Here is a 72,089-nt window from a genome sequence, read left to right as displayed (position 1 = left end):
AAGATTAGTTAAAAAATATACAGAGGAATTTTACCGACTCTTGATTAGAGCGGGGCATGCAGAAGAAAATAAGGAGAAGGTTTCTCGTTATATCAGTGGGTTGCGACCTAGCATCCAGGAGGAATTAAGTCTGGTAAGAATGACCAGCGTTGAAGAGGCATACCAGTTTTCCCTACGAGTTGAAGAGAAGCTAAATAAAAGGTTTGAAGGAAGACAAAGAGGGCGCGATCAAGGAGGAAGGGGAAGCGGTAGGTCATCTGGAGGCCGCAATGAAGCCCAAAAGAAAAATGAAGATGAGGGTACTAGCAGGAACCAGAGGAATGAGGGTTTCAACCGCTTCCATGACCAAGACTTTGGAAATCAGAGAGGAAGAGGTAGAGGATGTGGACAAGGAAGAGGAGGCTTTTGTGGTACCTATTTCCATTGCAATGAAGAAGGTTATCATGCCTTTGAATGCCCTCAACGACAAGGAAGGACAGATAGGAGAGCTGAGGGCCAAGCTAGGGTTGCTCATGTGGATGAGGATGCACAATCATCACATTCAGAGGATGCAGAAAGAGGAGAGACTTTGGTAAATGAAAGAGTCCTACTAAGTGGTGAGATTGAACTAGGACAACAGAGGAGTTTGTTCTGTACCAGATGCAAGTGTGAGGATAAATGTTGTGATGTGATCATTGATGGTGGTAGCACTAATAACTTGGTATCAGAAGAGATGGTCTCTAAGCTAAAGCTCAAGAGGGAGAAACATCCCCAGCCCTATCGGATTGCTTGGGTAAAAGATGATCATAAGGTCCTAGTAAGTGAACAATGTTTAGTAAAATTCAAAATTGAAAGTTACCATGATGAAGTTCTCTGTGATGTTATTTCGATGGATGTTTGTCATCTATTGTTGGGTAGAACATGGTAGTTTGATAGACATGCAAACACATACTATCTGACAAAGGATGGAGTTTGCCACAAATTGAAGCCCATGAAAAAGGAAGGTGAAAAGGTATGTAGCAGTGCTAGGATTTGTCTTGCTGATGGAAGGAAGTTTTTAGATGGCATGAAACATCAGCATATGTGACATGCTTTGATTCCTAAGAAAGATAAAGAAGGTAGTAGTGAAATACCACTTGAAGTTTCAGATTTACTAGGGGAGTTTGGAGATATTATCTCTGATAATGTTCCAGATGGATTGCCACCAGTAAGGCAAATCAGTCATCAGATAGATCTGATTCCAGGAGCTAGTTTTCCTAACAAGGCTGCTCACAGGATGACTCCTACTGAAACAGAGGAGCTAAATAGACAAGTTCAGGAGCTATTGAGGAAGGGCTTGATTCGAGAGAGCCTGAGTCCATGTGCAGTACCTGCAATACTTGCACCAAAGAAGGATGGAGAGTGGAGGATGTGTACAGATTCTTGAGCTATAAATAGGATAACCATCAAGTACCGGTTTCCTTTGCCAAGGATGGATGATCTTATGGACTGCTTGAGTGGAGCTCAGTACTTCACAAAGATAGATCTGTAGAGTGGTTATCACTAGATATGGATTTGAGAAGGAGATGAGTGGAAAATAGCCTTCAAGACCAAGGAGGGTCTTTATGAGTGGTTGGTCATGCCCTTTGGGTTGATGAATGCCCCAAGCACCTTCATGCGGCTCATGAATGAGGTACTTAAGAAGTTCTTGGGAAAATTTGTTATTGTCTATTTGGATGATATTTTAATTTTCAGCAAGACTTTGGAAGAACATTTATTACATATTCGTAGTGTCCTTGAAAGGCTAAGGGAAGAGAAACTGTTAATTAATCTAAAGAAGTGTAACTTTGCAAAAAGGGAGTTAGTCTATTTGGGGTTTGTTATATCACCTGAAGGTCTCAAAATGGATCCAGAGAAGGTAAAAGCCAGCTTGAAATGGCCTAATCCAAGGTCTACTATTGAGGTAAGATGATTTCATGGTTTGGTTAGTTTTTACAAGAAGTTTATTAAGAATTTCAGTGGCATATGTGCACCCCTAACTGATACAATAAGAGGGGATAGAAAAGAGTTCAAATGGACTGTAGAAGCTGCGAGAAGTTTTGAATTGTTGAATAAGAAGGTGATAGAACAGCCTGTGTTGGCACTTCCAAATTTTAGAAAGGTTTTTCAAGTGGATTGTGATGCTAGTGGTAGCGCTATTGGGGCTGTATTAAGCCAAGAAAGCCTTAAAGAAATGGAGGCATTATTTATTGCCAAAGGAATTTGTTTTTTATACCAATCATCAAGCATTACAGTACCTAAATAGCCAAGGTAAATTGAATCAGAGGCATATGAAGTGGGTAGAATTATTACAGAGTTATACATTTGTGTTGAAGCATAGAAGTGGAAAATCTAACAGGGTTGCAGATGCACTAAGTAGGAGATAGTCATTGCTTACAGTAATGTAGGTTGAAGTAGTTGGGTTTGATGAACTCAAGAATTTGTACCCTGAGGATCCTGATTTTGCTGAAGCATGGAAAGCTTATAAAGAACCTGTTGCTGTAGATAGAACCAAGTGGTTAGACTATTTCATTCAGGATGGCATGTTGTTCAAGGGTAGTCAATTGTGCATTCCAAGGAGTTCCATGAGGGAAAATCTGATTAAGGAGAAACACAGTGGAGGGATGGTAGGACATTTTGGTCGAGATAAGACCATTGCCATTCTTAGAGAATATTATTTTTGGCCTCAAATTTGACAGGATGTGAAGAAGTTTGTACAAAGTTTCCAAGTTTTTCAAGTTGCCAAGGGGTTTAGTCACAATACTGGCCTATATCAGCCATTGCCTGTTCCATCAAGGCCATGGGAGGACATAAGTATGGATTTTTTTCTTGGATTGCCAAGGACACAAAGGGGTAATGACTCAGTATTCGTGGTGGTTGATAGGTTCTCCAAAATGGCACATTGCATTCCATGCCACAAAACTCATGATGCTATCCATATTGCAGACTTATTTTTCAAAGAGGTGGTAAGACTACATGGTCTTCCAAGGAGTATAGTTTCTGACAGAGATACTAAATTTGTGGGGTATTTATGGAGGACATTGTAGTAGAAGTTGAGAACAGACCTAAAATTCAATTCCACGCATCACCCACAAACTGATGGCCAAACAGAAGTCTAGGCAATTTGCTGAGATGTTTAGTTGGGGATAAGCCCAAGGGGTGGGATTTGATTCTACCACAAATAGAGTTTTCTTACAATAATTCTATAAATAGGAGTACTAGAAAATCACCATTCCAAATTGTATATGGGAATAGCCCAAGGACTGCACCAGAATTGAGGAAGATAGAGCAAGGGGAGAGGACAAGTGCTAAAGCAGAAGAATTTGCTGAACATATCAAGCGTCTACATGAGGAGGTTCAGGCACACATTACCAAGATGAATCAAGAGTATAAAGCTAGGGCTGATCATAGGAGAAGACATAAGGAATTTCAAGTAGGGGATCTAGTCATGGTGCACTTACGAAAAGAAAAATTTTCAGTCGGTACTTACAACAAGCTGAAAATGAAGAAATTTGGCCCCTGCAAAATTTTGAAGAAACATGACTCAAGAAATGCATATGAAGTGGAGCTACCAGATGGTATTCACATTTCTCCCATTTTCAACATTGCAGATTTAACAAAGTATCATGATGATGGTGCAGATGAGGAGCTGGTGTTAGAGCCATGTCCAATTCCTGCTTCTAAGAAGGAGATAGAAGACATTCTAGATCATCGTGTGGGTAGGAGTACCAGAAACAGGCAGTATGAGGAGTATTTGGTCAAATGGAAAGGATGACCGATCAAGGACTCAACTTAGATTTCAATAGCTGAGGTTTCCCATTTGGGATTTCCTCTACCATTCATAAAGTGACAGGGTCACTTTTCAATCTACCCTGGGTGTCTGATGCAAGAGCATCCAGAGGTATAAGGGCAATCCTGTGTCACCCAAAAAAATGTACTTAGACTTAGTTTCTGTTTCACGTCTTTTCATTTTTGGATACCCATTTGGGTCAAATAAAGGTTCCAACTCTCACAGTTCCACTATCAGTGCGTTTGAAAATCTCAAAAAATAGGAGGATGTAATTGGGCCATCATTTTGGTAAATTAGAAAGTATGAATTGGCCAGATGGATGCAATCATGATTTAGAGCATTCCAGAAAAAGAATCAGGTCAATAGGCCCCATGGTTTGAAAGTTATTACAATTTTTTAGGTTTTGGAGACCTCCTAAGAATGCTTTAAAGTCAGGTTAGGGGCATTAAATGACCTCAAAAAGGGTCAAAAATGGGGAACGAGTGAAGATGGTCCATAGGGCTACAGAGCACTTTGAGAGATTTTCGAAAATGTAAATGGTTCATCAATCGGAGCTACGGTTCAAAAGTTATGCCTCCCGGAAGTTCGGTTACCGTTTTTGGATTCTTCTAGATTTGTGTCGACTTCTAACGCAGCTTCTAGAACCTTCTATTAGGTCAGTGGATGCCTACTAGCACTTTCTAGAATATACTCCTAGTCCTTAACCCTCTGGGGTCTATTTAAGAAGATTTTTGACATTGTAAAAGGTAGTTCGGAGTGGAGTTTGAGAGGAGGTACTGAAAGGAGAAATTATCTCCAGATTTATGCTATTGTAAGCCCTTAGGGCATGTTTTGAAGTTTATTTTCTCTGTACTGTTTGTACTAGTTTATTTTCTCAGTTAATACAATTTCTCCTTTTCTGTTGTGTCCCATTTTGTTCTTGGGTTGTGTCCCCATCATTTATTATCTCATGTTTTTTATTATGGTTACTTACCCCATACTTGCATGTGTATGGTGTGCGTGTTTTCTTATTGTATGGCATTTTTGATGTGGTTAAGAAAGGGAGTCGTAGTCACCTGCTTAGTCGAGATCTACATGATGCACCACTTCCTGCCATTGTCTGTTTAGCTTAGCATTATATTTATTTTATGTACATGCATGGTTTTTTTTCAAGTTGTAGGTACTGGGTATCGACTTCCCTGAATTGCTAGGATGAGCATACCCTATTATACTATCTCAATGATAAGAGAAGGGAGATAAATTCTCAAGTCCAAATCCCAAACCTAAAAAACATTTGTCCTAGTGAGTTAAGACAAGTATCAGAGTTGAATACCCACCGAATGTGTCAGATGACATATTTCGTGGTTTTTAACCCTTTAAATTGATTTTGTATGATTTGTTCTATGATGGGTTTTCATATTTTATCTTGGAGGTCTATGGTGAATTTTCTATTAATTAAGTCTTAATAAATAGATTTAATTAATAAATTATTTATTTGAGAAAATTAATAAAATATCACGATCTTTGATATTTTGATTGTGATTAATTAAATGTGAATTATTGAGGAAAGGAATTAAATAAAAGAAAACTAGAAATTAAAATTAATAATAATTATAAAATAATAATAAAGTAATAAATAAAATAATAATAATAAAAGTTATAAAAATTAAAATGAAAGTTATAAAATTTAAATAGAAATTATTTAAAAAGTAAATTGGAGTTATAAGCTTGCATGGGAATTAACATGTGTCAACAACACGGGAGTTAGTGCATCAATTAAGCACAAGGTGTCTACAACTCTATGACTCACCAAAAAGGTGGGAAAAGACCCATGCTTAGTTGGTGACACCTTCCAGCAGTTTGAAGACGCATTCCAAAGGTTTCTTGAGAGCTCTTTATATTCAGGCATTCATAGAAGCTTAGAGAGAGAGGGTGGAGGGCAATTGGAGGACTCAAGAACTTTGAAGAAGGGAGCTTGCTCTGCGGGTTTTCTGAGGAAAAGCGAATTAGCATCAGAATCTGGGTCGATTCTTGTGATTTTTCTTATGCTATTTTCGCATCATGCATTCCTGTCTTCTTCGTGTCTTCCATATGTCTTCTAAGGAATTTCATATTTTTATTGTATGCATTTTCAATTTGGGCAATTAAATTTATTTGAGAATTTTATATGCATGGATTTTTTTAAAAAAAAGAGAAAATAGGGCTAGGGTAAATTCATAGCAAAACCCATTAGATTATTTATTGAATAAATTTGAGATTTAAAAGTTTATAAGAAAAGTCCAAAAATTAGAATTCATATATATTGTGAATATATATGTTTATATCTTTAAATATGCATATATATATATATATATATATATATATATATATATATATATATATATATATATATATATATATATATATATATATATATATATATATATATATATATATATGCATTATTTGTACATATACTGTGACAGAAAATTCGTATATACATATATATATACATATGTATATATATATTGAGGATTTCGAATATCAAATCGCAGTAGAAAATTCATATTAATGAATTTGTTATCGCATGGGAACGTTTTTATAAAAAAATGTTATTGAAAATTGCATTAAAAATATATATATATATATATATATAAATTGCCCTTGGCACTGATTCGTACCCCATCCTTGCGGAAGGCAGAGGCCTGCCGTCGCAAGTCTGCGACGACAGGGGTGCTATGTACCCGCTGTCGGCGTAGTGCTTGCGACCGCAGGTGCTGCATACCGCAGTAAGGAGGGGGGAAATTTTAATATGCATTCTTTTTTAAAAAACACGTTTATGTTAAAATGTTACATTATATGAAAAAAGAAAAAACGTTTATACGAATTCTTTGAAATCAAAATTTCATTGTTATAAATTTTCATATGGTATGAATCAAATTTTATTAATTCGACTTTATGAAATAATAAATATTTATATTATATATATATATGTATATATATATATATTTAAATATAAATATATATATGTATATATGTAATATGTAAATATGTTATTAAAAGATTTAAAATTATTTGATAAAAGATTTAAGAATTCATCTTTTATAATGATGAATAATTTTATAATTTTATAATTTAACTATTAAGATTTAATTAATAGTTTTAAATTATAAAATATATAAAGTATATGAAATTTAATTAAAATATTGGTGGGGAACGATTTCAATAAAATATTGTAATTGGAAATTGGATTTATAAAGGAAAACTTTTTATCCATCCAAAAACAATACATGGAAAAATGTAAAAAATGTTCCTCTAATTCTTTCTCTAAACTTGGAAACGTAAACCGAGACTTTTGCATTTGAATTCAAAATTGAAAACTTAGCAAAACCAAAACATGTGTTTACATTGTGTATTCCTTATGCTATTGTTTTGGGTTTTGGGTTGACTAGTGTTAACCAGTTATAGGATGTCTATCAGAGGCTTGGGAGTTTTGTGATTGTGATGTCATGATGATGTTTTAATCTCGATCTTTATAAACCCAACCATGGTTATGTGATGGAATCCTCTATGTATTGGATGTGAATACTGATTGTTATAGTTGAGATTTTTATTTATGAGAAACTTGACTTAACCATTATTTTTGGTCATCAATCAGTTATCCTTGGTTATTTTCTAGTCGCCATGATGGGACTAAAATGTGGATTTATCCTTGATGATGTCATGCTGTGACATGTTTGACTCAACCATTTTTGGAGTCTTTGATCAGTGTGTTTGAGATATATTTTGGTTATTGAGAACCATTGGATACTTTTGATTATCAATGATGCTTCAGTTGCCAATAGAGAGTTGTTGTGGTCATGATTTTCTATGGATGTTTGGTCATGGAGATTTGATGCTTTTATGCATATTTGATGATTTTATTATGGACTATTTTTTGTGATTTTGAGATTTATGATTCCATGAGAATTAGGGTAGGATATCTACATGTAGTGACGGGAAGTGGCTTGCAATGGGGGCCGGGGCCCTAAGAGGCTGCCAGGGTAACTCATTGTAAGTTGGATTAATAAGTGATAAAATTCACACCTAATACTAATTGAATGAACCTAAAAAGATAAGAGTTTTGGTTCTCGCCCATGCCTTGAGTGCTTATATAGGCTAGGATGGGAGTAGTGAGAATGCATGGTGGCAACCTTGCAATCCATCGTATGCTTTGTCAGTATGAGAGGATACTAGTGGCCGCATGAGATCAGTATGGACCCGTGGAGTTTAGCTAACTACTAGGGTAACTTGTACGTGATAAATACGATGACACTTTCCTGCTTGTATAGTAGGTTCCGACATGTCATTGTGTGCCTCTGAGAAGTAGATGTCAGTTTCATGATTGGAACCTTTGAGTTAGTATACTTTTAGGATTTTTGGACTATAGAAGTTTGTGCTATGTGTTATGGATAGCTTGTTTGGGACTTGAGATTATCTCCTCAGCACGATGGGAGTGGACCACTTAGGTACCACGGGGTTGGGTGGTAGTGTATTTTCCACTCTTATCATTTGAGATTCATTGAGACATCGTGGCTGATGCATCCTTCGTAATGGTGGATATGTAGAAGTTTGTGTGGACAGAGAAATGTGAGGAAGCATTTCAGAGGCTCAAGGGGCTTTTGACTAGTGCACCAATTTTAGCTGTACCTAAACTAGAAGGTGATTTCATGGTGTGTACAGATGCTTCTCTTGAAGGAATTGGAGTAGTGTTGATGCAGAATGGATGGGTGATTGCGTATGAATCATGCAAGCTCAAGGATCATGAGTTAAATTACCCTACACATGATCTTGAGTTAGCAGCAGTAGTTCATGCTTTGACAATGTGGAGACATTTCTTGTTGGAGCACAGATTTGAGCTACATAGTGATCATCATAGTCTTCAGTACATTTTTACTCAGCCTAATTTGAATGCTTGCAAAAGATGATGGATGGAATTTTTATGCGAGTATGATTTTGAGGTTAAGTACATTCAGGGTAAGGAGAATGTGGTGGCATATGATTTGAGTCGTAGGAGACATGTGGTAACATCGATGACTCTTAGTGTGGATTTGAGGAGTCAGATTCTTCAGGCACTTCCTACGGATTCTTGGTATCAGGAAGTGTCCAGAGAGATAGATTTAGGGAGACCCTTGGAAGGTAAGTTTTCAGGTTACGTTCGAGAATCAGATGGTCTTTTGAGACATTTGGGGAGGATTTATGTGCCATTACTAGATGAGCTTCGCATCTTGATTCTGGCAGAAGTCGATCATACACCTTACTCAGCACATCCAAGTGTCAAGAAGATGCATGCTGATTTGAGACGTTTGTTCTTTTGGTTCGAGATGAAGTGAGATATTGTTGATTTTGTGGCTAGGTGTCTTGAGTGTCAAAGAGTCAAGGCAGAACACCAGCACTTGGCAGAAACTATTGCAACCTAATCTCATTCCTTCTTTGAAATGGGATATCATCTCCATGGATTTTATAGTAGGATTACCTATGACAGTTCAACGTCATGATGCTATCATGGTTACCGTTGATCAGTTGACTAAGGTGGCTCATTTTTCATCGATCAGGTCTTCCTACGCAATAGCTTCTGTAGCGAATGTCTTCATGCGTGACATTGTGAGATTACATGGTATTCCTAGAAAGATTATTTTTGACAGGGATCCTGTATTCATAGCTGCATTTTGGACATCGTTGCAGCATGAGCTTGGAGCGTAGCTAAACTTCAGTTTGGCATATCATCAAGAGACTAATGGTTAGACAGAGAGGGTGAATCAGGTTTTGGAGGATATGTTACGGATGTATGTGATGGATAGGTAGACACATTGGGAGGATTATCTCTACCTAGTGGAGTTTGCTTACAACAATGGGTATCATAGTTCTATTGGCATTGCACCTTTTCAGGCATTATGGATGTCCTTTTCATACATCATTGAGTTGGGACAGCCTCGAGGATCACATTCTATTGGGACTTGAGATGCTTTGTGATATGGAGCAACAGGTAGTGTGTATCTGTGAGCATTTGACTATGGCAAGGGTTCGATCTGGTACAGAAAGGGTTCTAAGCTAGCACCTCGCTTTGTGAGACCATTTGAGATTTTGGAGAGGATTGGCCTGGTTGCTTATCGCCTTGCTCTACCACCCAGCCTAGCTCGCATTCATGATGTTTTCCATGTTTCAGTGCTTAGGCAGTATATTCTTGATATTGTGCATGTTCTTGATTGGAATGCGTTGTAGGTAGAGGATGGGTAGCTGGCTTTGGAGCCGGTTCATATTCTGGAGCAGCGGGGGTTGACCCTCAAGGGTCGAACCACCGAGCAGGTAAGGGTCCAATGGGACCCTACTAATAATTTTTCAGCTACTTGGGAGGATGCAGCTAGATTGATAGAGTTATATCCATATTGTTTGTAGGCTTCCAGGAGTAAGCCTAATTCAAGGGGGGGTGGATTTAGTGCCTACCATAGTTCACATCTTTTCTAGACTTATTGTTGCTATTATTATCAGACTATGTAGACTAGTTTTATGTTGATGGTTTAGTGGTGTTGTTTTGACACTATCAGATATTATGATATGGATTCAGTGTTATGTGATGAGATCATTTAGACTTTACATTTCATGTATATATGATGATCAGTACATTGTTTTAAGTTATTAATGATGATTAGTTATATGGTTTTTTATCTCATGTGTTTTATTATGGTTACTTACCTCATATTTGCATGTGTATGGTGTGCGTGTTTTCTTATTGTATGGCATTTCTGATGTGGTTAAGGAAGAGAGTCATAGTCACCTGCTTAGTCAGGATCCACACGATGCACCACTTCCTTCCATTGTCTGTTTAGCTTAGCATTATATATATTGTATGTACATGCATGGTTTTTTTGTAGGTTGCAGGTACCGGGTATCGACTTCTCTGAATTGCCAGGATGAGCGTACCCTATTATACTATCTCAATGATAAGAGAAGGGAGATAAATTCTCAAGTCCAAATCCCAAACCTAAAAAACATTTGTCCCAGTGAGTTAGGACAAGTATCAGAGTTGAATACCCACCGAATGTGTCGGATGACATATTTCATGATTTTTAACCCTTTAAATTGATTTTGTATGATTATTTCTATGACAGGTTTTCATATTTTATCTTGGAGGTCTATGGTGAATTTTTCATTAATTAAGTCTTAATAAATAGATTCAATTAATAAATTATTTATTTGAAAAAATTAATAAAATATCATGATCTTTGATATTTTGATTGTGATTAATTAAATGTGAATTATTGAGGAAAGGAATTAAATAAAAGAAAACTAGAAATTAAAATTAATAATAATTATAAAATAATAATAAAATAATAAATAAAATAATAATAATAAAAGTTATAAAAATTAAAATGAAAGTTATAAAATTTAAATAGAAATTATTTAAAAAGTAAATTGGAGTTATAAGCTTGCATGGGAATTAATATGTGTTAACAACATGGGGGTTGGTGCATCAATTAAGCACAAGGTGTCTACAACTCTATGACTCACCAAAAAGGTGGAAAAAGACCCATGCTTAGTTGGTGACAACTTTCAACGGTTTGAAGAAGCATTTCAAAGGTTTCTTGAGAGCTCTTCATATTCAGACATTTATAGAAGCTTAGAGAGAGAGGGTGGAGGGCATTTGGAGCATTAGAGGACTCAAGAACTTTGAAGAAGGGAGCTTGCTCTGCGGGTTTTTTGAGGAAAATAGAATTAGCATCAGAATCCCGGTTGATTCTTGTGATTTTTCTTATGCTATTTCTGCATCATGCATTCTTGTCTTCTTCGTGTCTTCCATATGTATTCTAAGGAATTTCATATTTTTATTGTATGCATTTTCAATTTGGGCAATTAAATTTATTTGAGAATTTTATATGCATGGATTTAAAAAAAAAAAAGAGAAAAAGGGGCTAGGGTAAATTCATAGCCAAACTCATTAGATTATTTATTGAATAAATTTGAGATTTAAAAGTTTATAGGAAAAGTCCAAAAATTAAAATTCATATATATTGTGAATATATATGTTTATATCTTTAAATCTGCATATATATATATATATATATATATATATATATATATATATGCATTATTTGTACATATACTATGCCACAAAATTCATATATACCTATATATATACATACATACATATATACATATATATATATATATATATATATATGTATGTATGTATGTATATATGTATGTATGTATGTATACATACATACATACATATATATATATACATACTTACATACACATATATATATATATATACATACATATATATATACATATACATATGTATATATATTGAGGATTTCGAATATCAAATCGCAGTAGAAAATTCATATTAATGAATTTATTATCACATGGGAATGTTTTTATAAAAAAATGTTATTGAAAATCGCATTAAAAAATATATATATAAAAATTACCTTTGGCATGGATTCGTACCCCATCCCTGCAGAAGGCAGAGGCCTGCCGTCGTAGGTCTACGACGACAGGGGTACTACGTACCCGCTGTCAGCACAGTGCCTGCGACCGCAGGTACTGCGTACCGCAGTAAGGAGGGGGGAAATTTTAATATGCATTCTTTTTAAAAAAAAAAATTTATGTTAAAACATTATGTTATATGAAAAAAAAAATGTTTATACGAATTCTTTGAAATCGAAATTTCATTGTTATAAATTTTCATATGGTATGAATCAAATTTTATTAATTTGATTTTATGAAATAATAAATATTTATATATATTATATATATATATATATATATATATGTATATATATATATATATGTATATATATATATATATGTATATATATATATATATATGTATATATATATATATGTATATATATATATTTAAATATAAATATATATGTATATATGTAATATGTAAATATGTTATTAAAAGATTTAAAATTATTTGATAAAAGATTTAAGAATTCATCTTTTATAATCATGAATAGTTTTATAATTTTATAATTTAACTATTAAGATTTAATTAATAGTTTTAAATTATAAAATATATAAAGTATATGAAATTTAATTAAAAGATTGGCGCAGAATGATTTCAATAAAATATTGTAATTAGAAATTGGATTTATAAAGGAAAACTTTTTATCCATCCAAAAACAATACATGGAAAAATGTAAAAAAATTTCCTCTAATTCTTTCTCTAAACTTGGAAATGTAAACTGAGACTTTTGCATTTGTATTCAAAATTGAAAACTTAGCAAAACCAAAACATGTGTTTACATTGTGTATTCCTTATGCTATTGTTTTAGGTTTTGGGTTGACTAGTGTTGACCAGTTATAGGACGTCTACCAGAGGCTTGGGAGTTTTGTGATTGTGATGTCATGATGATGTTTTAATCTCGATCTTTATAAACCCAACCATGGTTATGTGATGGAATGATCTGTGTATTGGATGTGAATACTGATTGTTATAGTTGAAATTCTTATTTATGAGACACTTGACTTAACCATTATTTTTTGTCATCGATCAGTTATCTTTGGTTATTTTTTAGTCGCCATGATGGGACTGAAATGTGGATTTATCTTATATGATGTCATGTTGTGACATGTTTGACTCAACAATTTTTGGAGTCTTCGATGAGTGTGTTTGAGATATATTTTGGTTATTGAGAACCATTGGATACTTTTAATTATCAGTGATGCTTCAGTTGCCAATAGAGAGCTGTTGTGGTCATGATTTTCTATGGATGTTTGGTCATGGAGATTTGATGCTTTTATGCATATTTGATGATTTTATTATGGACTATTTTTGTGATTTTGAGATTTATGATTCCATGAGCATTAGGGTAGGATATCTACATGTAGTGACGGGAAGTAGCTTGTAATGGGGGCCGGGGTCCTAAGAGGCTGCCAAGGTAACTCATTGTAATTTGGATTAATAAGTGATAACATTCACACTTAATACTAACTGAATGAACCTAAAAAGATAAGATTTTTGGTTCTCGCCCATGCCTTGAGTGCTTGTATAGGCTAGGATGGGAGTAGTGAGAATGCATGGTTGTGACCTTGCATTCCATAGTTTTCCTTGTCAGTATGAGAGGATACTAGTGGTCGCATGAGATTAGTATAGACCTGTGGAGTTTAGCTAACTAGCAGGGTAACTTGTACGTGATAAATACGATGACACTTTTCCGCTTGCATAGTAGTTTCTTACATGTCATTGTGTGCCTTTGAGAAGTAGATGTCAGTTTCGTGATTGGAACCTTTGAGTTAGTATACTTTTAGGATTCCTGGACTATAGAGGATTGTGCTATGTGTTATGGATAGCCTGTTTGGGACTTGAGATTATCTCCTCAGCATGGTGGGAGTGGACCACTTAGGTACCACGCGGTCGGGTGGTAGTGTATTTTCCACTCTTATCATTTTAGATTCATTGAGACATCGTGGCTAATGCGTCCTTCGTAATGGTGGATATGTATCCTTTCATTGATGATTAGCATATGTTAGATGATGTTATCTTATGCTTATATTTGCATGTTAGATTACTTTCTACATATGATATTGTATATGTTAGGAGTGACATTCCTACTATGTTAATACCGATGATCTCTTCGATAATTTGGGATGTTACGCACAGAGGGATAGCTAGGGCCCACGATGGTCTAATGATGCTATTAACGATTGGGAGGAACCGTGCACTTAGTTAGTTATGTTTGTTCTTACGATAGATGTATATGTATTCTATGATGATGTATCATGTGTATCATGTGATTGTCTTTGATGTATCATGGATTAGAATAAGATGATGTACCTTATTTCACATATGTATATTCCTTTAAGCCTTCATACCCTGTGACATGTACAGAGGATGAATGAGCATTTGAAATGTAAAGTATGAACATTGGACTTATCATTGTTATTTCATGTAGATGTTGTACTAGATGAACTCATGTATGTTAGTTAATTTAGATGTAACTCAACGTTGAGGGATTCTTAAAGAATGACATCGGTTATGTAAGTTATGTTTACTTTTACATGGACATTGCTATTGCTTCCGTTATTATGTACAAGTTATATGTGGTATTTAATTTCATGTTATTTTTTAAAAAAAAAAGAATGTTACCAAACTTAGTGAAATTCTAGGTTAATTCTTTGGATCCCTTGGCGGGGCATTACAATGGTCAGGATTAAAGGTGAAGTTTAGTCATAAATGGAGATTTTCAAATTAAAGGGAGTTGACGGATTTAATTTGAGTAAAATAAAGAGTTAACTGATTCAATTTGAGTAGCAAAAAGAGTTAACTGATTTAACTCATTTTTGATCAATAGTGAATTGGAAATTTTCCTTTTTGAACTGAAGAGAGATTTTATTGAGATATTTAATTTAATAAAATGAGATTTGCTCTCATAATTACTTTTTTTATTTAATTAAATAACTTCATTTAATTAATTAGGAATGGCTTTTCATTTAATTAAATAAATTTTTTAAATTAATTAGAAGTAAGTAATCGATTTAATTAAATAATTTCGTTTAATTATTTCAAAATTCTTTTCGAAACTAGTCAACTCAAGTCAACTGTGGTTAAATTTGGTCAACTTTTGGTCAAACTTTATCTTTGCGCATGTGAATATGAGCAAATGTGAATATGAATTCCAAAAACAATTCGATGCAAATTCTCATTGAACCTTTCAAAATGAAGAGATGAGGGTCTCCTAAATAGACTTTCCTAGAATTCATCAACGATTGAGATCGATTTCAATCAACGGTCGGGATTAAAGGTGAAGTTCAGTCATAAAGAGAGATTTCCAAATTAAAGGGAGTTAACGGATTTAATTTGAGTAAAATAAGGAGTTAATTGATTCAATTTAAGTAAAAAATGGAGTTAACTGATTTAACTCATTTTTTATCAACAGTGAACTGAAAATTTTACTTTTTGACCTGAAGAGAGATTTTGTTGAGATATTTAATTTAATAAAATGAGATATGCTCTCATAATTATTTTTTCTATTTGATTAAATAATCTTTAATTAATTAGAGACACTTTTCTTATTTAATTAAATAACTTTATTTAATTAATTAGGAATGGCTTCTCAATTAATTAAATAACTTTTTTTAATTAATTAGAAGTACTCCATTTAATTAAATAATTTCGTTTAATTATTTATAATTTTTTTTCAAAATTAGTCAACTCAAGTCAACCGTGGTTAAATCTGGTCAACTTTTGGTCAAACTTGATCTTTGCGTATGTGAATATGAGCAAATGTGAGTATGAATTCCACCTACGATTCGATGCAAATTCTCATTCAACTTTTCGAAATGAAGAGATGAGGGTCTCTTAAGTAGACTTTCTTAGAATTCATCAACAGTTGAGATCGATTTCAATCAGCGGTCAGGATTAAAGGTGAAGTTCAGTCATAAAGGGAGATTTTCAAATTAAAGGGAGTTAACATATTTTATTTGAGTAAAATAAGGAGTTAACTGATTCAATTTGAGTAGAAAAAGGAGTTAATTGATTTAACTCATTTTTTATCAATAGTGAACTGAAAATTTCCCCTTTTGAACTACAGAGAGATTTTGTTGAGATATTAAATTTAATAAAATGAGATATGCTCTCCTAATTACTTTTTCTATTTAATTAAATAATCTTTAATTAATTAGAAACACTTTTCTTATTTAATTAAATAACTTTATTTAATTAATTAGGAATGGCTTCTCATTTAATTGAATAACTTTATTTAATTAATTAGAAGTAAGTACTCCATTTAATTAAATAATTTTATTTAATTATTTCAAAAAAAATTCAAAACTAGTCAACTCAAGTCAACCGTGGTTAAATCTGGTCAACTTTTGGTCAAACTTGATCTTTGCGAATATGAATATGAGCAAATGTGAGTATGAATTCCAGCAACAATTCGATACAAATTCTCATTCAACCTTTTAAAATGAAGAGATGAGGGTCTCTTAAATAGACTTTCCTAAAATTCATCAACAATTGAGATCGATTTCAATCAACGGTCAATATTAAAGGTCAAGTTCAGTCATAAAGGGAGATTTTTAAATTAAAGGGAGTCAAAGATTTAATTTGAGTAAAATAAGGAGTTAACTAATTCAATTTGAGTAGATAAAGGACTTAACCGATTTAACTCATTTTCTATCAATAGTGAACTGAAAATTTTCCTTTTTGAACTAAAGACAGATTTTGTTGAGATATTTAATTTAATAAAATGAGATATGCTCTAATAATTACTTTTTCTATTTAATTAAATAATTTTTAATTAATTAGAGACACTTTTTTTATTTAATTAAATAACTTCATTTAATTAATTAGGAATGGCTTCTCATTTAATTAAATAACTTTTTTTAATTAATTATAAGTAAGTACTTTATTTAATTAAATAATTTCGTTTAATTATTTCAAAATTCTTTTTGAAACTAGTCAACTCAAGTCAACTTTGGTTAAATCTGGTCAACATTTGGTCTAACTTGATATTTGTGTATGTGAATATGAGCAAATGTGAGTATGAATTGCAGCAACAATTCGATGCAAATTCTCAATCAACCTTTCAAAATGAAGAGATGAGGATCTCTTAAATAGACTTTCCTAAAATTAATCAACAGTTGAGATCAATTTCAATCAACAGTCAGGATTAAAGGTGAAGTTCAGTCATAAAGGGAGATTTCCAAATTAAAGGGAGTTAACAGATTTAATTTGAGTAAAATAAGGAGTTGACTCTGATTCAATTATAGTAGAAAAAGGAGTTAACCGATATAACTCATTTTTGATCAATAGTGAACTGGAAATTTCCCTTTTTGAACTGAAGAAAGATTTTATTGAGATATTTAATTTAATAAAATGAGATATGCTCTCATAATTACTTTTTCTATTTAATTAAATAATCTTTAATTAATTAGAGACATTTTTCTTATGTAATTAAAAAACATCATTTAATTAATTAGGAATGGCTTCTCATTTAACTAAATAATTTTCTTTAATTAATTAGAAGTAAGTACTCTATTTAATTAAATAATTTCATTTAATTATTTCGATATTCTTTTCGAAAATAGTCAACTCAAGTCAATCGTGGTTAAATCTGGTCAATTTTTGGTCAAACTTGATCTTTACGTATGTGAATATGAGCAAATGTAAGTATGAATTCCAGCAACAATTCGATGCAAATTCTTATTCAACCTTTCAAAATGAAGAGATAAGGGTCTCTTAAAAAGACTTTCCTGGAATTCATCAATGGTTGAGATCGATTTCAATAAACGGTCATGATTAAAGGTGAAGTTCAGTCATAAAGGGAGATTTCCACATTAAAAGGAGTTAATGGATTTAATTTGAGTAAAATAAAAAGTTAACTGATTCAATTTGAGTAGAAAAAGGAGTTAACCAATTTAACTCATTTTTTATCAATAGTGAACTCGAAATTTCTCATTTTGAACTAAAGAAAGATTTTGTTGAGATATTTAATTTAATAAAATGAGATATGCTATCATAGTTACTTTTTCTATTTAATTTAATAATCTTTAATTAATTAGAGACACTTTTCTTATTTAATTAAATAACTTCATTTAAATAATTAGGTATGGCTTTTCATTTAATTAAATAACTTTGTTTAATTAATTAGAAGTAAGTACTCCATTTAATTCAATAATTTCATTTAATTATTTCAAAAAAAATTTGAAACTAGTGAACTCAAGTCAATCATGGTTAAATATGGTCAACTTTTGGTCAAACTTGATCTCTGCATATGTGAATATATGCAAATGTGAGTATGAATTTCAGCAACAATTCGATGTAAATTCTCATTCAACCTTTCAAAATGAAGAGATGAGGGTCTCTTAAATAGACTTTCATGGAATTCATCAACCATTGAGATCAATTTCAATAAACGGTCAAGATTAAAGTTGAAGTTTAGTGATAAAGGGAGATTTCCAAATTAAAGGGAGTTAACGGATTTAATTTGAGTAAAATAAGGAGTTAACTGATTCAATTTGAGTAGAAAAAGCAGTTGACCGATTTAACTCATTTTTTATCAATAGTGAACTAGAAATTGCCCTTTTTGAATTGAAAAGAGATTTTGTTGAGATATTTAATTTAATAAAATGAGATATGCTCTCATAATTACTTTTTCTGTTTAATTAAATAATCATTAATTAATTAGAGACACTTTTCTTATTTAATTAAATAACTTCATTTAATTAATTAGGAATGGCTTCTCATTTAATTAAATAACTTTATTTAATTAATTAGAAGTAAGTACTCCATTTAATTAAATAATTTTTATTAATTATTTTAAAATTCTTTTTGAAACTAGTCAACTCAAGTCAACCGTAGTTAAATCTGGTCAACTTTTGGTCAAACATGATCTTTGCGTATGTGAATATGAGCAAATGTGAGCATGAATTCCAGCAACACTTCGATGCAAATTTTCATTCAACCTTTCAAAATGAAGAGATGAGGGTCTCTTAAATAGACTTTCTTGGAAATCATCAACGGTTGAAATTGATTTCAATCAGCAGTCAGGATTAAAGTTGAAGTTCAGTCATAAAGGGAGATTTCCGAATTAAAGGAAGTTAACAGATTTAATTTGAGTAAAATAAGGAGTTAACTGATTCAATTTTAGTAGAGAAAGGAGTTAATTGATTTAACTCATTTTTTATCAATAGTGAACTGGAAATTTCCCTTATTTAACTGAAGAGTGATTTTGTTGAGATATTTAATTTAATAAAATGAGATATGCTCTCATAATTAATTTTTCTATTTAATTAAATAATATTTAATTAATTAGAGACACTTTTCCTATTTAAATAAACAACTTCATTTAATTAATTAGGAATGGCTTCTCATTTAATTAAATAACTTTGTTCAATTAATTAGAAGTATGTACTCCATTTAATTAAATAATTTTTTTTAATTATTTCAAAATTCTTTTCGTAACTAATCAACTGAAGTCAACCGTGGTTAAATCTTGTCAAGTTTTGGTCAAACTTGATTTTTGCGTATGTGAATATGAGCAAATGTGAGTATGAATTCTAGGAACAATTCGATGCAAATTCTCATTGAACCTTTCAAAATGAAGAGATGAGGGTCTCTTAAATAGACTTTCCTAGAATTCATCAACGGTTGAGATCGATTTCAATCAACGGTCAGGATTAAAGGTGAAGTTCAGTCATAAATGGAGATTTCCAAATTAAAGTGAGTTAACAGATTTAATTTGAGTAAAATAAGGAGTTAACTGATTCAATTTGAGTAAAAAAAGGAGTTAACTCAGTTAACTCATTTTTGATCAATAGTGAACTGAAAATTTCCCTTTTTGAACTAAAGAGAGATTTTGTTAAGATATCTAACTTAATAAAATGAGATATGCTCTCATAATTACTTTTTCTATTTAATTAAATAATTTTTAATTAATTAGAGACACTTTTCTTATTTAATTAAATAACTTCATTTAATTAATTAGGAATGGCTTCTCATTTAATTAAATAACTTTCTTTAATTAATTAGAAGTAAGTACTCCATTTAAATAAATAATTTCGTTTAATTATTTCAAAATTCTTTTTGAAACTAGTCAACACAAGTCAACCGTGGTCAAATCTGGTCAACTTTTGGTCAAACTTGATCATTGCGTATGTGAATATGAGTAAATGCGAGTATGAATTCCAGCAAAAATTCGATGCAAATTCTCATTCAACTTTTCAAAATGAAGAGATGAGGGTCTCTTAAATAGACTTTCCTGGAATTCATCAACGGTTGAGATCGATTTCAATCAACGGTCAGGATTAAAAGTGAAGTTCAGTCATAAAGGGAGATTTCTAAATTAAAAGGAGTTAACGTATTTAATTTGAGTAAAATAAGGAGTTAACTAATTCAATTTGAGTAGAAAAAAGAGTTAACTCATTTAATTCATTTTTGATCAATAGTGAACGGGAAGTTTCCCTTTTTTAACTAAAGAGAGATTTTTTTGAGATATTTAATTTAATAAGATGAGATATGCTCTCATAATTACTTTTTCTATTTAATGAAATAATCTTTAATTAATTAGGGACACTTTTCTTATTTAATTAAATAACTTCATTTAATTAATTAGGAATGGCTTCTCTTCAATTAAATAACTTTGTTTAATTAATTAGAAGTAAGTACTCCATTTAATTAAATAATTTCATTTAATTATTTCAATTTTTTTTTCGAAACTAGTCAACTCAAGTCAACCGTGGTTAAATCTGGTCAACTTTTGGTCAAACTTGCTCTTTGCGTATATGAATATGAGCAAATGCGAGTATGAATTCCAGCAAGAATTCGATGCAAATTCTCATTCAACCTTTCAAAATGAAGAGATGAGGATCTCTTAAATAGACTTTACTAAAATTCATCAATGGTTGAGATCAATTTCAGTCAACGATTAGGATCAAAGGTGAAGTTTAGTCATAAAGGGAGATTTTCAAATTAAAGGGAGTTAACAGATTTAATTTGAGTAAAATAAGGAGTTCACTAATTTAATTTGAGTAGAAAAATGAGTTACCTGATTTAACTCATTTTTGATCAATAGTGAACTGGAAATTTCCCTTTTTGAAATGAACAGTGATTTTGTTGAGATATTTAATTTAATAAAATGAGATATATTCTCATAATTACTTTTTGTATTTAATTAAATAATCTTTAATTAATTAGAGACACTTTTCTTATTTAATTAAATAACTTCATTTGATTAATTAAGAATGGCTTTTCATTTAATCTTTTCATTAGGAATGGCTTTTCATTAGGAATGGCTTCTTAGTTTGGTCAACTTTTGGTCAAACTTGATCTTTGTGTATGTGAATATGAGCAAATGTGAGTATGAATTCTAACAACAATTTGATGCAAATTCTCATTCAACCTTTCAACGTGAAGAGATGAGGGTCTCTTAAATAGACTATCCTGGAATTCATCAATGGTGGAGATCGATTAAAGGTGAAGTTAATTTATAAAGGGAGATTTCCAAATTAAACGGAGATAAGAGATTTAATTTGAGTAAAATAAGGAGTTAACTGATTCAATTTGAGTAGAAAAAGAAGTTAACTAATTTGACTCATTTTTGATCAATACTGAACTGGAAATTTCCCTTTTTGAAATGAAGAGTGATTTTGTTGAGATATGTTCTCATAATTACTTTTTCTATTTAATTAAATAATCTTTAATTAATTAGAGACACTTTTCTTATTTAATTAAATAACTTCATTTATATTAATTAGGAATGGCTTCTCATTTAATTAAATAACTTTATTTAATTAATTAGAGGTAATTACTCCATTTAATTAAATAATTTCATTTAATTATTTCAAAATTCTTTTCGAAACTAGTCAACCGTGGTTAAATCTGGTCAACTTTTGGTCAAACTTGATCTTTGCATATGTGAATATGAGCAAATGTGAGTATGAATTACAACAATTTGATGCAAATTCTCATTCAACCTTTCAAAATGAAGAGATGAGAGTCTCTTAAATAGACTTTCTTAGAATTCATCAATGGTTGAGATCGATTTCAATCAACGGTCAGGATTAAAGGTGAAGTTCAGTCATAAAGGGAGATTTCTAAACTAAAGCGAATTAAGAGATTTAATTTCAGTAAAATAAGGAATTAACTGATTCAATTTGAGTAGGAAAAGGAGTTAACTGATTTAACTCATTTTTTATCAATAGTGAACTAGAAATTTCCCTTTTTGAACTGAAGAGAGATTTTGTTGAGATATTTAATTTAATAAAATGAGATATGCTCTCATAATTACTTTTTCTATTTAATTAAATAATCTTTAATTAATTAGAGACGCTTTTCTTATTTAATTAAATAACTTCAATTAATTAATTAGGAATGGCTTCTCATTTAATTAAATAACTTTGTTTAATTAATTAGAAGTAAGTACTCCATTTAATTAAATAATTTTGTTTAATTTTTTCAAAATTCTTTTCGAAACTAGTCAACTCAAGTCAACCGTGGTTAAATCTGGTCAACTTTTGGTCAAACTTGATCTTTACGTATGTGGATATGAGCAAATGTGAGTATGAATTCCAAGAACAATTCGATGCAAATTCTCATTCAACCTTTCAAAATGAAGAGATGAGGATCTCTTAAATAGACTTTTCTAGAATTCATCAACGGTTGAGATCGATTTCAATCAACGGTCAGGATTAAAGGTGAAGTTCAATCATAAAGAAAGATTTCCAAATTAAAGGGAGTTAACAGATTTAATTTGAGTAAAATAAGGAGTTAACTGATTCAATTTGAGTAGAAAAAAGGAGTTAATTGATTTAACTCATTATTTATCAATATTGAACTGGAAATTTTTCTCTTTGAACTGAAGAGAGATTTTCTTAAGATATTTAATTTAATAGAATGAGATATGCTCTCATAATTAATTTTTCTATTTAATTAAATAATATTTAACTAATTAGAGACACTTTTTTTATTTAATTAAATAACTTCATTTAATTAATTAGGAATGGCTTCTCATTTGATTAAATAACGTTGTTTAATTAATTAGAAGTAAGTACTCCATTTAATTAGATAATCTTGTTTAATTATTTTAAAATTCTTTTCGAAACTAATCAACTGAAGTTAACCGTGGTTAAATCTGGTCAACTTTTGTTCAAACTTGATCTTTGCGTATGTCAATATGAGCAAATGTGAGAATGAATTCTAGCAACAATTCGATGCAAATTCTCATTCAACCTTTAAAAAAAGAGAGATGAGGGTCTCTTAAATAGACTTTTCTGAAATTCATCAACGGTTGAGATCGATTTCAATCAACTATCAGGATTAAAGGTGAAGTTTAGTCATAAAGGGAGATTTCCAAATTAAAGGGAGTTAACAGATTTAACTCATTTTTGATCAATATTGAACTGAAAATTTCTCTTTTTGACCTGAAGAGAGATTTTGTTGAGATATTTAATTTAATAAAATGAGATATGCTCTCATAATAACTTGTTCTATTTAAATAAATAATCTTAAATTAATTAGAGACACTTTTCTTATTTAATTAAATAACTTCATTTAATTAATTAGGAATGACTTCTCATTTAATTAAATAACACTGTTTAATTAATTAGAAGTAAGTACTCCATTTAATTAAATAATTTCGTTTAATTATTTCAAAATTGTTTTCAAAACTAGTCAACTTAAGTCAACCGTGGTTAAATCTAGTCAACTTTTGTTCAAACTCGATCTTTGCGTATGTGAATATGAGCAAATGTGAGTATGAATTCTAGCAACAATTTGATGCAAATTCTCATTCAACCTCTCAAAATGAAGAGATGAGGGTCTCTTAAATAGACTTTCTTGGAATTCATCAACGGTTGAGATTGATTTCAATCAACGGTCAGGATTAAAGGTGAAGTTCAGTCATAAAGGGAGATTTCCAAATTAAAGGGAGTTAACAGATTTAATTTGAGTAAAATAAGGAGTTAATTGATTCAATTTGAGTAGAAAAAGGAGTTAACTCATTTAACTCATTTTTGATCAATAGTGAACTGGAAATTTCCCTTTTTGAATTGAAGAGAGATTTTGTTGAGATATTTAATTTAATAAAATGAGATATGCTCTCATAATTACTTTTTCTATTTAATTAAATAATCTTTAATTAATTAGAGACATTTTTCTTATTTAATTAATTAGGAATGGCTTCTCATTTAATTAAATAACTTTGTTTAATTAATTAGAAGTAAGTACTCCATTTAATTAAATAATCTCGTTTAATTATTTCAAAATTCTTTTCGAAACTAATCAACTCAAGTTAACCGTGGTTAAATTTGGTCAACTTTTGGTCAAACTTGATATTTGCGTATGTGAATATGAGCAAATGTGAGAATGAATTCTAGCAACAATTTGATGCAAATTCTCATTCAACCTTTAAAAATAAAGAGATGAGGGTCTCTTAAATAGACTTTCCTGAAATTCATCAACGGTTGAGATCGATTTCAATCAACTATAAGGATTAAAGGCGAAGTTTAGTCACAAAGGGAGATTTCCAAATTAAAGGGAGTTAATAGGTTTAATTTGAGTAAAATATGGAGTTAACTGATTCAATTTGAGTAGAAAAAGGAGTTAACTGATTTAAATCATTTTTTATCAATAGTGAACTGGAAATTTCCCTTTTTTAACTGAAGAGAGATTTTTTAGATATTTAATTTAATAAAATGAGATATGCTCTCAAAATTACTTTTTCTATTTAATTAAATAATCTTTAATTAATTAGAGACACTTTTCTAATTTAATTAAATAACTTCATTTAACTAATTAGGAATGGCTTCTCATTGAATTAAATAACTTTGTTTAATTAAATAGAAGTAAGTACTCCATTTAATTAAATAATTTCATTTAAATATTTCAAAATTCTTTTCAAAACTAGTCAACCCAAGTCAACCATGGTTAAATTTGGTCAACTTTTGGTCAAACTTGATCTTTGCGGATGTGAATATGAGCAAATGTGAGTATGAATTCCAGCAACAATTCGATGCAAATTCTCATTCAACCTTTCAAAATGAAGAGATGAGGGTCTCTTAAATAGACTTTCGTGAAATTCATCAACGGTTGAGATCAATTTCAATCAACGGTCAAGATTAAAGGTGAAGTTCAGTCATAAAGGGAGATTTTCAAATTAAAGGGTGTTAACAGATTTAATGTGAGTAAAATTAAGAGTTAACTGATTCAATTTGAGTAGAAAAAGGAGTTAACTGATTTAACTCATTTTTGATCAATAGTGAACTGAAAATTTCCCTTTTTGAATTGAGGAGTGATTTTGTTGAGATATTTAATTTAATAAAATGAGATATGGTCTCATAATTACTTTTTCTATTTAATTAAATAATCTTTAATTAATTAGAGACAGTTTTCTTATTTAAATAAATAACTTCATTTAATTAATTAGGAATGGCTTCTCATTTAATTAAATAGCTTTGTTTAATTAATTAGACGTAAGTAATGCATTTAATTAAATAATTTTATTTAATTTTTTCAAAATTCTTTTCGAAACTAGTCAACTCAAGTCAACCGTGGTTAAATCTGGTCAACTTTTTGTTAAACTTGATCTTTGCGTATGTGAATATGAGCAAATGTGAGTATGAATTCTAGCAACAATTCGATGCAAATTCTCATTCAACCTTTAAAAAAGAAGAGATGAGGGTCTCTTAAATAGACTTTCTTGAAACTCATCAACGGTTGAGATTGATTTCAATCAACGGTCAAGATTAAAGGTGAAGTTCAGTTATAAAGGGAGATTTCCAAATTAAAGGTAGTTAATAGATTTAGTTTGAGTAAAATAAGGAGTTAACTGATTCAATTTGAGTAGAAAAAGGAATTAACTGATTTAACTCATTTTTGATCAATAGTGAATTGGAAATTTACCTTTTTGAACTGAAGAGAGATTTTGTTGAGATATTTAATTTAGTAAAATGAGATATGCTCTCATAATTACTTTTTCTATTTAATTAAATAATCTTTAATTAATTAGAGACACTTTTCTTATTTAATTAAATAACTTCATTTAATTAATTAGGAATGACTTCTCATTTAATTAGATAACTTGGTTTAATTAATTAGAAGTAAGTACTCCATTTAATTAAATATTTTTGTTGAATTATTTCAAAATTCTTTTCGAAATTAGTCAACTCAAGTTAACCGTGGTTAAATCTGGTCAACTTTTGGTCAAACTTGATCTTTGCGTATGTGAATATAAGAAAATGTGAGTATGAATTCTAGCAATAATTCGATGCAAATTCTCATTCAACCTTTCAAAATGAAGATATGAGGGTCTCTTAAAAAGACTTTTCCTGAAATTCATCAAAGGTTGAGATTGATTTCAATCAACGGTTAGTATTAAAGGTGAAGTTCAGTCATAAAGGGAGATGTCCAAATTAAAGCGAGTTAACAGATTTAATTTGAGTAAAATAAGGAGTTAACTAATCCAATTTGAGAAGAAAAAGGAGTTAACTGATTTAACTCATTTTTTTATCAATAGTGAACTAGAAATTTCCCTTTTTAAACTGAAGAGAGATTTTGTTGAGATATTTAATTTAATAAAATGGGATATGCTCCCATAATTACTTTTTCTATTTAATTAAATAATCTTTAATTAATTAGAGACACTTTTCATATTTAATTATGTCATGCCCGAAATTTACCCTAAATGTACATTAAGCACAATTTTTTTTTAAAATTATTATTATTATTCTTAATTAATTAATTTCATCAACCTAGATAACCTCCAAAAGACATATGTGTGTTACAACTATATCATCATTGAGTTGGACATCCCTCTGACATTTACTGACCCGGGGTTTGGAAAGAGAATACTCATACCTACTACTTCAATATGTACTCCACATTTCAATGTCATCTTTACTAATTTTTCATATGAGTTAACATTTCTTCAATGCATGTAACCCTCGATTAACCATCCATTAGAACTATCATCAACTTTGATGCCAACTATGCTACTCTAGGCAATCAATTCAAATAACAATATATACATAATTAACACTTTTCTAGAGTATTTAAAATGTTCCCAAAATCAATGGGTGTATATTTTTATTTTTTTCATATCCCAACTTACATCTTTCATTGACATAGTTATTAAGATTGAATTATCTATTTATTATTCATATTATATCTCTAATGCAAGCGACATCACATTTTAATATTAGGGTCAATAGCTACTACAATTGAAATTGTAGTGAAAAGAATGATCAATTCATTTATATAAACATATATCATAAAAGAATGATTTTAAAAGATAATCTATCCTTACTAATACTAAGGTAACAAAATGAATGCATATGAACATATTAACTATCCATCTATCTAAAATATCCTATTAGTCATAGTCCATTAACTTGACCCCACTCACATTTCTTTTAAGAAGATGAAATACTTTTTCTCTAGCAAAGTTCCAAATCACCCTACTACCCACGTGCTACTACCCCATAATCTTCTTCACTTACCCATAGACCAAGCGAATTCCTTGGGTTTCTCTCCATGGTGGACTCACTTACCAAAGTTTTTGGCCAAGACAAGCATAGGTTCCTTTTCCATGAGTCAAATCCTATTAATTTTGAGCTAGAAGATTTGCATTTCGAATTCCCATGTTAAATCGACTTGCTACTTGGTCCCATATTGTTGGCAGTGTGGAGTTTACCCTAGTCTTAATTAGGTGGGTGAAGAAAGACATATAAAATGCCATAACTTCTTCCAAGGAAAATCAAGGCATCAAGGACAAAATGGAAGCCATTCCCTCTTGTCAAAATTATGTCATAAACTTGCACAGTATTCCAATATAATATTTGAAGGCACAAAGCGCCTAGGGAATAGGTAGATGAAATAAGTCTTGGTCATGTCAGAGAAATTAAATACCTTGGTCTCCATAGCATATTAAATTGTTTTCTCATTCACCAACCCATGCTAGCCTAGGGTAGATAAAATAGTAGGTTGTTTGTCACGCTATGTCTTTTATAAAATATTACTTGGTGCTAGTTTAGGGTTTTTTAACATGAGCATTGTATATATATATATTTTTTAAAGTTTCTTTTGATTTGATAGGGTGTTGACTCGAGTTATGTGTCTCATATGAGGTCCCTTCTAATGCAATTAATATGATGGTTAGTTTATTATGTTAAAATATGCTTTATAGGTTATAGGGTCCTAGGAGTCTAAGGAATACTCTTGAATATTTTAATGCCTATATTAAGAGAAGAGATTTATTTTACTTTCTCATACATTTTCCAGAGGATAAAATGTGCACCTATAGCAAGCTTATGTCTTAAGTCTTGTATATTTTATATCATCACTTGATTTTCTTCTTCTGTAATCTAGGATATTAAAGGTAAGTTATTGCAAGGATAATTAGGACATAATTATAAACTAAGCATAGTTTTGAAATTGTGATTCATTTAGCATTCAAAACATTAACTTAATTCAATAAATCAAAATTTCATGACAAGACTTTATATGAAGTTATCTGGATTATCCCTATCTATGAATTATGAAATTTAGAAACCATTTTCTCAACATTATCTTCTTATGCAGATCTAGATTTGAATGTACATTCAGAATTGGGAAAAAATGGAACTAAAATGATAATAGCAATCCACTAGGATAATCCTTCCTATGAATATTATCTCTTCTATGATATCAAATTTCTTTTGCATTCCACTCAAGAGCATCAAGTAATTTGGATCTCTGATTGGTGTTACCATCCAATAAAACAACAATATTATTACAATGAATTATCTTCAGTGATACCCTCATGATACACAAAAAGGTGGTGAAGTCAACATATCATAATATACACAATGGAAAATACTTTTACTACACATGAGCACTCACAACCTTTCCATTGACAATCAAACCAAGACATTAGCTTTCTCTTACAATACATTTAGGCTCACATAACAAAATGGAGTTTTTATCTCTATCTCATCTCAATGCAATATTTTCTTCTCCTCCTATGCACATGGAAGATAACAAGGACTCCAAGTTTCCAATATTTTTCTCTAAGAACTTGCAAATGCATCACAACAAAACAACAAGGACCATGGGTGCTTTCCACCCAACCATAGGCCTCAAAGAGACCACCCCCACGCTAGGGGAACAAGGCTCAAACAAAATCCACATACACAGTTGTAAGAAACATATACACCACATAAAAAAATTGCAACAAATCCCATCCCAAGGATATTTCACAAAGGCTCACCATTGGAACCTTGAACATAGGGTGAAGGTGGAAACACAAGGAGGTTTACCATTTCATATCATATTTTCCATAAAACTCATGCCCTTTTGGGGCTTCATAATATCATACCCTTTCAGAGCCTCATAAACATCTTCCACCATACACACTACCAACACAACATCCTCCACCACACACAACCAACAACTTTAGCTTCCTACAAACCCATACTTCAGTTACTTCCTTCCTCACCATTTCTTTTCTTTTTTTTTTCTTATCCTCCCCCGAGATAAAATATGAATATGACAATGGCATACAATGGAGCCCATACTCCAAGGTCCTCAACTATGCAATCCAACTGCTGCCCGTTCACCTTGGACTTCTCTTCCCTTCCCACAAGGGTGAGTGTAAGTCCCACACCCATAAGAACACTCAAGCACAACAAGAAAACAAAACCAAGTAGCAATAAAACAATAGATTTTTAAGAGCACATCACATTATCACAACACAATATCAACACCCATAATGCAACAAGGAAATAGAGGAAATCCAAACCTCATACTCACAATACTCCACACAATACAACAAGATGCACAATGGTGTCACACTAATCTACATGGAATGAACACCATTGAAACACTCACATGAATGCTACTCCACAATGCAATGCAATGCATACTCCATTGATAAACTCCACACTTGCAGATTGGCTTAACCATACTAAAAGAAAGAAAAAGGAAAGGAAGCAAGCTTGAGATACCAACCTTGGTCCAAGTTAGGGTAAGGATAGTTGTAGTAGAGCTCCCCTCCTCTCCCTCCAAAACCTAACTGTCTCTAAAATTAGAGAGTGGCCAAGTGGTTTCTCCTTTAGCCATACCTATATATATATATATATATATATATATATATATCCTTCTCATTTTCGGATTCCATAAAGAATGTAATTTTCATGGGGTTTCCTAGGTCCACTAGACACCCTAGAGGTCATTAATAGCTCCCTAGCCTATAGTACTAACATGGGTGGGGTTAATTTTAATCCCAACTTACCTTAAAGTTAGTTTATGACCCTCCCAAAGCTAGGTGATTCAAATTTCAAATTCCCCAAGGTGATGACCTTGTCCTTTTACTGACTAAGGCAATAATCAAATTCCTCAATTGAGGCATTTATCACGGAATAAGGTGGTCACATGATCCATTGACGAATAACATGTCATATCACATAACAAGAACAAGTGTCAAGTGACACACACAAAATATCACATTATATTAAAAAAAATGACTTGTTTTACAATAATACATGAACTAGGCTACTACGCACACATACAATCCACATATACAAAATAAAACACATTACAATTAGGTTTGAATTTTTTCCATTGATTCAACCTTGGTTATGTCATGTTTGTAATAGTTTGAGCCTTAATTCCCCTTTAACCCATGGGCAAATTCTTGCACACTAAACTCGAGCGTCAGTAGTCCAAGAAAATCATATAAGCATATGTAAAATAAATCATTCTCTTTCAACATTAGACTTGCATATATTTCATCATCTCAAATTAAATTTCCCTTTCTTAATCATTTCAAATATAACTTCAAAATATTAAAATATAAAAACTTACATATCACATTCGACATTTGAGTTCCATACTTCATTCCTTATAATTACATTACTTCTTCTAACAATTTCCATGTAAAATGTTCAAAATACTATAAAACTAAACTTTACTTATCAACATAACATGTTCAATTTAATATTCTGAATAACTTCATATTCTATGACAAAATGCTGAATCCATAACTATTGAATCCCTAGGTATGTGGGTTAGGTCTCAATGCATAACAAAATAAATCTTTTTAACTCTAATTTCCACTTCAACATTACCTTCTTATATTACAAGCATTTCTACCATTCAATTTCTATTAAAGCAATGTCAATAGTTTACAACATGAAATAGAATCATTAAATGCATCAATTAGGTCATAATATGTAGAGGTAATTGCAGATCATCAAAATGTAGATATTAAAATGACATAACCCTACAGTCTTAAAAGTGTATCAAACATAGGATTAAAATCACCGTAATGCAATTATCTCATTGGTACTATGACGAATTGGGTGAGGCCTCACATCCTCCGCCCCTAGGCATGAACCTCCTCCTGGAGTTCATCAACTAGGTATCAGTGTTGTGTTATTGCCTATGTTGTAATTATCAGAGCTGACCCTACTTGAGTATTCTACTGTTGGTGCCAAGTAATCCAATCCTTTCTTTACTAAGGTCTAACTGCTAAATTGCTTACGTCCTTGCTTAGGGTCCCCAACCTAACATGCATCTATAGTCTTAACTAGATTAATATACATAACATACCTATGGTAAAAGAGGTTGGTCCTTATTCCATAATTATGACATACAAAGGGGTTAGTGTCTTAGAAATCTTGTGTAGCAACTTTTCAATGGATAACTAGAAAGTTTATAGGTACATTAATTCCCTAAATGGTTTGTCAAGGATTCTCCTTGGTATGGCCATTTCAATACAATCCAAGAAAATGCCTCAAAAGAAACTCACAAATAAAAGGAATATTTTACAAGAAAATAATACGTATGTGGCCACATCAGTAAATTTTCAAATAACACAAGACATGTCCCTAAGGCACAATGGGACCAACTTCAAGAAATCTAATGAAATGTGAAGTGTCAAATTATTGGTAGAAATAAAGATGATATAAATGTAAAGTTTGAACAAATGACCAACAAGAATTCACATCAAATATGAAGCTCATAGAAATAACATAGCCATACCAAATTTCCCTGGTGGAGAAGAGGATATATTGTTGATTTATGGAACTAATGGCTTAGTAAGAAGTCTCATATCCCCCTATGTCTCAAAGTTCTTCATCCATAGCCTGTGGTTTAATTGGGTGTACTAATACATCTTACACCAAGTTTTCATTTATTGCATATGTTGAAACATAATGGGTTAGGCACCTAGTGTTGTAACTAAACTCTACTAGTAGTTGATCTCAGAAGGAAACATATGCTTACGCAACCTTACTATAGATGTAATGCTCCGTCAAGGAATCCAAAGAATTAACCTAGAATTTTACTAAATTTGGTAACATTTTTTTTTTATAAAATTAAAGTAAATACCACATATAAATAATGGAAGCAATAGAAATGTCCATCTAAAAGTAAACATAACATACATAATAGATTTCATTCTTTAAGAATCCATTAACGTTGAGTTACATCTAAACTAACTAACATACATGAATCCATCTAATACAACATCCACATGAATAATAATGATAAGTCCAATGTTCATACATTACATTTCCAAATGCTCAATCATCCACTGTACATGTCACAGGGTATGAAGGCTTAAAAGAATATACATATGTGAAATAAGGTACATCATCCTATTCCAATCTATGATACATCAAAGTAGAGATAATCACATGATACATCTACTTCTCAGAGGCACACAATGATATGTAGGAACCTACTATGCAAGCGAAAAAGTGTCATCGCATTTATCTCGTACAAGTTACCCTAGTAGTTAGCTAAACTCCACAAGTCCATACAGATCTCATGCGGCCACTAGTATCCTCTCATATTGACAAGGCATACTATGGAATGCAAGGTCGCAACCATGCGTTCTCACTACTCCCATCTTAGCCTATACAAGCACTCAAGGCATGGGCGAGAACCAAAACTCTTATCTTTTTAGGTTCATTCAGTTAGTATTAGGTGTGAATGTTATCACTTATTAATCCAACTTACAATGAGTTACCCTGGCAGCCTCTTAGGGCCTCGGCCCCCATTGCAAGCCACTTCCTGTCACTACATGCAGATATCCTACCCTAATGCTCATGGAATCATAAATCTCAAAATCACAAAAGATAATTCATAATAAAATCATCAAATATGCATAAAAGCGTCAAATCACCATGAGAAAATATACATAGAAAACCATGATCACAACAACTCTCTATTGGAAACTGAAGCAACACTGATAATCAAAAGTATCCAATGGTTCTTAATAATGAAAATATAACTCAAAATAAATCACCATAATCGTTGGTTCTCAACAAGAAACCAAGAATATCTCAAAATCATACTGATCGATGACTCAAAAATGATTAGCTCAAGTGTCTCATACGCATACATCTCAGCTTCACACATGGAGATTGATGAACAATAACAATCAGTAAATACAAATATTTTATAGAGCATATGATTACATTACCATGGTTGAGATTATAAAGATCGAGACCAAATAAGATCAACATGCCAACACATCTCAGAACTCCCGAGCCTCTGGTAACAACCTAAGACTGGTCAACACTAGTTAACCCAAAAACTCAAAATAAGAAGTATAAAGAATACACGATGCAATCACATGTTTTGGTTTTGCTATCTTACATAGTTGAATCAAGTGTAGAGGTTTCTAGTTTTCTATTTACAAGTATATTTTCAAGTGTCTTAAGTTTCATCATTTGACCTACAAGTCAACCTATTTGTTCCCCGATAACATTATCATTCCATTAATAAGAATTACATTTAAAGAATAACTTAAGGATAAATATTCACTAAACTGATCATCATTGAACTTGAATTAAATTGTTCTATTATTTAACTATGATTCATATTCTAATTGATTAACCTTTCAAATTTTCTAAGATCATTATTCGTTATATTATAAGAGGAATAATTCTCATTCTTTGAATAAGAGATTATAACTTTATTTATCTCAATCCATTAACATAGGTACACCATCCATGACCTATTAACATCTTTTTAGTTTTCAATTAGAAACTTAATTAAGTATTAGTAAAGTTTGATTATTTTAATTTAATCGTTATCATCATTGACAACCATATAATATCTAAAGTCATACTTCAAGTCATAAGACTTATCAACTTCGATATAGATAATCTACAATCTTGTTTAAAGAATTATATCAATTAAATCTTTATTACATAACTTAATTATTAATTAAATGTAATTAACTCATATTAATTGATTTAATTAATAATTGCATAATCATAGCAACGTTCTAATTAATATCAGTTGACTAATAAGCAACTAGAATTCTATAAGTTGAAAGTCAACTATAATTCAATACTCAATGATCATATTAAAAATTCAATAATAATAATCTTGTTAATAATTAATAACAAGCTATATTGAAAATCTTATTAATAATTCTATACTAACCAAATTCATCACTCTTCAACAAAGTTTCTATTTATATTTTAATAATAAAAAGTTATAATAAATCTCCAATACCAAGTATTATTATCTCAAATAAGTTTTCCCTATGTATGTTGATTCAGTTAGCTGATAGTCCTCCAAATTATTAACCAATTCAATTTCATTAATATCTTTTACAGTGCTTCAATCATTAACTAATCTCCTTTAGAGTAACTCTGTTCGTATTAGCTGATAACTATTTAAACTATTTATACTATTATTTATTAATAGTTTGTTAGACCCAACAAACATTAATAAATAATAAACTTATCACAACTATAAATAATCAATCTAGAGAACTTTTACATAGAACTTCATTAGCTAACTCTTAGTACCATTAAGGTATTCAAACGTATTAACCAATAACATAATAATTCAATCTTAATCCAATATCATTTAGAATTTCTAAATTTAAATCAACATAATATAACTTATCATCTTACAATTATTTAATCAATATTAAAATCAACCATTAGATTCCATTTTCTAATTGTTCTAATAATATTTTGTCTATACAAAAGTTGTTTGAAAAAGATCCTTATCACAAACCAATAAGACTCATTGTAGATTTTAATATGAATAATTTTCAAATTTTTAGCATTATTATCTTCATTAAAAAATTCTAAAATTGTTTAATAGTATTCAATATACATTATAAAAAGTCCACTATATAAACTATATTAAAATCTCTTTTCTTTTAATCCATTTACTTAAATTGACTAATAATTAACTAAACTTCTTCTACTATTAACTAATCTTAATTAAATTTGATTTAATTAGATTAGATAATAGACAATATAAAACTAATGCATATTAATAAGATTTTAATAAGGGAAGATTGCAATAATATCTTTAATTCATTAAATAATCTCCAAAAGATTATCTCTAATCAAATTTGTTGATAACTATTTAAATCATTATTTATTAATAGTTTGTTAGACCTAACAAACATTAATAAATAATAAACTCATCAAACTATATTTTCATAAGCTGCATTAGTTATTATTTAACTAACCTTTAAGGCATATCAATAATTCAAATCGTAGCTATGTTATAACAATGTTATAATGTAACTATGACTCCTTGTCAATATAATAATTCTTATTTAAATCTAAATCCAATATCATTAAAATTTGAGTCTCTTAATAATCATCATTAAACACTTTTACCACCTCTCAACTATATACTAAATAGTATTTAATATACATTAAATAATTAGTATTAAAAGTCATCCATTCTCTATCCATCAGCTCCATCCACAAACTTTCTATTAAAAATCTTCATTAATTCATTTAGAAAATTCTTATTAGTTTTTAGACTAATTAAATAATTATTAAATTCTAATTATATTACTTTGATATATTATTTTTGTTAAGTTTAAGCATAAAGAACTCTTGGTTATGGAAAATAAAGAGACATCCGTTCTTGAATAAAACAGTCCCAGTACGACAGCCATAACTCCCTAACGAACCGTTAGATCGGGCTGAAATTTAAATATGTTGGAGAGGGCCAAGTTGTGCCGATTCTGACTGGAGCGATCGAATAAGTTCAATCCCGATAAAAAGTTATGAATGACTGAATTCGGGTCTATCCAAGAGGCAGCGATAGGACAATTTGTAATGAATTAAGAATTTTCTCTTAAAATAACTGTTATCTAAATTTGAACCATAAAAAGGTTTGTTCATATGCATCTAAAAATATAATTGATAGAAAGATTACATCTACTCATTCGAATTTTCACCATAAAATTTCTATTTTAATTCCAAATATTGTCTATCTAATTTCACAATATAAATTTGAACCCAAACTCGATTAAGATCTAATTATTTCTCTTTAATTGGATCTAAATTTTTTATTTTTTTTTCTTCTCAACCAAATAAAATATCTTGCTTCCAATTTGAAATAGTAAATTCAATTATAAAGAGTATTCAAACACATAAAACAGATATGTTGAAGACAGGAAGAGAAAGAGTGCAAATGAAATATGAGAATATCACGAGTGCACCTAGACACTGATACTAATTTGCCATGCCTCAGAAGTTCATAGAAAATCCCTTCTCCATCATTCGCAATTCTTCCAAAAATCCAAGCCGATCAAATCCTATAAGTGATTAGAAGTGTTAGAAGGAGCATAGAAGCAAGTAGAAAATATATGAGCATATGAATCTTCTCCCATGCATGTAAGCTTTGAAGCTTCTATTTTTGCTTGTAACTCATGGCTTCCATTAAGCTTGTAGCTTCTATTAAGCTTCTATGAATTCTTGAATATCAAGAGCTCTCAAGAAATCTTTGGAATGCTTCTTGAAACTGTTGAAAGATGTCACCAACTAAGCATGGGTCTTTTCCAATTCTTTTTTGATGAGTCATAGAATTGTAGACTCCTTGTGCTTAATTGATGCACTAACCCCCGTGTTGTTGACACATGTTAATTCCCATGCAAGCTTATAACTCCAATTTACTTTACTCTTTCCAATTTAATTTATTTATTAAGTCTCATGTACTAACTTTAGTATCTCCACTTTTCAATCTTAATATATTTATATTTTAATCATATGAGATTTAGAATCTTTTAATAATTTAAAATATATTTTTCACTTTTAAATTTTATTTTCCAAAACTTTTTTGCTAAAATATTTATTAGCTTTAATAATAATATTATTTAGTCATCTATTTGAAAATGAGCTCCAAATATATTATTATTAAAATAAATATTGTCACATTCTAAATTTAATATTATAACTTTTATCTTTCAATTTAATTATTTTATTTAATTAATTTATCAATTAATTAAATAAAATAAATATCAAAATACCATATTAATTTTCTATTAAATTAAACCATTGACTAAATCTTTTAATTAGCCTTAATTAATAGAAAATACTCCAAAGACTCACAAAGGTAAAAATACGAAAAACTCATCATAGCCAATATACATACAAATCAAACCAAGGGGTTTATATCACGAATTACATCATCTGACATACAAGAATCAAAAGTTAAGATACTCACTATGCGGGTCCCATTGAACCCTTTTCCTCCTTACAAGGGAATATGATTCCACTGAGAATTTTACAACACACTTAGAGCAATATGATTCTGGTTTAATAGTAAACCAAAAATCATATCGATCCAACATCATTCCTTTAACAACTATTGAAATATATCCCTTAATACATTCTAAACAAGAGCAACTTAATGCTTGCAAAGATAAACAAAGGTATACTACCTTGAAACTTAGATAAAAGATACATGTTTTGCAACTATAATAAATTTTAATTTTCAGTTTTGCCCTCATTTAAGTTTTCAGTAGAATTTTTAATTTTGAAAGCTAAGTGTTGAAGTATGAAAAATATGCAAGTAACAATTTTAAGCTTTGTTTCAGTTCACCTAGTTTCAAGTTTTCAGGTTGAAAGAGATACACATAATAATTCAAAATTTTTGTTTTGATCAACTAGTTAACAAGTAATGACATTCCAATATACCCAGAGCTCCCAATGTTGAAACTCGGGCTCTAATACCAAATGTAATACCCCGCCAATGAATTAAAAGAATTAACCTAGAATTTTACTAAATTTGGTAACATTTTTTTTTTTTTTAATATATTAAAGTAAATACCACATATAACTTGTACATAATAATGGAAACAATAGCAATGTCCATCTAAAAGTAAACATAACATACATAACTGATTTCATTATTTAAGAATCTCTTAACGTTGAGTTACATCTAAACTAACTAACATACATGAATCCATCTAATACAACATCCACATGAATAATAATGATAAGTCTAATGTTCATACATTACATTTCCAAATGTTCAATCATCCACTGTACATATCACAAGGTATGAAGGCTTAAAAGAATATACATATGTGAAATAAGGTACATCATCCTATTCTAATCTATGATACATCAAAGTAAAGATAATCACATGATACATCATCATGGAAGAAATATACATCCATCATAAAGAACAAAAAAAATAAACTAAGTGCACGGTTCCTCCAAACTGTAAATAGCATCATTAGACCATCGTGGATCCTAGCCATCCCTCCGTGCGTAACATTCCAAAGCACCGAAGAGATCATCGACTATTAACATAGTAGGAATGTCACTCCTAAAAACATCCTACTAATATGCAAAGTAAAGCATAAGGTAACATCATCTAACATAGGCTAATCATCAATGAAACGATACATATCCACCATCACGAAAGACACATCAGCCACGATGTCTCAATGAATCTCAAATTATAAGAGTGGAAAATACACTACCACCCGACCATGTGTTACCTAAGTGGTCCACTCTCACCGTGCTGAGGAGATAATCTCAAGTCTCAAACAGGCTATCCATAACACATAGCACAAATCTCTATAGCCCAGGAATCCTAAAGGTATATTAACTCAAAGGTTCCAAACATGATATTGACATTTACTTCCTAGAGGCTAAACTCCACGAGTCCATACAGATCTCATGCGGCCACTAGTATCCTCTCATATTGACAGGGCATACTATGGAATGCAAGGTCGCAACCATGCATTCTCACTACTCCCATCCTAGCCTATACAAGCACTCAAGGCATGGGTGAAAATCAAAACTCTTATCTTTTTAGGTTCATTCAGTTAGTATTAGGTGTGAATGTTATCACTTATTAATCCAACTTACAATGAGTTACCCTTGCAGCCTCTTAGGGCCCCGGCCCCCATTGCAAGCCACTTCCCGTCACTACATGCAAATATTCTACCCTAATGCTTATGGAATCATAAATCTCAAAATCACAAAAGATAATCCATAATAAATTCATCAAATATGCATAAAAGCATCAAATCACCATGAGCAAATATACATAGAAAATCATGATCACAATAGCTCTCTATTGGCAACTGAAGCATCATTGATAATCAAAAGTATCCAATGGTTCTTAATAACCAAAATATATCTCAAAATAAATCACCATAATCATTGGTATTCAACAAGTAACCAAGAATATCTAAAAATCATACTGATCGAAGACTCCAAAATGGTTGAGTCAAACATGTCACAACATAACATCATCAAGAATAAATCCACATTTTAGTCCCATCATGGTGACAAGAAAGTAATCCAAGGACAATTGATTGATGACTTAAAAATGATTAGCTCAAGTGTCTCATACGCATACATCTCAGCTTCACACATGAAGACTAATGAACAATAACAATCAGTAAATACAAATATTTCATAGAGCATACGATCACATTACCATGGTTGGGCTTATAAAGATCGAGACCAAATAAGATCAACATGCCAACACATCTTATAACTCTCGAGCCTCTGGTAACAACCTAAGACTAGTCAACACTAGTCAACCCAAAAACCCAAAACAAGAAGCATAAAGAATACACGATGCAAACACATGTTTTGGTTTTCCTATCTTACATAGTTGAATCAAGTGTAGAAGTTTCTAGTTTTCTGTTTACAAGGATATTTTCAAGTGTCTTAAGTTTCATCATTTGACCTACAAGTCAACCCGTTTGTTTCCCGATAATATTATCCTTCCATTAATAAGAATTACATTTAAAGAATAACTTAAGGATAAATATTCACTAAATTGATCATCATTGACCTTTAATTAAATTGTTCTCTTATTTAACCATGATCCATATTCTAATTGATTAACCTTTCAACTTTTCTAAGAACATTATTCATTATATTATAAGAGGACCAATTATCATTCTTCGAATAAGAGATTATAACTTTATTTATCTCAATCCATTAACATAGGTACACCATCCATGACCTATTAACATCTTTTTAGTTTTCAATTAGAAACTTAATTAAGTATTACTAAAGTTTGATTCTTTTAATTTAATCGTTATCATCATTGACAACCATATAATATCTAAATTCATACTTCAAGTCATAAGACTTATCAACTTCGATATAGATAATCTACAATATCGTTTAAAGAATTATATCAATTAAATCTCTATTACATAACTTGATTATTAATTAAATCTAATTAACTCTTATTAATTGCTTTAATTAATAATTGCATAACCATAGCAACGTTCGAATTAATATTAGTTAACTAATAACCAACTAGAATTTTATAAGTTGAAAGCCAACTATAATTCAATACTCAATGATCATATTAAGAATTCAATAATAATAATCTTGTTAATAATTAATAACAAGCTATATTGAAAATCTTATTAATAATTCTATACTAACCAAATTCATCACTCTTCAACAAAGTTTTCATTTATATTTTAATAATAACAAGTTATAATAAATCCTCAATACTAAGTATTATTATCTCAAATAATTTTTTCCTATGTACGTTGATTCAGTTAACTGATACTCCTCCAAATTATTAACTAATTCAATTTGATTAATATCTTTTACAGTACTTCAATCATTAACTAATCTCCTTTAGAGTAACTCTGTTCGTATTAGCTGATAACTATTTAAAATATTTAAACTATTATTTATTAATAGTTTGTTAGATCTAACAAACATTAATAAATAATAAACTTATCACAACTATAAATAATCAATCTAGAGAACTTTTACATAGAACTTCATTAGCTAACTCTTAGTACCATTAATGTATTCAAACGTATTAACCAATAGCATAATAATTCAATCTTAATCCAATATCATTTAGAGTTTCTAAATTTAAATCAACATAATATAACTTATCATCTTACAATTATTTAATCAATATTAAAATCAACCATTAGATTCCATTTTTTAATTGTTCTAATAATATTTTGTTTATACAAAAGTTGTTTGAAAAATATCCCTATCACAAACCAATAAGACTCATTGTAGATTTTAACATGAATAATTTTCAAATTCTTAGCATTATCAGCTTCCTCCCTCTCCTTTTAGGACTGCTTGTGGTTTCCTGGTCTGCACATTTCATATTCTGGTGCTCTCTCATCCTGATGATGGATCATGTAGTATGATCTGAAACATTGATGCTAAAAAAACTCACACAATCTAATCTAGAAACATTTCTCACATTACTAATGGATTGTGGAAATCTGATTATGTTAACTCTAAAATTGTTTAATAGTATTCAATATACATTATAAAAAGTCCACTATCTAAACTATATTAAAATATCTTTTCTTTTAATCCATTTACATAGATTGACTAATAATTAACTACACTTCTTCTACTACTAACTAATCTTAATTAAATTTGATTTATTTAGATTAGATAATAGACCATATAAAACTAATGCATATTAATAAGATTTTAATAAGAGAAGATTGCAATAATATCTTTAATTCATTAAATAATCTCCAATAGATTATCTCTAATCAAATTTGTTGATAATTATTTAAACCATTATTTATTAATAGTTTATTAGACCTAACAAACATTAATAAATAAAAAACTCATCAAACTATATTTTCATAAGCTCTATTAGTTATTATTTAACTAACCTTTAAGGCATATCAATAATTCAAATCGTAGCTATGTTATAACAATGTTATAATGTAACTATGACTCCTTGTCAATATAATAATTCTTATTTAAATCTAAATCCAATATCGTTAAAATTTGAGTCTCTTAATAATCATTATTAAACACTTTTACCACCTCTTAACTATATATTAAATAGTATTTAATATAGATTAAATAATTAATATTAAATGTCATCCATTCTCTATCCATCAGCTCCATCCACAAACTTTTCATTAAAAATTTCCATTAATTCATTTAGAACATTCTTATTAGTCTTTAGACTAATTAAATAATTATAAAATTCTAATTATATTACTTTGATATATTATTTTTGTGAAGTTTAAGCATAAAGAACTTTTGGTTATTGAAAATAAATAGACATCCATTCTTGAATAAAACAGTTCTAGTACGACGGCCATAACTCCCTAATGAATCGTTGGATCGGGCTGAAATTTAAATATGTTGGAGAGGGCCAAGTTGCACCGATTCTGACTGGAGCGATCGAATAAATTCGATCCTGATAAAAAGTTATGAATGACTAAATTCGGGTCTATCCAAGAGGTAGCGACAGGACAATTTGTGATAAATTAAAAATTTTCTCTTAAAATAATTGTTATCTAAATTTAACCATAAAAGGGTTTGTTCATATGCATCTAAAAATATAATTGATAGAAAGATTACATCTAATCATTCAATTTTTTAACATAAAATTTCTATTTTAATTCCAAATCTTGTCTATCTAATTTCACAATATAAATTCGAACCCAAACCCGATTAAGATCTAATTATTTCTCTTTAATTGGATCTAAAAATTTTCTATTATTTTCTTCTCAACCAAATAAAATATCTAAATTCCAATTTCAAATAGTAGATTCAATAATAGAGAGTATCCAAACACATAAAACAGATATGATGAAGACAGGAAAAGAAAGAGTGCAAAAGAAATATGAGAATATCACGAGTGCACCTCGAAACTGATGCTAATTTGTCATGTCTCAGAAGTCCATAGAAAATCCCTTCCTTCTTCATCATTTCCAATTCTTCCAAAAATCCAAGCCGATCGAATCCTCCAAGTGATTAGAAGTGCTAGAAGGAGCATAGAAGCAAGTAGAAAATATATGAGCATATGAATCTTCTCCCATGCATGTAAGCTTTGAAGCTTATATTTTTTCTTGTAACTCGTGGCTTCTATTAAGCTTTTCTTTTAAGCTTCTATGAATGCCTGAATATCAAGAGCTCTCAAGAAACTTTTGGAATGCTTCTTTAAACTGCTGAAAGGTGTCACCAACTAAGCATGGGTCTTTTCTAATTCTTTTTTGATGAGTCATAGAATTGTAAACACCTTGTACTTAATTGATGCACTAACCCCCATGTTGTTGACACATGTTAATTCTCATGCAAGCTTATAACTCCAATTTACTTTATTCTTTCCAATTTAATTTATTTATTCAGTCTCATGCACTAACTTTAATATCTCCACTTTTCAATCTTAATATATTTATATTTTAATCATATGAGATTTAGAATCTTTTAATAATTTAAAATATATTTTCCACTTTTAAATTTTATTTTCCAAAACTTTATTGCTAAAATATTTATTAGCTTTAATAATAATATTATTTAATCATCTATTTAAAAATGAGCTCCAAATATATTATTATTAAAATAAATATTGTCACATTCTAAATTTAATATTATATTTTTTATCTTCCAATTTAATTATTTTATATAATTAATTTCTCAATTAATTAAATAAAATAAATATCAGAATACCATATTAATTTTTTATTAAATTAAACCATTAACTAAATCTTTTAATTAGGCTTAATTAATAGAAAATACTCCAAAGACTCACAAAGGTAAAAATATGAAAAACCCATCATAGCCAATATACATAGAAATCAAACCAAAGGGTTTATATCACGAATTACATCATCTGACACATTCAGAGGGTACTCAACTCAGATACTTGTCCTAATTTTTCAATTAGAACAAATGGCTTAAAGGGTTGAGATTTGGACTTGAGAATTTATCTCCCCTCTCTTATTATTGAGATAATGTGATAGGGTACGCTCATCTTGGCAATTCAGGAAAGTCGATACCCAGTACCTGCAACTTGCATAAAAACTATGCATGTACAAGCACAATATATACTAAACTAAACAGGCAAGGGCAAGAAGTGGTGCATCGTGTAGATCCCGACTAGTAGGTGACTACGACTTCCTTAACCACATCAGACACACCATACAAAAGCAAACAAACAAATCAAACACACACACCATACACATGCAAGTATGGGGTAAGTATCCATAAGAAAACACATATGATAATAAATCATCTTACTAATTATCATTAATAACTGCAAACACTACAAATAATCATCATACATACATGAAATGTAGAGTCTAAGTAATCTCATCACATATCAATTGAATCCATAGCACAATATATGATAATCTAATAATAATGTTACTAACCATCAACATGAAACTAGCTCTAAAAGAGTTCAACAATGATAACAAAATGCAAACTAGGGGCAGGCACTACAATAGAAATATCCTTTATCAATGATTCAATTTAACATCCTATCCTTGAGGGTAAGCATGATATCTATAAAGTAACATGTAAATTCTTTTTGAAACCTAGATTCCCAATTTGAACTGTATCCAAATGGATGTGCCTAAATAAGTAATTATTCAGCTTATCCAACATGTACACTGCCCTAATTTATATGCTATATTTTTATGACACCTAGACCCTTCAACACTATTATTAATGATAATCAATTATAATTGTCATATATGTACAATTAATCATAAATAGTTAATGTTGTTAGTTATAGGAATAGTATTAAATTGGATCATAATATAATGGATAGTATACCTTGTATTTTTATATTTGTAATACCTCAAATTTGTCTCAAAAACTAACTTACTCCTAATCTTTCTAATGATCAACAAAATCCTAATTTATTAGGCATTTCTAGTCCTAAAGGACTCTATTTGATTTAAATATCAATTGTAGAAAATCATTAATCTACAAAACTCACTATAAGAATTAAGAAAGAAAGAAATATAAATAAAATAATAAGCTCATGAATATTGACATCTTGGCTATTAAACCCACTAAATCAATTAATTTAATTAAATTTTCCTAATACTTTGATTATATTAATTTTAATATTTTCTAAAATTACATGCAAAATTAATTTATTACTTATTTGAATTAAATATCTACATATATATATTATTTGAATTTAAATATTCAAAATATGAGACATAATTTTAACAAAATCTCCAAAATATTCTTTTGATTTGTTTTTATACAAAAAAATGGAAACATTGAGTGATTTTAAAAAGAACAAGGAAACAAATCAATTAACTCTCTCTTAAATGGAAACTTCCATTTCAAAGTGAACATTCATTCAATCTCCACCATTCATCTAATTGATAGACACCATTGATTTATTTTGGATTTCTCTATAAATTGGGAACTTATGTCTCTCATTTGAGAGAATGAAATTTGTGAATGAATAAACTCTATCAGTTTGAGTACTCCATTTTTGTGCTTTTTAAAATAGTTTATTACATTCTCATTCAATACTTTCATTTTACATGTTCTAGCTTCAATGTTTTCTTACTAACTCTTAGATTAAATTTGAATTTCATCTAGTTTATATTCATTTACTTGCATAGAAAATCTTAGATAAATCTTGCATTTATTTTCTTTACAATTCCTTCATTCTAGTTCAATCTATGGTCACTAAGCTCTCTTACATGCAGTGACAAATGTGAAAGGCATATAAGAACATTTTTGACACATAATATTAACTTAGTTTTCCTTTATCAATGGAATGAGTAAAGAAATACAAGTTTAGCTAATGTTAGTTAAAAGCAAAATTGTATAGATTATATTTATTTATTTTTTAAAAAAGAGTAAAATCTTATAAAATAAATTTAATCTTTTAATTGAAATTCAATTCTTGTTTATTGTTGATTTCTTTCTTTTCTTATTTTCACAATAATGATATTAGTAGTGCCTCAGAAAGATCTTTCATCTAGGAATGTTAGAGGTAAATGTTTTTATATATGTCTTATCTTGAAGTTGAGAACGACACTAATGATAGATCATTGTTCACCTATGAGATAAGGAAAATGCTAGCTCCTTGATGCTATCTATATAACTCTTTAGATCTATATGTAAGTCCTTATTTATAGTAATTTTATGACAATGGCTTGTACTAAATCTATAAGTAGTGAGAGAAGGGTTTGGTGAATGTATTATTAGGGTTAATTATTTTATTTTAGTATTAATGAAATTATTATTACGATGATGAACAAAGTTACCTAGTACTAGGAGAATTATATTGGTTAGTATCATTTAGAATAATCTATTTAATATGATTAAAAGTCATTTATAAAAAAAATTGGTCAAAGGTTATCTTATCAACAGGTCAAGAACAATAAGGGTGTTATGCTTTAGTTGACTCTCTCATAGCAGATACTAGCTTAAAAGATGAGTCAATTTAAGTTTTTCTCTTTTAAAGGTAACATTTAAATTTTACATTTGTTTATGGACCCATCAATGCCCAGTGCTTCAACTAGGCTCTGATACCAAAATGTCATGCCCTAAATTTATCCTAAATGTACATTAAGCACATTTTTTAAAAAAAAATTATTATTATTATTATCATTATCATTATTATTATTCTTAATTAATTAATTTCATAAGCCTAAATAACCTCCAAAAGACATATGTGTGTTACAACTATATCATCACTGAGTTGGACATCCCTCTGACATCTACTGACCCAGGGTTTGGAAAGAGAATACTCATACCTACTACTTCAATCTGCACTCCACATTTCAATGTCATCTTTACTAATTTTTCATATGAGTTAACATTTATTCAATGCATGTAACCCTCGATTAACCATCCATTAGAACTATCATCAACTTTGATGCCAACTATGCTACTCTAGGCAATCGATTCAAATAACAATATATACATAATTAACACTTTTCTAGAGTATTTAAAATGTTCCCAAAATCAATGGGTGTATATTTTTATTTTTTTCATATCCCAACTTACATTTTTCATTGACATAGTTATTAAGATTGAATTATCTATTTATTATTCATATTATATCTCTAATGCAACCGACATCACATTTTAATATTAGGGTCAATACCTACTATAATTGAAATTGTAGTGAAAAGAATGATCAACTCATTTATATAAACATATATCATAAAAGAATGATTTTAAAAGATAATCTATCCTTACTAATACTAAGGTAAAAAAATGAATGCATATGAACATATTAACTATCCATCTATCTAAAATACCCTATTAGTCATAGTCCATTAACTTGACCCCACTCACATTTCTTTTAAGAAGATGAAATACTTTTTCTCTAGCAAAGTTCCAAATCACCCTACTACCCACGTGCTACTACCCCATAATCTTCTTCACTTACCCATAGACCAAGCGAATTCCTTGGGTTTCTCTCCATGGTGGACCCACTTACCAAAGTTTTGGCCAAGACAAGCATAGGCGCCTTTTCCATGAGTCAAATCCTATTAATTTTGAGCTAGAAGATATGCATTTCGAATTCCCATGTTAAATCGACTTGCTACTTGGTCCCATATTGTTGGCAGTGTGGAGTTTATCCTAGTCTTAATTAGGTGGGTGAAGAAAGACATATAAAATGCCATAACTTCTTCCAAGGCAAATCAAGGAGTCAAGGACAAAATGGAAGCCATTCCCTCTTGTCAAAATTATGTCATAAACTTGCACGGTATTCCAATATAATATTTGAAGGCACAAAGCGCCAGGGAATAGGTGGATGAAATAAGTCTTGGTCATGTCAGAGAAATTAAATACCTTGGTCTCCATAGCATATTAAATTGTTTTCTCATTCACCAACCCATGCTAGCCTAGGGTAGATAATATAGTAGGTTGTTTGTCATGCTATGTCTTGTTTAAAATATTACTTGGTGCTAGTTTAGGTTTGTTTAACATGAGCATTGTATATTTTTTTTAAAATCGGTTTCTTTTTATTTGATAGGGTTTTGACTCGAGTTATGTGTCTCATATGAGGTCCCTTCTAATGAAATTAATATGATGGTTAGTTTATTATGTTAAAATATGCTTTATAGGTTATAGGGTCCTAGGAGTCTAAGGAATACTCTTGAATATTTTAATGTCTGTATTAAGAGAAGATATTTATTTTACTTTCTCATACATTTTCCAGAGGATAAAATGTGCACCTACAGAAAGCTTATGTCTTAAGTCTTGTATATTTTATATCATCACTTGATTTTCTTCTTCTGTAATCTAGGATATTCAAGGTAAGTTATTGCAAGGATAATTAGGAGATAATTATAAACTAAGTATAGTTTTAAAATTGTGATTCATTTAGCATTCAAAATATTAACTAAATCCAATAACTCAACATTTCATGACAAGACTTTATATGAAGTTATTAGGATTATCCCTATCTATGAATTATGAAATTTAGAAACCATTTTCTCAACATTATCTTCTTATGCAGATCTAGATTTGAATGTACGTTCACAATTGGTAAACAATGGAACTAAAATGATAATAAAAATCCACCAGGATAATCCTTCCTATGAATATTATCTCTTTTATGATATCAAGTAATTTGGATCTCTGATTGGTGTTACCATCCAATAAAACAACAATATTATTACAATGAATTATCTTCAGTGATACCCTCATGATACACAAAAAGGTGGTGAACTCAACATATCGTAATATACACAATGGAAAATACTTTTACTACACATGAGGACTCACAACCTTTCCATTGACAATCAAACCAAGACAGTAGCTTTCTCTTACAATACATTTAGGCTCACATAACAAAATGGAGTTTTTCTCTCTATCTCATCTCAATGCAATATTGTCTTCTCCTCCTATGCACATGGAAGATAACAAGGACTCCAATTTTCCAAGATTTTTCTCTAAGAACTTGCAAATGCATCACAACAAAACAAAAAGGACCATGAGTGCTTTCAACCCAACCACAGGCCTCAAAGAGACCACCCCCGTGCTAGGGGAACAAGGCTCAAACAAAATCCACATACACACTTGTAAGAAACATATACACCACATAACAAAACTGCAACAAATCCCATCCCAAGGATATTTCACAAAGGCTCACCATTGGAACCTTGAACATAGGGTGAAGGTGGAAACACAAGGAGGTTTACCATTTCATATCATATTTTCCATAAAACTCATGCCCTTTTGGGGCTTCATAATATCATGCCCTTTCGGGGCTTCATAAACATCTTCCACCATACACACTACCAAAACAACATCCTCCACCACACACAACTAACAGCTTAAGCTTCCTACAAACCCATACTTCAGTTACTTCCTTCCTCACCATTTCTTTTTTTTATTTTTTCTTATCCTCCCCCAAGGCAAAAGATGAATATGACAATGGCATACAATGGAGCCCATACTCCAAGGTCCTCAACTATGCAATCCAACTGTTGCACATTCACCCTGGACTTCTCTTCCCTTCCCACAAGGGTGAGTGTAAGTCCCACACCCATAAGAACACTCAAGCACAACAAGAAAACAAAACCAAGTAGCAATAAAACAACAGATTTTCAAGAGCACATCACATTATCACAACACAATATCAACACCCATAATGCAAAAAGGAAATAGAGGAAATCCAAACCTCATACTCACAATACTCCACACAATACAACAAGATGCACAATGGTGTCACACTAATCTACATGGAATGAACATCATTCAAACACTCACATGAATGCTACTCCACAATGCAATGCAATGCATACTCCATTGATAAACTCCACACTTGCAGATTGGCTTAACCATGCTAAAAGAAAGAAAAAGGAAAGGAAGCAAGCTTGAGATACCAACCTTGGTCAGGGCTAGGGTAAGGATAGTTGCAGTAGAGCTCCCCTCCTCTCCCTCCAAAACCTAACTGTCTCTAAAATTAGAGAGTGGCCAAGTGGTTTCTCATTTAGCCATACCTCTATATATATATATATATCCTTCTCATTTTCGGATTCCATAAAGAATGTCATTTTCATGGGGTCTCCTAGGTCCACTAGACACCCTAGAGGTCATTAATAGCTCCCTAGCCTATAGTACTAACATGGGTGGGGTTAATTTTAATCCCAACTTACCTTAAAGTTACTTTATGACCCTCCCAAAGCTAGGTGATTCAAATTTCAAATTCCCCAAGGTGATGACTTTGTCCTTTTAATGACTAAGGCAATAATCAAATTCCTCAATTGAGGCATTTATCATGGAATAAGGTGGCCACATGATCCATTGACAAATAACATGTCATATCACATAACAAGCACAAGTGTCAAGTGACACACACAAAATATCACATTATATTAAAAAAAATGACTTGTTTTACAATAATACATGAACTAGGCTACTACGCACACATACAATTCACATATACAAAATAAAACACATTACAATTAGGTTTGAATCTTTTTCACTAATTCAACCTTGGTTATGTCATGTTTGTAGTAGTTTGATCCTTAATTCCCCTTTAACCCATGGTCAAATTCCTACACACTAAACTCGAGTGTAAGTATTCCAAGAAAATCATATAAGCATATGTAAAATAAATCATTATCTCATTCAACATTAGACTTTAATATATTTCATCATCTCAAAATAACTTTCCCTTTCTTAATCATTTCAAATATAACCTTCAAAATATTAAAATATCAAAACTTACATATCACATTCGACATTTGAGTTCCATACTTCATTCCTTATAATTAAATTACTTCTTCTAACAATTTCCATGTAAAATGTTCAAAATACTATAAAACTAAACTTTTCCTATCAACATAACATGGTCAATTTAATATTCTGAATAACTTCATATTCTACGACAAAATGCTGAATCCATAACTATTGAATCCCTAGGTATGCGGGTTAGGTCTCAATGCATAACAAAATTTATCTTTTAACTCTAATTTCCACTTCAACATTACCTTCTTATATTACAAGCATTTCTACCATTCAATTTCTATTAAAGCAATGTCAATAGCTTACAACATGAAATAGAATCATTAAATGCATCAATTAGGTCATAATATGTAGACGTAATTGCGGATCATCAAAATGCAGATATTAAAATAACATAACCCTACAGTCTTAAAAGTGTATCAAACATAGGATTAAAATCACCGTAATGCAATTATCTCATTGGTACTATGACGAATTGAGTGAGGCCTCACAAATTAAAAACCTTCATTTAATTAATTAGGAATGGCATCTCATTTAATTAAATAACTTTGTTTAATTAATTAGAAGTAAGTACTCCATTTAATTAAATATTTTCGTTTAATTATTTCAAAAAAAAATTTGAAACTAGTCAACTCAAGTCAACCGTGGTTAAATTTGGTCAACTTTTGGTCAAATTTGATCTTATTGTATGTGAATATGAGCAAATGTGAGTATGAATTCCAGCAACAATTCGATGCACATTCTCATTCAACCTTTCAAAATGAAGAGATGAGGGTCTCTTAAATAGACTTTCTTAGAATTCATCAACGGTTGAGATCGATTTCAATCAACAATAAGGATTAAAGGTGAAGTTTAGTCATAAAGAGAGATTTCCAAATTAAAGGGAGTTAACAGATTTAATTTGAGTAAAATAAGGAGTTAACTGATTCAATTTGAGTAGAAAAAAGTGTTAACTCATTTAACTCATTTTTTATCGATAGTGAACTGGAAATTTCCCTTTTTGAACTGAAGAGAGATTTTGTTGAGATATTTAATTTAATAAAATGAAATATGCTCTCATAATTAGTTTTTCTATTTAATTAAATAATCTTTAATTAATTAGAGACACTTTTCTTATTTAATTAAATAACTTCATTTAATTAATTAGGAATGACTTCTCATTTAACTAAATAAATTTGTTTAATTAATTAGAAGTAAATACTCCATTTAATTAAATAATTTTGTTTAATTATTTAAAAATTCTTTTCAAAACTAGTCAACTCAAGTCAACTGTGGTTAAGTCTGGTCAACTTTTGGTCAAACTTAATCTTTGCGTATGTGAACATGGGCAAATGTGAGTATGAATTCCAGGAACAATTATATGCAAATTTTCATTCAACCTTTCAAAATGAAGAGATGAGGATCTCTTAAATAGACTTTCCTGGAATTCATCAACGGTTGAGATCGATTTCAATCGACAGTCAGGATTAAAGGTGAAGTTCAGTCATAAAGGGAGATTTCCAAATTAAAGGGAGTTAACAGATTTAATTTGAGTAAAATAAGGAGTTAACTAATTCAATTTGAGTAGAAAAGGGAGCTAACTGATTTAACTCATTTTTGATCAATAGTGAACTAAAAATTTCCCTTTTTCAACTGAAGAGAGATTTTGTTGAGATATTTAATTTAATAAAATGAGATATGCTCTCATAATTACTTTTTCTATTTAATTAAATAATCTTTAATTAATTAGAGACACTTTTATTATTTAATTAAATAACTTCATTTAATTAATTAGGAATGGCTTCTCATTTAATTAACTAACTTTGGTTAATTAATTAGAAGTAAGTACTCCATTTAATTGAATAATTTCATTTAATTATTTGAATTTTTTTTTTGAAACTAGTCAACTCAAGTCAACTGTGGTTAAATCTGGTCAACTTTTAATCAAACTTCATCTTTGCGTATGTGAAAATGAGCAAATGTGAGTATGAATTTCAGCAACAATTCAATGCAAATTCTCATTAAACCTTTCAAAATGAAGAGATGAGGGTCTCTTAAATAGACTTTCCTGGAATTCATCAACGGTTGAGATCGATTTCAATCAACGGTCAGGATTAAATGTGAAGTTCAATCATAAAGGGAGATTTCCAAATTAAAGGGAGTTAACAAATTTAATTTGAGTAAAATAAGGAGTTAACTGATTCAATTTGAGTAGAAAAAGGAGTTAACTAATTTAACTCATTTTTGATCAATAGTGAACTGAAAATTTTCCTTTCTGAACTGAAGAGAGATTTTGTTGAGATATTTAATTTAATAAAATGAGATATGCTCTCATAATTACTTTTTCTATTTAATTAAATAATCTTTAATTAATTAGAGACACTTTTCTTATTTAAATTTTATGCAAATTCTCATTCAACCTTTCAAAATGAAGAGATGAGGGTCTCTTAAATAGACTTTCCTGGAATTCATAACGGTTGAGATCAATTTCAATCAGCGGTCAGGATTAAAGGTGAAGTTCAGTCATAAAGGGAGATTTCCAAATTAAAGGGATTTTTGCAGTGCCTACCCTTGTTCACATCTTTTCTAGAGTTATTGTTGCTATTATTATCAGACTATGTAGACTAGTTTTATGTTGATGGTTTAGTGGTGTTGTTTTGACACCATCAGATATTAGGATAGGGATTCAGTTGATATATGATGAGATCATTTAGACTTTACATTTCATGTATGTATGATGATCATTACATTGTTTTCATTTATTAATGATGATTAGTTAGATGGTTTATTATCTCATGATTTTTATTATGGTTACTTACCCCATACTTGCATGTGTATGGTGTGCATGTTTTCTTATTGTATGGCATTTTTGATGTGGTTAAGGAAGGGAGTCGTAGTCACCTGCTTAGTCGGGATCTACATGATGCACCACTTCCTACCATTGTCTGTTTAGCTTAGCATTATATATGGTATGTACATGCATGGTTTTTTGGTAGGTTGTAGGTACTGGGTATTGACTTCCCTGAATTGCTAGGATGAGCGTACCCTATTATACTATCTCAATGATAAGAGAAGGGAGATAAATTCTCAGGTCCAAATCTCAAACCTAAAAACCATTTGTCCTAATGAATTAGGACAAGTATCAAAGTTGAATACCCACCGAATGTGTCAGATGACATATTTCGTGATTTATAACCCTTTAGATTTATTTTGTATGATTTGTTCTATGATGGGTTTTCATATTTTATCTTGGAGGTCTATGGTGAATTTTTCATTAATTAAGTTTTAACAAATAGATTTAATTAATAAATTATTTATTTGAGAAAATTATTAAAATATCATGATCTTTGATATTTTGATTGTAATTAATTAAATGTGAATTATTGAGGAAAGGAATTAAATAAAAAAAAACTAGAAATTAAAATTAATAATAATTATAAAATAATAATAAAGTAATAAATAAAATAATTATAATAAAAGTTATAAAAATTAAAATGAAAGTTATAAAATTTAAATAGAAATTATTTAAAAAGTAAATTGAAGTTATAAGCTTGCATGGGAATTAACATGTGTCAACAACACGGAAGTTAGTGCATCAATTAAGCACAAGGTGTCTTCAATTCTATGACTCATCAAAAAGGTTGAAAAAGACCCATGCTTAGTTGGTGACACCTTTTAGCGGTTTCAAGAAGCATTCCAAAGGTTTCTTGAGAGCTCTTTATATTCAGGCATTCATAGAAGCTTAGAGAGAGCATTTGGAATGCAATTGGAGCATTGGAGGATTCGAGAGTTCTAAAGAAGGGAGCTTGCTCTGGAGGTTTTCTAAGGAAGAGCGAATTAGCATTAGAATCTAGGTAGATTCTTATGATTTTACTTACCCTATTTTTGCATCATGTATTCCCTGTCTTCTTCGTGTCTTCCATATGTCTTATGAGGAATTTCATATTTTTATTGTATGCATTCTCAATATGGGTAATTAAATATATTTGAAAATTTTATATGCATAGATCTAAAAGGAAAATGAGGCTAGGGTTTAAATGGTAGCCAAACCATTAGATTATTTATTGAATAAATTTGAGATTTAAAAGTTTATAGGAAAACTCTGAAAATTAGAATTCATATATATTATGAATATATATTTGTTTATATCTTTAAATATATATATATATATATATATATATATATATACATTATTTTTGACACAAAGTTTGTATATACATACATGAATATATATATATATATATATATATATATATACACATATGTATATATATTGAGGATTTCGAATATCAAATCATAGTAGAAAATTCATATTAATGAATTTTTATCGCATGGGAACATTTTTATAAAAAAACGTTATTGAAAATTGCATTAAAATATATATATATATATATATATAAAAATTGCCCTTGGCACGGATTCGTACCTCATCCCTATGGAAGGCAGAGGCCTACTGTCGTAGGTCTGCGACGACAGGGGTACTACGTACTCGCTGTCGGCACAGTGCCCACTACCGTAGGTACTATGTACCACAGTAAGGTGGGGGGGAAATTTTAATATGCATTTAAAAAAAACAAAAATGTTTATATTAAAATGTTATATTATATGAAAAAAAAAACGTTTATACGAATTCCTTGAAATCTAAATTTCATTGTTATAAATTTTCATATGGTATGAATCCAATTTTATTAATTCGATTTTATTATATATATATATATATATATATATTTAAATATAAATATATATATATATGTATATATGTAATACATAAATATGTTATTAAAAGATTTAAAATTATTTGATAAAAGATTTAAGAATGCATCTTTTATAATGATGAATAATTTTATAATTTTATAATTTAACTATTAAGATTTAATTAATAGTTTTAAATTATAAAATATATAAAGTATATGAAATTTAATTAAAAGATTGGTGGGGAACGATTTTAATAAAATATTGTAATTGGAAATTGGATTTATAAAGGAAAACTTTTTATCCATCCAAAAACAATACATGGAAAAACATACAAAATGTTCCTCTAATTCTTTCTCTAAACTTGGAAATGTAAACTAAGACTTTTAAAATTCAAAAACTTAGCGAAATCAAAACATGTGTTTACATTGTGTATTCCTTATGCTATTGTTTTGGGTTTTGGGTTGACTAGTGTTGACCAGTATAGGACGTCTACCAGAGGCTTGGGGGTTATGTGACTGTGATGCCATGATGATGTTTTAATCTCGATCTTTATATCCCAACCATGGTTATGTGATGGAATGCTCTGTGTATTGGATGTGAATACTGATAGTTATAGTTGAGATTCTTATTTATGAGACTTAACCATTATTTTTGGTCATCGATCAGTTATCCTTGGTTATTTTCTAGTCGTCATGATGGGACTGAAATGCGGATTTATTCTTGATGATGTCATGTTGTGACATGTTTGACTCAACCATTTTTGGAGTCTTCGATCAATGTGTTTGAGATATATTTTGGTTATTGAGAACCATTGGATACTTTTGATTATCAATGATACTTCAGTTGCCAATAGAGAGCTATTGTGTTCATGATTTTCTATGGATGTTTGCTCATGGAGATTTGATGCTTTTATGCATATTTGATGATTTTATTATGGATTATCTTTTGTAATTTTGAGATTTATGAGTCCATGAGCATTAGGGTAGGATATCTGCATGTAGTGTCGGGAAGTGGCTTGCAATGGGGGCCGGGGCCCTAAGAGGCTGCCAGGGTAACTCATTATAAGTTGGATTAATAAGTGATAATATTCACACCTAATACTAACTGAATGAACCTAAAAAGTTAAGTGTTTTGTTCTCGCCATGCCTTGAGCGCTTGTATAGGCTAGGATGGGAGTAGTGAGACACATGGTTGCGACCTTGCATTCCATAGTATGCCTTGTCAGTATGAGAAGATACTAGTGGCCGCATGAGATTAGTATGGACCCGTGGAGTTTAGCTAACTACTAGGGTATCTTGTACGTGATAAATGCGATGACACTTTCCTGCTTGCATAGTAGGTTCTTACATGTTACTGTGTGCCTCTGGGATTAGATGTCAGTTTGTGATTGGAACCTTTGAGTAAGTATACTTTTAGGATTCCTGAACTATAGAGATTTATGCTATGAGATTTTGACAACTTGTTTGGGACTTGAGATTATCTCCTCAACACAGTGGGAGTGGACCACTTAGGTACTACGCGGTCGGTGGTAGTGTATTTTCCAATCTTATTATTTGAGATTCATTGAGACATCGTGGTTGATGCATCCTTCATGATGGTGGGTATGTATCGTTTCATTGATGATTAGCATATGTTAGATGATGTTATCTTATGCTTATATTTGCATGTTAGATTACTTTCTACATATGATGTTGTATATGTTAGGAGTAACATTCCTACTATGTTAATACCAATGATCTCTTCGATAATTTGGGATGTTACACACAGAGGGATGGCTAGGGCCCACGATGGTCTAATGATGCTATTAACAGTTGGGAGGAACTGTGCACTTAGTTTATTTTGTTTGATCTTTATGATGGATGTATATGTCTTCTATCATGATGTATCATGTGATTATCTCTACTTAGATGTATCATGGATTGGAATAGGAAGTACAAATGTATATTCTTTGAGCTTGTCATACCCTGTGACATGTACAGAGGATGATTGAGCATTTGGAAATGTAATGTTTAAATATTGGACTTATCATTATTATTTCATGAGGTTGTTGTACTAGATGGATTCATGTATGTAATTCAATGTTAAGGGATCTTAAAGAATGTAATCTGTTATGTATGTTATGTTTACTTTTCAAATGGACATTGATATTGCTTCTGTTATTGTGAATAAGTTATGTATAGTATTTACTTTCATGTAAAAAAAAGAAAAATATTACCAAACTTAGTGAAACTCTAGGTTAATTCTTTGGATCCCTTGGCGGGGCCTTACAGCGTATGTGAATATGAGCAAATGTGAGTATGAATTTCAGCAACAATTCGATGCAAATTCTCATTCAACCTTTCAAAATGAAGAGATGAGGGTCTCTTAAATAGACTTTCCTGGAATTCATCAATGGTTGAGATCGATTTCAATCAACAGTCAAGATTAAAGGTGAAGTTCAGTCATACAGGGAGATTTCCAAATTAAAGAGAGTTAACATATTTAATTTAGGGAAAATAAGGAGTTAACTGATTCAATTTCAGTAGAAAAAGGAGTTAACTGATTTAACTCATTTTTTATCAATAGTGAACTGAAAATTTCCTTTTTTGAACTGAAGAGAGTTTTGTTGAGATATTTAATTTAATAAAATGAGATATACTCTCATAATTACTTTTTCTATTTAATTAAATAATCTTTAATTAATTAGAGACACTTTTCTTATTTAATTAAATAACTTCATTTAATTAATTAGGAATGGCTTCTCATTTAATTAAATAACTTTGTCTAATTAATTAGAAGTAAGTACTCCATTTAATTAAATAATTTTGTTTAATTATTTCAAAATTCTTTTCGAAACTAGTCAACTCAAGTCAACCGTGGTTAAATCTGGTCAACTTTTTGTCAAACTTGATCTTTGCGTATGTGAATATGAGAAAATGTGAGTATGAATTCCAACAACAATTCGATGCAAATTCTAATTCAATCTTTCAAAATGAACAGATGAGGGTCTCTTAACTAGACTTTCTTGGAATTCATCAACGGTTGAGATCGATTTCAGTCAACGGTCAGGATTAAAGGTGAAGTTCAGTCATAAAGGGAGATTTCTAAATTAAAGGGAGTTAACAGATTTAATTTGAGTAAAATAAGGAGTTAACTGATTCAATTTGAGTAGAAAAAGGAGTTAACTGATTTAACTCATTTTTGATCAATAGTGAAATGGAAATTTCCCTTTTTGAACTGATGAGAGATTTTTTGAGATATTTAATTTAATAAAATGAGATATGCTCTCATAATTACTTTTTGTATTTAATTAAATAATTTTTAATTAATTAGACACACATTTCTTATTTAGTTAAATAACTTCATTTAATTAATTAGGAATGGCTTCTCATTTAATTAAATAACTTTGTTTAATTAATTAGAAGTAAGTACTCCATTTAATTAAATAATTTCATTTAATTATTTCAAAAAAAAATTTGAAACTAGTAAACTCAAGTCAATCGTGGTTAAATATGGTCAACTTTTGGTCAAACTTGATCTTTGTGTATGTGAATATGAGCAAATGTGAGTATGAATTCCAGCAACAATTCGATGCAAATTCTCATTCAACCTTTCAAAATGGAGAGATGAGGGTCTCTTAAATAGACTTTCTTGAAACTCATCAACGGTTGAGATCGATTTCAATCAACGGTGAGGATTAAAGGTCAAGTTCAGTCATAAAGGGAGATTTCCAAATTAAAGGGAGTTAACAAATTTAATTTGAGTAAAATAAGGAGTTAACTGATTCAATTTGAGTAGAAAAAGGAGTTAACTGATTTAACTCATTTTTGATCAATAGTAAATTGAAATTTTCCCTTTCTGAATTGAAGAGACATTTTGTTGAGATATTTAATTTAAAAAAATGAGATATGCTCTCATAATTACTTTTTCTATTTAATTAAATAATCTTTAATTAATTAGAGACACTTTTTTTATTTAATTAAATAACTTCATTTAATTAATTAGGAATGACTTCTCATTTAATTAAATAACTTTTTTTAATTAATTAGAAGTAGGTACTCCATTTAATTAAATAATTTTGTTTAATTATTTCAAAATTCTTCTCGAAACTAGTCAACTCAAGTCAATCGTGGCTAAATTTGGTCAACTTTTGGTCAAACTTGATCTTTGCATATGTGAATATGAGCAAATGTGAGTATGAATTCCAACATCAATTCGATGCAAATTCTCATTCAACCTTTCAAAATGAAGAGATGAGGATCTGTTAAATAGACTTTTCATAAATTCAACAATGGTTGAGATCGATTTCAATCAACGGTCAGGATTAAAGGTGAAGTTCAGTCATAAAGGGAGATTTCCAAATTAAAGGGAGTTAACATATTTAATTTGAGTAAAATAAGGAGTTAACTGATTCAATTTGAGTTGAAAAAGGAGTTAACTGATTCAATTCATTTTTGATCAATAGTGAACTAGAAATTTCCCTTTTTGAACTAAAGAGAGATTTAGTTGAGATATTTAATTTAATAAAATGAGATATGCTCTCATAATTACTTTTTCTACTTAATTAAATAATCTTTAATTAATTAGAGACACTTTTCTTATTTAATTAAATAACTTCATTTAATTAATTAGGAATGGCTTCTCATTTAATTAAATAACTTTGTTTAATTAATTAGAAGTAAGTACTCCATTTAATTAAATAATTTCGCTTAATTATTTCAAAATTCTTTTTGAAACTAGTCAACTCAAGTCAATCGTTGTTAAATCTGGTCAACTTTTGGTCAAACTTGATCTTTGCGTATGTGAATATGAGCAAATGTGAGTATGAATTCCAACAACAATTCAATGCAAATTCTCATTCAAACTTTCAAAATGGAATGATGAGGGTCTCTTAAATAGACTTTCTTGGAATTCATCAATGGTTGAGATCGATTTCAATCAATGGTTAGTATTAAAGGTTAAGTTCAGTCATAAAGGGAGATTTCCAAATTAAAGGGAGTTAACAGATTTAATTTGAGTAAAATAAGGAGTTAACTGATTCAATTTGAGTTGAAAAAGGAGTAACCGATTTAACTCATTTTTGATGAATAGTAAACTGAAATTTTCCCTTTTTGAACTAAAGATAGATTTTGTTGAGATATTTAATTTAATAAAATGAGATATGCTCTCATAATTACTTTTTCTAATTTAGTAAATAACTTTGTTTAATTAATTAGAAGTAGGTACTTCATTTAATTAAATAATTTTGTTTAATTATTTCAAAATTCTTTTCAAAAGTAGTCAACAGAAGTCAACTGTGGCTAAATCTGGTCAACTTTTGGTCAAACTTGACCTTTGCGTATGTGAATATGATCAAATGTGAGTATCAATTCCAGCAACAATTTGATGCAAATTCTCATTCAAACTTTCAAAATGAAGAGATGAGGATCTCTTTAAAAGACTTTCTTGGAATTCATCAATGGTTGAGATCGATTTCAATCAACGGTTAGGATTAAAGTTGAAGTTCAGTCATAAAGGGAGATTTCCAAATTAAAAGAGTTAACAGATTTAATTTGAGTAAAATAAGGGGTTGACTCATTCAATTTGACTAGAAAAAGGAGTAAACTGATTTATCTCATTTTTTATCAATAGTGAACTGAAAATTTCCCTTTTTGAACTAAAGAGAGATTTTGTTAAGATATTTAATTTAATAAAATGATATATGCTCTCATAATTAGTTTTTCTATTTAATTAAATAATCTTTAATTAGTTAGAGACACTTTTCTTATTTAAATAAATAACTTCATTTGATTAATTAGGAATGGCTTCTCATTTAATTAAATAACTTTGTTTAATTAATTAGAAGTAAGTACTCCATTTAATTAAATAATTTTGTTTAATTATTTCAAAATTCTTTTAGACTCTAGTCAACTCAAGTCAATCATCATTAAATTTGGTCAACTTTTGGTGAAACTTGATCTTTGCGTATGTGAATATGAGCAAATGTGAGTATGAATTCCAACAACAATTCGATGCAAATTCTCATTCAACCTTTCAAAATGAAGAGATGAGGGTCTCTTAAATAGACTTTCTTGGAATTCATCAACGCTTGAGAACGATTTCAATCAACAGTCAGGATTAAAGGTGAAGTTCAGTCATAAAACGAGATTTCTAAATTAAAGGGAGTTAACAGATTTAATTTGAGTAAAATAAAGAGTTAACTGATTCAATTTGAGCAGAAAAAGGAGTTAACTGATTTAACTCATTTTTTATCAATAATGAATTTGAAATTTCCCCTTTTAAACTGAAGAGAGATTTTGTTGAAATATGTAATTTAATAAAATGAGATATGCTCTCATAATTACTTTTTCTATTTAATTAAATAATCTTTAATTAATTAGAGGCACTTTTCTTATTTAATAAAATAGCTTTATTTAATTAGTTAAGAATGGCTTCTCATTTAATTAAATAACTTTGTTTAATTAATTAGAAGTAAGTACTCCATTTAATTAAATAATTTCATTTAATTTTTTCAAAAAAAATTTTGAAACTAGTCAACTCAAGTGAACCGTGGTTAAATCTGGTCAACGTTTGGTCAAACTTGATCTTTGCGTATGTGAACATGAGGAAATGTGAGTATGAACTCCAAAAACAATTCGATACAACGTCTCATTCAACCTTTCAACATAAAGAGATGAGGGTCTCTTAAATAGACTTTTTTAGAATTCATCAATGGTTGAGATCAATTTCAATCAACGGTCATGATTAAACGTGAAGTTCAGTCATAATGGGAAATTTCCAAATTAAAGGGAGTTAACAGATTTAATTTGAGTAAAATAAGGATGTAACAGATTCAATTTGAGTAGAAAAAGGAGGTAAGTGATTTAACTCATTTTTGATCAATAGTTAACTAGAAATTTCTCTTTTTGAACTGAAGAGAGATTTTGTTGAGATATTTAATTTAATAAAATGATATATGATCTCATAATTACTTTTTCTATTTAATTAAATAATCTTTAATTAATTAGAGACACTATTCTTATTTAATTAAATAATTTCATTTAATTAATTAGGAATGGCTTCTCATTTAATTAACTAACTTTGTTTAATTAATTAGAAGTAAATACTCCATTTAATTAAATAATTTTGTTTAATTATTTCAAAATTCTTTTTGAAACTAGTCAACTCAAGTGAACCGTGGTTAAATCTGGTTAACTTTTGGTCAAACTTGATCTTTCCATATGTGAATATGAGCAAATGTGAGTATGAGTTCTAGCAACAATTCGATGCAAATTCTCATTCAACCTTTCAAAATGAAGAGATGAGGGTCTCTTAAATAGACTTTCCTGAAATAAATCAACGGTTGAGATCAATTTCAATCAATAGTCAGGATTAAACGTGAAGTTCAGTCATAAAAGGAGATTTCCAAATTAAAGGGAGTTAACATATTTAATTTGAGTAAAATAAGGAGTTAACTAATTTAATTTGAGTAGAAAAAAGAGTCAATTGATTTAACTCATTTTTGATCAATAATGAACAGGAAATTTTCCTTTTTGAATTGAAGAGAGATTTTGTTGAGATATTTAATTTGATAAAATGAGATATGCTCTCATAATTACTTTTTCTATTAAATTAAATAATATTTAATTAATTAGAGACACTTTTCTTATTTAATTAAATAACTTCATTTAATTAATTAGGAATGGCTTCTCATTTAATTAAATAACTTTGTTTAATTAATTAGAAGTAATTACTCCATTTAATTAAATAATTTTTTAAAATTATTTCAAAAAAAATTTCGAAACTAGTGAACTCAAGTCAACCGTGGTTAAATCTACTCAACTTTTGGTCAAACTTGATCTTTGCATATGTGAATATGAGAAAATGTGAGTATCAATTCCAGCAACAATTCGACGCAAATTCTCATTCAATCTTTCAAAATGAAGAGATGAAGGTCTCTTAAATAGACTTTTCTGAAATTCATCAACGGTTGAGATCGACTTCAATCAACGGTCTGGATTAAAGGTGAAGTTCAGTCATAAAGGGAGATTTCCAAATTAAAGGGAGTTAATAACTTTAATTTGAGTAAAATAAACAGTTAACTGATTCAATTTGAGTAGAAAAAAGAGTTAACTGATTTAACTCATTTTTGATCAATAGTGAACTGGAAATTTTCCTTTTTGAAGTGAAGAGAGATTTTGTTGAGATATTTAATTTAATAAAATGAGATATGTTCTCATAATTACTTTTTCTATTTAATTAAATAATCTTCAATTAATTAGAGACACTTTTCTTATTTAATTAAATAACTTCATTTAATTAATTAGGAATGGCTTCTCATTTAATTAAATAATTTTGTTTAATTAATTACAAGTAAGTACTCCATTTAATTAAATAATTTTATTTAATTATTTCAAAATTCTTTTTGAAACTAGCCAACTCAAGTCAATCGTGGTTAAATCTGGTCAACTTTTGGTCAAACTTGATCGTTGCGTATGTGAATATGAGCAAATCTGAGTATGAATTCCAGCAACAATTCGATGCAAATTCTCATTCAACCTTTCAAAATGAAGAGATGAGGGTCTCTTAAATAGACTTTCTTAGAATTCATCAACGGTTGAGATCAATTTAAATCAACGGTCAGGATTAAAGGTGAAGTTCAGTCATAAAGGGAGATTACCAAATTAAAGGGAGTTAACAGATTTAATTTGAGTAAAATAAGGAGTTAACTGATTCAATTTGAGTTGAAAAAGGAGTTAACCGATTTAACTCATTTTTGATCAATAGTAAACTGAAATTTTCCCTTTTTGAACTAAAGATAGATTTTGTTGAGATATTTAATTTAATAAAATGAGATATGCTCTCATAATTATTTTTTCTAATTTAGTAAATAACTTTGTTTAATTAATTAGAAGTAGGTACTTCATTTAATTAAATAATTTTGTTTAATTATTTCAAAATTCTTTTCGAAAGTAGTCAACAGAAGTCAACTGTGGCTAAATCTAGTCAACTTTTGGTCAAACTTGACCTTTGCGTATGTGAATATGATCAAATGTGAGCATCAATTCTAGCAACAATTCGATGCAAATTCTCATTCAAACTTTCAAAATGAAGAGATGAGGATCTCTTAAATAGACTTTCTTGGAATTCATCAATGGTTGAGATCGATTTCAATCAACGGCCAGGATTAAAGGTGAAGTTCAGTCATAAAGGGAGATTTCCAAATTAAAAGAGTTAACAGATTTAATTTGAGTAAAATAAGGGGTTGACTGATTCAATTTGACTAGAAAAAGGAGTAAACTGATTTATCTCATTTTTTATCAATAGTGAACTGAAAATTTCCCTTTTTGAACTAAAGAGAGATTTTGTTAAGATATTTAATTTAATAAAATGATATATGCTCTCATAATTAGTTTTTCTATTTAATTAAATAATCTTTAATTAGTTAGAGACACTTTTCTTATTTAAATAAATAACTTCATTTGATTAATTAGGAATGGCTTCTCATTTAATTAAATAACTTTGTTTAATTAATTAGAAGTAAGTACTCCATTTAATTAAATAATTTTGTTTAATTATTTCAAAATTTTTTTAGACTCTAGTCAACTCAAGTCAATCATCATTAAATCTGGTCAACTTTTGGTGAAACTTGATCTTTGCGTATGTGAATATGAGCAAATGTGAGTATGAATTCCAACAACAATTCGATGCAAATTCTCATTCAACCTTTCAAAATGAAGAGATGAGGGTCTCTTAAATAGACTTTCTTGGAATTCATCAACGCTTGAGAACGATTTCAATCAACAGTCAGGATTAAAGGTGAAGTTCAGTCATAAAAGGAGATTTCTAAATTAAAGGGAGTTAACATATTTAATTTGAGTAAAATAAAGAGTTAACTGATTCAATTTGAGCAGAAAAAGGAGTTAACTGATTTAACTCATTTTTTATCAATAATGAATTTGAAATTTCCCCTTTTAAACTGAAGAGAGATTTTGTTGAAATATGTAATTTAATAAAATGAGATATGCTCTCATAATTACTTTTTCTATTTAATTAAATAATCTTTAATTAATTAGAGGCACTTTTCTTATTTAATAAAATAGCTTTATTTAATTAGTTAAGAATGGCTTCTCATTTAATTAAATAACTTTGTTTAATTAATTACAAGTAAGTACTCCATTTAATTAAAAAATTTCATTTAATTTTTTCAAAATTTTTTTTGAAACTAGTCAACTCAAGTGAACCGTGGTTAAATCTGGTCAACGTTTGGTCAAACTTGATCTTTGCGTATGTAAACATGAGGAAATGTGAGTATGAATTCTAAAAACAATTCGATGCAACGTCTCATTCAACCTTTCAACATAAAGAGATGAGGGTCTCTTAAATAGACTTTTTTAGAATTCATCAATGGTTGAGATCAATTTCAATCAACGGTCATGATTAAACGTGAAGTTCAGTCATAATGGGAAATTTCCAAATTAAAGGGAGTTAACAGATTTAATTTGAGTAAAATAAGGAGGTAACAGATTCAATTTGAGTAGAAATAGGAGGTAAGTGATTTAACTCATTTTTGATCAATAGTTAACTGGAAATTTTGCTTTTTGAACTGAAAAGAGATTTTGTTGAGATATTTAATTTAATAAAATTATATATGCTCTCATAATTACTTTTTCTATTTAATTAAATAATCTTTAATTAATTAGAGACACTATTCTTATTTAATTAAATAACTTCATTTAATTAATTAGGAATGGCTTCTCATTTAATTAACTAACTTTGTTTAATTAATTAGAAGTAAGTACTCCATTTAATTAAATAATTTTTTTTAATTATTTCAAAATTCTTTTTGAAACTAGTCAACTCAAGTCAACCGTGGTTATATCTGGTTAACTTTTGGTCAAACTTGATCTTTCCATATGTGAATATGAGCAAATGTGAGTATGAGTTCTAGCAACAATTCGATGCAAATTCTCATTCAACCTTTCAAAATGAAGAGATGAGGGTCTCTTAAATAGACTTTCCTGAAATAAATCAACGGTTGAGATCAATTTCAATCAATAGTCAGGATTAAACGTGAAGTTCAGTCATAAAAGGAGATTTCCAAATTAAAGGGAGTTAACAGATTTAATTTGAGTAAAATAAGGAGTTAACTAATTCAATTTGAGTAGAAAAATGAGTCAATTGATTTAACTCATTTTTGATCAATAATGAACAGGAAATTTTCCTTTTTGAACTGAAGAGAGATTTTGTTGAGATATTTAATTTAATAAAATGAGATATGCTCTCATAGTTACTTTTTCTATTTAATTAAATAATGTTTAATTAATTAGAGACACTTTTCTTATTTAATTAAACAACTTCATTTAATTAATTAGGAATGGCTTCTCATTTAATTAAATAACTTTGTTTAATTAATTACAAGTAAGTACTCCATTTAATTAAATAATTTTATTTAATTATTTCAAAATTCTTTTTGAAACTAGCCAACTCAAGTCAATCGTGGTTAAATCTAGTCAACTTTTGGTCAAACTTGATCTTTACGTATGTGAATATGAGCAAATCTGAGTATGAATTCCAGCAACAATTCGATGCAAATTCTCATTCAACCTTTCAAAATGAAGAGATGAGGGTCTCTTAAATAGACTTTCTTGGAATTCATCAACGGTTGAGATCGATTTCAATCAACGGTCAGGATTAAAGGTGAAGTTCAGTCATAAAGGGAGATTACCAAATTAAAGGGAGTTAACAGATTTAATTTGAGTAAAATAAGGAGTTAACTGATTCAATTTTAGTAGAAAAATGAGTCAACTGATTTAACTCATTTTTGATCAATATTGAACTGGAAATTTTCCTTTTTGAACTGAAGAGAGATTTTGTTGACATATTAAATTTAAGAAAAATGAGATTTGCTCTCATAATTACTTTTTCTATTTAATTGAATAATCTTCAATTAATTAGAGATACTTTTCTTATTTAATTAAATAACTTCATTTAATTAATTAGGAATGGCTTCTCATTTAATTAAATAACTTTGTTTAATTAATTAGAAGTAAATACTCCATTTAATTAAATAATTTCGTTTAATTATTTCAAAATTCTTTTTGAAACTAGTCAACTCAAGTCAGTCGTGGTTAAATCTGGTCAACTTTTGGTCAAACTTGATCTTTGCGTATGTGAATATGAGCAAATATCAGTATGAATTGCAGCAACAATTCGATGCAAATTCTCATTCAACCTTTCAAAATGAAGAGATGAGGGTCTCTTAAATAGACTTTCTTGGAATTCATGAATGGTTGAGATCGATTTCAATCAACGGTCAGGATTAAAGGTGAAGTTCAGTCATAAAGGGAGATTTCCAAATTAAAAGGAGTTAACAAATTTAATTTGAGTAAAATAAGGAGTTTACTGATTCAATTTGAGTAGAAAAAGGAGTCAACTAATTTAACTCATTTTTGATCAATAGTGAACTGAAAATTTTCCTTTTTGAACTGAAGAGAGAGATTTTCTTGAGATATTTAATTTAATAAAATGAGATATGCTCTCATAATTACTTTTTCTATTTTATTAAATAATCCTCAATTAATTAGAGACACTTTTCTTATTTAATTAAATAACTTCATTTAATTATTTAGGAATAGCTTCTCATTTAATTAAATAACTTTGTTTATTTAATTAGATGTAAGTACTACATATAATTAAATAATTTCATTTAATTATTTCAAAATTCTTTTTGAAACTTGTCAAATCAAGTCAATCGTGGTTAAATCTGGTCAACTTTTGGTCAAACTTGATCTTTGCGTATGTGAATATGAGCAAATGTGAGTATGAATTCCAGCAACAATTCGATCCAAATTCTCATTCAACCTTTCAAAATGAAGAGATGAGGGTCTCTTACATAGACTTTCTTGGAATTCATCAACGGTTGAGATCGATTTCAATCAACGGTCAAGATTAAAGGTGAAGTTCAGTCATAAAGGGAGATTTTCAAATTAAAGGGAGTTAACAGATTTAATTTGACTAAAATAAAGAGTTAACTGATTCAATTTGAGTAGAAAAAGGAGTCAACTGATTTAACTCATCTTATATCAATAGTGAACTGAAAATTTCCCTTTTTGAACAGAAGAGAGATTTTGTTGAGATATTTAATTTAATAAAATGAGATATGATCTCATAATTACTTTTTCTATTTAATTAAATAATGTTTAATTAATTGGAGACACTTTTCTTATTTAATTAAATAACTTCATTTAATTAATTAGGAACGACATCTCATTTAATTAAATAATTTCGTTTAATTATTTCAAAATTCTTTTCGAAACTAGTCAACTCAAGTCAACCGTGGTTAGATCTGGTCAACTTTTGGTCATAATGATCTTTGCATATGTGAATATGAGCAAATGTGATCATGAATTACATCAACAATTCGATGCAAATTCTCATTCAACCTTTCAAAATGAAGAGATGAGGGTCTCTTAAATAGACTTTCCGGGGATTCATCAATGGTTGAGATCGATTTCAATCAACAGTCAGCATTAAAGGTGAAGTTTAGTCATAAAGGGAGATTTCAAAATTAAAGTGAGTTAACAGATTTAATTTGAGTAAAATAAGGAGTTAACTGATTGAATTTGAGTAGAAAAAGGAGTCAACTGATCTAACCAATTTTTTATCAATAGTGAACTGGAAATTTTTCTTTTTGAACTAAAGAGAGATTTTGTTGAGATATTTAATTTAATAAAATGAGATATGCTCTCATAATTACTTTTTCTATTTAACTTAATAATCTTCAATTAATTAGAGACACTTTTTTTATTTAATTAAATAACTTCATTTAATTAATTAGGAACGGCTTCTCATTTAATTAAATAACTTTTTTTAATTAATTAAAAGTAAGTACTCCATTTAATTAAATAATTTAGTTTAATTATTTCAAAATTCTTTTCGAAACTAGTCAGCTCAAGTAAACCATGGTTAAATCTCGTCAACTTTTGGTCAAACTTGATCTTTGCGTATATGAATATGAGCAAATGTGAGTATGAATTTCAGCAACAATTCGATGCAAATTCTCATTCAACCTTTCAAAATGAAGAGATGAGTGTCTCTTAAATAGACTTTCCTAGAATTCATCAATGGTTGAGATCGATTTCAATCAACGGTCAGGATTAAAGGTGAAGTTCAGTCATAAAGGGAGATTTCCAAATTAAAGGGAGTTAACAGAGTTAATTTGAGTAAAATAAGGAGTTAACTGATTCAATTTGAGTAGAAAAAGGAGTTAACTGATTTAACTCATTTTTGATCAATAGTGAATTGAAAATTTCCCTTTTTAAACTGAAGAGAGATTTTGTTGAGATATTTAATTTAATAAAATGAGATATGCTCTCATAATTACCTTTTCTATTTAATTAAATAATCTTTATTTAATTAGAGACACTTTTCCTATTTAACTAAATAACTTCATTTAATTAATTAAGAATGGCTTCTCATTTAATTAAATAACATTTTTTAATTAATTAAAAGTAAGTACTCCATTTAATTAAATAATTTCATTTAATTATTTCAAAATTCTTTTTGAAACTAGTCAACTCAAGTCAACCGTGGTTAAATCTGATCAACTTTTCGTCAAACTTGATCTTTGCGTATGTGAATATGAGCAAATGTGAGTATGAATTCCAGCAACAATTCGATGCAAATTCTCATTCAACCTTTCAAAATGAAGAGATGAGGGTCTCTTAAATAGATTTTCTTCGAATTCATCAACAGTTGAGATCGATTTCAATCAACGGTCAAGATTAAAGGTGAAGTTCAGTCATAAAGGGAGATTTCCAAATTAAAAGGAGTTAACAGATTTAATTTGAGTAAAATAAGGAGGTAATTGATTCAATTTGAGTAGAAAAATGAGTTAACTGATTTAACTCATTTTTTATCAATAGTACACTGGAAATTTCTCCTTTTTGAACTGCAGAGAGATTTTGCTGAGATATTTAATTTAATAAAATGAGATTTGCTCTCATAATTACTTTTTCTATTTAATTAAATAATCTTTAATTAATTAGAGACACTTTTCTTATTTAATTAAATAACTTCATTTAATTAATTAGGAATGGCTTCTCATTTAATTAAATAACTTTGTTTAGTTAATTAGAAGTAAGTACTCCATTTAATTAAATAATTTCATTTAATTATTTCAAAATTCTTTTCGAAACTAGTCAACTCAAGTCAACCGTGGTTAAATTTGGTCAAGTTTTGGTCAAACTTGATCTTTGCATATGTGAATATGAGCAAATGTGAGTATGAATTCTAGCAACAATTCGATGCAAATTCTCATTCAACTTTTCAAAATGAAAGAGATGAGGGTCTCTTAAATAGACTTTCCTGGAATTCATCAATGGTTGAGATCGATCTCAATTAACAGTCAGGATTAAAAGTGAAGTTCAGTCATAAGGAGAGATTTCCAAACTAAAGGGAGTTAACAGATTTAATTTGAGTAAAATAAGGAGTTAAGTTATTCAATTTGAGTAGAAAAAGGAGTGAACTGATTTAACTCATTTTTTATCAATAGTTAACTAGAAATTTTTTTTTTTGAACTGAAGACAGATTTTGTTGAGATATTTAATTTAATAAAATGAGATATGCTCTCATAATTACTTTTTCTATTTAATTATATAACCTTTAATTAATTAGAGACACTTTTCTTATTTAATTAAATAACTCCATTTAATTAATTAGGAATGGCTTCTCATTTAATTAAATAACTTTGTTTAATTAATTAGAAGTAAGTACTCCATTTAATTAAATAATTTCGTTTAATTATTTCAAAAAAATTTCAAAACTAGTCAACTCAAGTCAACCATGATTAAATCTGGTCAACTTTTTGTCAAACTTGATCTTTGTGTATGTGAATATGAGAAAATGTGAGTATGAATTCCAGCAACAAGTCGATGCAAATTCTCATTCAACCTTTGAAATTGAAGAGATGAGTGTCTCTTAAATAGACTTTCCTAGAATTCATCAATGGTTGAGATCGATTTCAATCATGTGATTATCTTTACTTTGATGTATCATGGATTAGAATAGGTCATGTACCTTATTCTATGTATGTATATTTTTGAGCTTGTCATACCCTATGACATGTACAATGGATGAATGAGCATGTGAAATGTAATGTATAAAGATCAGCCTTATCATTATTATTTCATGTGGATGTTTTACTAGATGGATTCATGTATGTAATTCAACGTTAAGGGATCTTAAAGAATGTAATTTGTTATTTATGTTATGTTTACTTTCAGATGGACATTGCTATTGCTTCCGTTATTGTGCAAAAGTTATATGTGATGTTTGCTTCTATGGAAAAAAAAATGTTAGTGAAATTCTAGGTTAATTCTTTGGATCCTTTGGCGGGGCATTACATTTGGTATCAGAGCCCAAGTTTCTACACTAGGAGCTCTGGGTATTTTGGAACAACTAGAACTTTTAACTATCAAGTGTATCT

This window comes from Cupressus sempervirens, chromosome 1 (assembly GCF_028749045.1).
Source record: "Cupressus sempervirens isolate cs-2001-9-10 chromosome 1, ASM2874904v1, whole genome shotgun sequence".
In the NCBI taxonomy this organism is placed as follows: Eukaryota; Viridiplantae; Streptophyta; class Pinopsida; order Cupressales; family Cupressaceae; genus Cupressus; species Cupressus sempervirens.
Note: the sequence above shows the minus strand (reverse complement) of the source record.